At 33.0% G+C, this 65,133-nt stretch overlaps 1 protein-coding gene across 2 annotated transcripts; it reads right to left on the bottom strand.

The window, feature by feature from the left end:
• Nucleotides 1–14,280: 14,280 nt before the first annotated feature.
• LOC133200210 (MAM domain-containing glycosylphosphatidylinositol anchor protein 1-like) lies at nucleotides 14,281–46,299 on the bottom strand. Of its 2 annotated transcripts, XM_061336020.1 has the most exons (9): nucleotides 46,241–46,299; nucleotides 36,296–36,421; nucleotides 26,445–26,741; nucleotides 19,235–19,362; nucleotides 17,060–17,282; nucleotides 15,953–15,976; nucleotides 15,450–15,749; nucleotides 15,263–15,298; nucleotides 14,281–15,156 (listed from the first exon to the last, which is right to left on the bottom strand). In XM_061336020.1, the coding sequence occupies exons 3-9, from the start codon at nucleotides 26,509–26,511 to the stop codon at nucleotides 15,047–15,049; spliced, it is 888 nt and encodes a 295-aa protein (XP_061192004.1). In that variant the 5' UTR covers nucleotides 26,512–26,741; nucleotides 36,296–36,421; nucleotides 46,241–46,299; the 3' UTR covers nucleotides 14,281–15,046. The 2 variants fall into 2 exon arrangements, with proteins under 2 accessions (XP_061192004.1, XP_061192014.1); XM_061336030.1 differs by lacking the exon at nucleotides 46,241–46,299 and having other exon boundaries at nucleotides 36,296–36,505.
• Between the last annotated feature and the right edge of the window lie 18,834 nt (nucleotides 46,300–65,133).

The raw sequence follows: 65,133 nt of genomic DNA, 5'->3' as shown, positions 1-65,133 counted from the left end.
ATTTTATCTCCTTACATCTTGCATTTAAAGAGAAGAAGGAATTCGATGGAATTTAGCATTAATTTAAGCATAATTATCACACGGTGTTTGCAAAATCATCATAGAATGTTCGCAAGAGAAGAATTTAGCGAGCACGAAAGACGCACACTGCAGTGTGTATTCTGTCCACGAACATAGGCGTTCCTGTTCCACGCTTTCTATCGTGTAGCAAACACCCAAGCGAAAAGCTTGGAATTTTATGCAAAAAGTTGCAAATACGACAAGTATTACCGCATAATTGTCATCAATTTCTACTGCTTAATACAGGAAATCTCAGAATCGTTGCATAATTTCCTGTTTAAACATTCATTGTTTACACAAAAGTCGTATTTCGGAAACCATTTATTGGAAACCTAGCAATCAACGGAGTCATTTCTCCACTATTACTTCTTATTCACAAGTTGTTAATCTCTTTTTAAAATTTCCATTCAGTTTTATTAGTTGTCATAGTCCGCAAGTTTATGCTAACATCGCATGGGTTGAGAACATTACTGATGCAGTGTTCAAAGCATCACTTCTTCTGGGAATGAGGGGGATTGGAACTGCCCTATTATGTAATGAATAGTATTACTTGTTCACGCATATCACGTTAAAAAAATGATTGTGGTTTATTTCATACGATGTACGTCCGCGTGCATTTGGAAATTTAACAAAAACACATTTCTTTTAGCGAAATTCAAATCCATTTCTCAAAAACACTTTTTTCAGTAATGGAATATGTAACACCTTAAGAGACCTCTTGGTAAAGAAAAGCAATAACAAGAAAATAAACTTGTCAGTGAAAATGTATTTAAAAAAATATATTCAACGTGTTTGCGGTTGCTGGATATGTGCTGGAAAAGTCCAAAAAATACTTACAGAATAACATTTATTTATGTCTCTGCTAAAACCTGACTTTAACAATATATTTTTACCCTTCTGATAGCTTTTAAGTTTCATAATTTTATCATATTGTAAATTTTGAATTTACTGGGAGGATTATTCAAAATTAACATAATTGTACAACGTTGTAAATTTTGTATTTATTCCGAAGATGAATACAAAAAGTGTAATTTTATATAACACAAAACAGAAAAAAGCAACAAATATTTATTGATATGTTTTATATCTAAACCATATCTACGTTGAGAATGACACATGAGATTTCAGAGCCTTATCCCTTAAATTACATCTCATCCGGTCTGTCCTATGTCAAATTCTCATCCGGTCTGTCCTTTGTCATATTCTCATCCGGTCTGTCCTATGTCAAATTCTCATCCGGTCTGTCCTTTGTCATATTCTCATCCTGTGTCCTAGGTCATATTCTCATCCGGTCTATATAGCTATCATATGTCATATTCTCATCCGGTTTACATATGTCAGATTCTCATCCGGTTTACATATGTCAGATTCTCATCCGGTCTGTCCTATGTCATATTCTCTACTTTTTTCACCATGAAAATTTTTTTGAATGCCAGAAATCTTTTTTTTTTTGTCAAGATATATATATAAAAAAATGAAGAATATTCCTACACTTCTTTTGTAAGTGCCAGAAATCTTTTTCTTTTTTTTGTCAAGATATATATAAAAAAAAAATGAAGAATATTCCTACACTTCTTTTGTAAGATTAGATAATAATTCAACGTCTCACATATGCAAATCTTTTAGACATCCGGTATACCCATTTGAAACCTTGACACAGCATTAACACAAAATTAGAAGCTTCCAGGGACAAAATTAATAATTTGAAAGAAAAAATGGAATTACAAAATAAGAATGGAAGGACAGGGGGTTTAGAAAACCAGGATAAACCAAAGGCGTGCCATTTCCTTTAGAAAATCTGATTACACAAGTCATGTTTATTCTTTGGAACAAATCATATATCTATACATTATCAAGAAGAGTTTTGGTTTAACATACAACATAACACTTCTTGAGATCTTTTTTTTTTAAACAATCTTAATTAAGTGATATTATATTGTCACTTATTGTGTTATGTGTGAAATAAAATGATATGTTTGAAGTTTCAATGCAATCGACCCGAAGCAAGTCACATCAAACTCTTCCTGCCCGAGACAGGAAGTTTTCATGCACTAAACATTGAAACCTTGAACGGAGAAGTCTTCCGACAGACTAAAAAAAATGTGTAAATGTTTTATATTTTCTCGGTCACAGGGAACTTATATCAAACTATAAATGATATAGTTTATCAGCCAAAAGATTTGTTTTTTGAAGGGAAAATCATTCGAATAAACTTTTCATTTCATTTTTGATTTTTTTTTGAACGTCTGATCATGAACGATTTGAGAATGATAACGTTTATGGAAAAAGCATTTACTTGTAAGTTATTTCTCCACAAAATCCATGTTCTGTATGACTTGTTTTGATGTAGCAAGAGGGTCAAACTCATCCTGATCAAAATAACTCATTGTCGTTGAATCATTTAAGTATCCTACATGTTGTTCAATGATCAGTAACAACTCCCAACATTATTGCACGCAAGCTGTTAAGTTTCACATCTAATAGACTAGACTTAAGTAATAGGAACCCAAATTCTTCAATAGGTCTCATAATGCTTTGAGCATCATAAAGAAAGCACCGTATTATTATAAATTTCACACTTGTTATATACATGAAGATATTCAGTAGTGTTATAGGAGGGGGGTACATGTATTACAAACAAATCGTCATATTGTGATCTTTCTGACTTTAACCTCCTCATAAACTTGATATTAGATATTAAAACACACATCCACACAATGAGAGCTCAAGCTCAATAAGTTTCAAAGATGTAAATTTCTCTCACCTTGTACTTTTCATAAATGTCACCTTAAGGGATGGTTTATGTTTATAGCAGTGTAAAAATCAATGTCGTAGTTTGATTGTTCAGCGTATCAAAATGACAACCTCGTATAATTTCATAAATTTTAGAGAAAGCAAGTTTCTTTAATTTCATTTCAACTTTTCTAAAGTTGATGAAATTCAGTGACAAGATTGAAAGGCTAGAATTCTCGACACATCTTTGACCTTGCCAAAAAGATTAAGGTCAATATTGCATATAAAACCCACGACTATCACTACCCGTATTACATCCCTGTATCTTCAACGATAACTCAAAACCATGTCCACATATAAAGCTAGTTAATCTTTTCATTTTCTGAAAAAGCAAGTTAAAATGGCCCATCAAATTATAAATCAAACCATACCAAAACATATCTGAAATAATTAAGGAACTTTGCAAAAGCTTCATAAGAGTGCATTTAGGCCTACAAAACTGATTAATGACCAGATATGGTTTTCTTTAGGCATCCTAGTCCGTGAAAGAATAATGGGCACTATACATGTGTATTTTGTAAAAGAGAATTCTTATTTTGAGACAAAATTGAGTTTGATGTCTAAATGCTTCAACAAATTACATGTACAAAACGAGAAGAATATATACTAAAAGAAATAAGTGATCGTAATTATCTTAAACTTAGAGTAGTCTCATTACAGACCAAAGGCAATTAGACATCTTATTTTAGTCGAAATAAGTTGAAAAAGGTTCTCAAAACAGTACATTTGGCGAAACTGAAATCCTTTGATGAATAATTCTGATAAATTTGGTCTGAGGATATAGACAAATATCAAATATTGTTACATTATATCTGGAATCGATTCTCGTGCTGCAAAGTACAGCGCTTTGTTTTCTAAGGACAATCGCTACTTAATCCTTGTGCATTAACAGCGACAGAAGTTCAGCAAGATTACACGATTGCTTAATGAGATTGCTTGTGAAAAATATATCCATCCGTTTCAGTGCATTTTTCTTATGTCGTGTAGATATCATATCGGAACAAAAGGATCCGTGATGAAGTTAGAGTCTACCAATTAATAGAATGATCTGACACACGATATGTACATGTACGCTAGACAAAATTGCTAACGCACCATTATAGAAAATTTATTTTAACGTTTTTCAAAGTTAATTAAGACGTATCCGATAAATAAATACATGTATGTAACCATGATTAAAAGTAAGATTTTAATGCCCAAACAGGTAAATGAATAAACGATAACTGAAGCGTAACCATTTCATAGAAGGGCATGAAAATCGTGCTCACACGTTATAGAGAAATAAATTTTCATTCTCTTTATTGAAATTGTGTTCTTCATGTTTGCATTCATTAAAAACTCGGAAAAGGCATGACAGGGTATGCAATGTATGACCATAGAAGAGCGTAGTATATCAGTTAGTAAGGTATCTTCAAGACGTTACTTCGGAGATGTTTGTTTAAACACAAAACAATTAAAAAATTGTCGTTTTTATTGGTTGAAAAATGCTTGGACTAGATGACACCGCACGACTATTGCAAGATTATACAGTATAAAGATTGTAGCAACCGGAAGTGTGATGGACCAGGTTTGGATGCCAAAGCGTGAAGTGAATACTGGGCGACATGTTAGACATTTTGCTTGATATCTTTTAAAAGACAGGGTCATCATCGCTGTTGCAACCTGTCTGACTACCATAGTAAACCACCAACCCTATAGCAGCGCACAAAAAAGCACATTCTGCTTCGGGAAATTGGTTTGTGCGCAAGAGGGTCATTTGAGGGTGTTGTGTTAAAAAAAGACATCGGCAAATCGACTGTTATAGGCAAGACGGCAATTTAGATTTACTCGTGTCGATGAGGCAGATGTCTTATCTGCAGATGAAAATACTGAATGGTGCGTTAGCATTTTTTCTAGTGTATGTGCACTCTTGGTATTGTTTCCAATAAAATTCTTACTAATAATTCCTACACATTTCCTCTGCTGTGGACTGGTTCTGCATTTAGACGTTTTTAAACAATCAATGGTTGATTACTTTAACGCTCAAATTGTCCTTGTGAAAGATGCATGAACAATTTCAATGAAATTTAGTAGATCATGTTAAAATGGAATTATATATGTTAAAATTAACTCCAACAAAATCTATAATTAAATTCGTATTTCAACAGGATACATATTTAATGCAACAAAAACTATTCTGTATCGATTTCACTATCCAATCATCTGAGTAAATTATATAACTTCCTCATTTTGTATCAAACACAATACTATTTAATGATTAGGGATGTATTTTTTTTTTCAACTGAAGTGATTACCAATCTGGGATAAGCTTGGAATGTCGCTTACGGAAGAACTATCACACTCCAAGCTTGGTCATTAACCTTATAAGAAGCAAATAAAACAGACTCATAATCCTTATGTTATTTTGAATTTATTTAAAGAAGTTTTCTCGAGAAAACCAATTTGAATATTACCAACACCTATTACATGTAATACAGCATTATCACTAAAAAGATACATGTGTAACCCCGGAATTTTTTTAATTGATACAACACTGGCAAATGTGAATATATTTTACAGTTCATTTTTTTATTTTTAGGCCCCTTTTCTGTTTTGGTTAAAAACAGACACCCCCCCCCCCCCAAAAAAAAACCCCACTGATTTCATCCGTTCTTTCGTCTACCTCTCTGTTGATGACCTTGCACGTGACTTCCAAGACGCTCTGTTAACAAATATACATTATTTTACTTTATTCTTCTATAGTATTTATTACTTTATATACATGTAATTATATTTTATTCCCTCATTGATTGATGAATAACTTTTTCCTTTACGATTCCTTAGAAAATGTAAACGTTATACATTGAAGTATAACACAAAAAGTCCATTTCGGTTAAAAATATGGAGGCTGTTCACTAAAAGTCAACACAAAAGTACAAATTTTATTGAGTAAAAATCATATACTAGCCATGCAGCTTCTTTTCCATATCAGGCATGATTCATAAAACGTTTCTTAAAAATTGTTAAGCGATATTGAGTATGCAAAAAAAAAAAAAAAAAAAAAAAAAAAACCTTGCTGTTTGAAACAAAGTTAACATATTCCTATCTTTTATCTTCTATTAAACTTAGTTAAGACTCATAGCCTTGTTCTATGAATCTTAATTAGACAAAGGATTGAAGTCTTTAAAACAACGTTATATATTTGTTTCTACTGCTGATTCTAAATATGCTATCTCTATTTACATGTAAATTGAAATGTTGTCACAGAATTGCCATCATTGGTCTTTATTTGCATAAATTCAAATAGTTGTATGCAAGATAAATCAAAGATAGTTAAGACTCGGCTTACATTCAATTTGTGTAACAAACAAAATATGCTCTGGTATTTCTAGAGTGTGGGAGATTGTTTCAGAAAATACAAATATTAAAAAAGAAATTCTATACCAGGGATGTAAATCTGTACATAACTAAAGTTGAAATCAAAATATCAAACTTGGAAGGATATATACATCTCATATAACTCATATCCTTAGTCATGCAACACTATACTTATGTACATCATCGACAGGTCTTCACGGCCGATAAGTAAGCCAGCAACAGAACATCAAATAAAAAAAAGTTCATCAGAAGTAGATCATTAATATGTGCCGAGATATGTATACCACCAGTAGATCGTCAAATTACAAAGTCTGAGATGTGTACAAAGTCTGAGATGTGCACACCAGCAGATCGTCAAATTACAAAGTCTGAGGTGTGTATACCAGCAGAAGGTCATGAAAATGAAGAGAGGCACGTTAAACAGCAGTAGATTAACTTATTGTACAAAGAAGTACACCAGATCACAGAAGTGTAGAGATATTTATACGCTATCAGTATATCAAAAATATACAGAGGAATGCACACTACTCGTAGATCATAAAATGCAAAGAGATAATTTATACAAGCAGTAGATCGTACATTATCAAAACGTACAGACATATATGTTTACATCAGCAGTACAGAAATACGTACACCAGTAGTAGATCATCAAAATGTACAGAGATACGTTCACCAGCAGTAGATCATCAAAATGAACAGAGAAACGTACACCAACAGTAGATCATCAAAATGTACAGAGAAACGTACACCAACAGTAGATCATCAAAATGTACAGAGAAACGTACACCAGTAGTAGATCATCAAAATGTACAGAGAAACGTAGATCAGTAGTAGATCATCAAAATGTACAGAGATACGTACACCATCAGTAGATCATCAAAATGTACAGAGATATGTACACCACCAGTAGATCATCAAAATGTGGAGAGATACGTTCACCAGCAGTAGATCATCAGAATGAACAGAGATACGTACACCTGTAATTGATCCTCAAAATGTACAGAGATACGTACACCATCAGTAGATCATCAAAATGTACAGAGAAACGTACACCATCAGTAGATCATCAAAATGATACATACACCAGCAGTAGATCATCAAAATGTACAGAGATACGTACACCATCAGTAGATCATTAAAATGTAAAGAGATACGTCCACCAGTAGTAGATCATCAAAATGTACAGAGATACGTACACCAGCAGTAGATCATCAAAATGTACAGAGATACGTACACCAGCAGTAGATCATCAAAATGATACATACACCAGCAGTAGATCATCAAAATGTACAGAGATACGTACACCATCAGTAGATCATCAAAATGTACAGAGATACCCACACTAGTAGTAGATCATCAAAATATGGAGAGATACGTTCACCAGCAGAAGATCATCAAAATGTACAGAGATACGTTCACCAGCAGTAGATCATCAAAATGTATAGAGATATGTACACCACCAGTAGATCATCAAAATGTACAGAGATACGTTCAACAGCAGTAGATCATCACAATGAACAGAGATATACCCACACCAGTAGTAGATCATCAAAATGTACAGAGATACGTACACCAGCAGTAGATCATCAAAATGTACAGAGATACGTACACCAGCAGTAGATCATCAAAATGATACATACACCAGCAGTAGATCATCAAAATGTACAGAGATACGTACACCAGCAGTAGATCATCAAAATGATACATACACCACCAGTAGATCATCAAAATGTTCAGAGATACGTAGACCAGTAGTATATAATCAAAATGTACAGAGATACGTACACCTGTAATTGATCCTCAAAATGTACAGAGAAACGTACACCAGCAGTAGATCATCAAAATGTACAGAGATACGTACACCTGTAATTGATCCTCAAAATGTGCCGAGATACGTTCACCAGCAGTAGATCATCAAAATGTACAGAGATATCTGCACAAGCAGTAGATCATCAAAATGTACAGAGATACGTACACCAGCAGTAGATCATCAAAATGTACAGAGATACGTACACCTGTAATTGATCCTCAAAATGTACAGAGAGATACGTACACCAGCAGTAGATCATCAAAATGTACAGAGATACGTTCACCAGCAGTAGATCATCAAAATGTACAGAGATACGTTCACCAGCAGTAGATCATCAAAATGTACAGAGATACTTTCACCAGCAGTAGATCATCAAAATGTAAAGAGATACGTCCACCAGCAGTAGATCATCAAAATGTACAGAGATACGTTTACCAGCAGTAGATCATCAAAATGTACAGAGATACGTTCACCAGCAGTAGATCATCAAAATGTACAGAGATACGTTCACCAGCAGTAGATCAGCAAAATGTACAGAGATATGTACACCAGCAGTAGATCTTCAAAATGTACAGAGATACGTACACCAGCAGTAGATCATCAAAATGTACAGAGATACGTTCACCAGCAGTAGATCATCAAAATGTACAGAGATACGTACACCAGCAGTAGATCAGCAAAATGTACAGAGATACGTTCACCAGCAGTAGATCATCAAAATGTACAGAGATGCAGTAGATCATCAAAATGTACAGAGATACGTTCACCAGCAGTAGATCATCAAAATGTACAGAGACACGTTCACCAGCAGTAGATCATCAAAATGTACAGAGATACGTACACCAGCAGTAGATCATCAAAATGTACAGAGATACGTACACCAGTAGTAGATCATCAAAATGTACAGAGAAACGTACACCAGCAGTAGATCATCAAAATGTACAGAGATACGTAGACCAGCAGTAGATCATCAAAATGTGCAAAGATACGTTCACCAGCAGTAGATCATTAAAATGTACAGAGATACCCACACCAGTAGTAGATCATCACAATGTACAGAGATACGTACACCAGTAGTAGATCATCAAAATGTACAGAGATACGTACACCAACAGTAGATCATCAAAATGTACAGAGATACGTACACCTGTAATTGATCCTCAAAATGTGCAGAGAAACGTACACCATCAGTAGATCCTCAAAATGTAAAGAGATACGTACACCATCAGTAGATCATCAAAATGTACAGAGATACGTACACCAGCAGTAGATCATCAAAATGTAGAGAGATACGTACACCAATATAGTAGATCATTAAGCTCTACAGAGATAAGCACACATGTTGTAGATCATCAAAATGTCCAGATTGGTATGTTTATACCGGCAGTAGATCATCAAAATTTACAGATACGTACACCAGGCTCTTGGGCCATAAAACTTAGACGAGATTACTTTTGATCTCAGTCTCACTTTTATCAAAGGAATTCATAGTGGAATTAATACTGGCCCCCAGGTCATTAGTAGATCATTAAAGTGTACAGATGTAAGTACACTGAGAGTGCGTCATTAGAACACGAGGTACATGTGCATTTCAACTCACCTAATATGCTCAAACGCTTTAAAAAAGATATTTTTCCCTCAAGTTTATCAGTAGAACGAGCACTTGTTTGTAATATTGGTACCGTGAAATCTCTTCGACCTTCATGTCTCACTGGTTCACGCGATATTTTTTGAAACTATAATAGACAATCACGGTAATGCATGTTCTAATTTTAGTGCGTACAAATTTTTAGAACATCCAGAAAAAGTAGTGAATTTTAAATGGGTTTTCTGTCTTCAAAACATTCATGAATATGATTAAATTATGATTTCAAAGGTACCTGTTTTTTTTCGTACATTTGTTGATTTAGAATAGAGGTACAGATAATTTTTTTTATATACCAAATATTAAAGCTTTGGAAAAATGATATTCAATGAAAGAAACTGAGGGGATAAACCGAGCCATATGCCTACATAACGATCGATAAAAAATCAATAGATTCATTTTATAAAAATTTCACTTTTTGTTGAATTAATGTAATGCTTATTACCATTTGCATACAAATTTGACAAAACCTGAATACTGTAACAGCGAAAATGATTCTGATTAACACAACAAAATGGCATCACGCTCAATTTTCACAGAAACTGACATAAATTGTATGATATAACTACAGTTTTTAAATAGAGTGGGTCATTGTACCATTTTTTTGAGAACGATTAATGAAAGGTAATGGAAAGATGTTGCTTTTTACACTTGCAAAAATTTGGTATGAAGACCCATTCTACATAAAAAATTAAGTTAACTTACTTAAATTTTCACCGTGGTCTTAAAAAATTCTAAGTCCAAAAACGCTTGCTAAATATAGAGAACTGTATGCTATTTAAATAGACATGTAAGTGTGACTCCGTGGTCTAGTGGTTAGCGAGGAGCTCTTTGAAGGGACGTTTATTAAGGAAAGTGTTCGAGTCATACTCTGATTTTTTGATTTTTTTTTTTTTTTTTTACTTTATAAAAAATGTCTATAGGAGTAACATAGTTTTCACTGGAAATAAAATATATACATGTAGTAGTGAACTTATTTAAAGTAAATTATTTAAAATGCCGGATAAAAATTATAATAGATATTTGAATACTTTTATTCCCGTTTTTATTTATTTCAAATAAAAGCGCTTCTAGATCACCATTATCATTATATACGATGTTAACATTTTCATAATATCTCCACAATAAGTGTAAACACTCAATATGCAGATTAATTAATAGAAGTCCTTACCCATGTTAGACATTTGTGACAGTAAATGAAAGTCAACTGTTTAGCTTGTTTAGAATATAAATATCATTTTGAAAACTACGGTAAACATTAAAATGCTTAAGTAAATTCGAACAATTGAGAGATTTTTTCCAATAAATGTTCTTGCATAGCCGAAAAATGGGCATGGGCACATGGCTCGTCTTATCCCCCCAGATTCTTTGTTCGAGAAACAAACATAATAAAACACAATCAGCAAAAAATATTTGTTCATATTGAAAGATAGAAATAAAGAAACTCCATTCAGTCCAGAACTTAAGGTGCAATTTAGTGGGAACACACCATGTAATACAAGAAGATGATTCTTCATAATTTTTGATGTTGCTTCAGTTGAAACGTTACCAAAACGGTAGTTGACACGCCACAAAAGGCAAGTCTAGATCTGTTTATACATGAACATTACCAGCATAATTTTAAATATGTGGAAAACTTGTGAAGTTGTTATGCATCTTGATTATAAAAATATTAAACCAAGAGAACTGTTTATATACATTTCTAAACGCGTTGTTATAATGTATTACGTAACCTAAACAGAACCTTGGTTGATTTAAAAGACTCTCAATATATGCAGGCAAACCTTATCTCCATATCTACGCTTCAAATGCATCTTCTAGGGCCTTACCGGCAGAGCTCGGGAAAACTTTACATCACATACCCGGATGTTAAAATTTTATACAAAATGGAGTCGCTTCCCATTTATTAAAATATAGGGTAGAAAGAGTTGATTGTCCCTTCCGTAGTATATTTTAGGTTATATCGTTAGGTTCAATGACGTTTAACTCCTGACTCTACATCTTCGCTAGCCAAGGGTTTCTGATACGCTACTCTCCTCATAAACCCTTGGCATACGGTGCTGACAAAAGACGGGATTGTTTTTGTCACGTGATCATGATTCCTACCAGGTACGCACAGATTGCGTCATCGACAGAAATAAAAAGCGTATTTAAAAAAAAAATTTGTTTTTAAAGAATAATTAACAAGAAGGTATTGACTTATGTTAATTTGTTATTTAAACATGTGAAAATGCAAATCTACATCTTCAGAATAGATTCTTAATCACATATTTTGCACGTTGCTTTAGAAATTGGATGACACCATATTGCTATTCATAGAATGGCATGTTATCTTACGGATCATTGTTTACTTGCGTTTTACATTACCGATATTAAAGAGTCAAGATATATCCCGAACGCATTTATCGTCATTTACAAAAAAACAATTGCTGATTGGTCGAACGATGTCGATCAACTCCAATCACAACTTGAGAAAAAAATCCCAACTTTTTTTAACACCGTATGCCAAGGGCTTATGAGGAGAGTAGCGTATCAGAAGCCCTTGGCTAGCGAAGATGCTGACTCTAGAGATAAGAGGTCTTCTTACATTTATTTCAACGTTAATGAAAAGGGGTTGTTATGGACGCCTTCGTAACACCTGTCGGGACGATGACCAACTTCGAGCCATATCCTTAGTATTTCACATATCAGGGTTGGTGATATTGAATATTCTATTGTAAATGTAGTATTTTTAAAGAATAGTCACACTGATCTTATCAAAAGATTTCCTTACCCTGTCAAATGCTTTAAAACATGAATTTATGTCATAATTTAGCGGCGCATTAGCATGACGTAGTATACAGCCAGTGCTCTCCCCTTGCACACATTAACATCCTTGTGATGAAGTTATAACTCTATCGATGTTCACGTTAACGGCAAATGGTCACTTACTAATTATTAATACATGTATATGTAATAGACTATTTGCAATGTTTAGGCATCCCTGGTTTGCTTTGACTCATACTTTGAGTGAAAACTATTTCTTGCAAAAAGTAGCATTCATACAGAGGCCCATTAAGGACCAATCAAAAATATCTTTTAATTTGATATAACGAATTGTCAAATTTGTTAAAACGAATGTGATTCGTTATATCATTTGTTTGAAATCGTTATAACTAATATAATCCATAGCAAATTTTTTATAACGAATTAATTTTTTTTATATCGAATTCAAGAATTTTTATATAACGAATTAAATCCTTTAACGAATTCGACAATTCGGTAAACGGAATCCAAATAAGGAAATATCGATAAATAAAATTCGATATATAAAGAATGGTCGAATTCATTCAAACGAATTTTATTCGTTACTACAAGTTTAAACAAATTTTTGAATCGTTGAAACAAATTTGATGCGTTATACTAGTAATTCGTTATAACACATTTAACATTGAACGACATTTTGAAATCTTCATTCAAATATCTATCCAAGGTTTATAGTAGCAAAACTAAATGAATAAATAAATAAAACAAAAGAAAAATAAATAAATCAGAAGGAATGGTTGTATATTCCATTTCTTCAATGCTGAATTCATTGTATTTTCAGTTAATGGTTTAAAATGGCATCATTTAACTACTTTTTGCGAAAATTGAAATCCTCAAATTGTTCAAAACAAAATTCGCTCCTTAGTAGTAGATAAGCTGATAAAAAAAATAATTACACAGTTTTAGTAAAATTTCTTATGACATACCTTATAAATTTTTGATTGATTGCACGTGCACAATGCGATAAAAATAACCTGATTTACACACCTCCTTAAACGTTATAGAATAAATTTTGGATTATATGTTTGAAGTTTAAGTAAAGCACTGAATCTCATAAAATATGGTAAAATGCCCCCTTTCCTGTATCGTTAATTATTACATTATTTGCATATAACATGCATAGTGGTTACCCATCGTTAACCTTTAATAAAAATTTAAAAGACACACGGTTCTTTTTAAGGAATATGAAAATATATGTACATATTTAATAAAAAATTATCAGCGGTAATGAGTACAGGTGTTTCTTTTTTTTTTTTTAATTCAGGCCAGGTTCTAGGAGTGTACATTGATGGTAACTTCATAAAACAGTATATATGAACTATATTCAAGAAGAAAGAATTCGATCCCCAACTCCCAAAGAGAAATCTTTTTTGAATTGCTTTACATTATATAATTTGAAATAATTGTTAGTGTTTTTCATCGAGGTCAGTTCTTTGGTGAAATAAACAGTATAATCCTTTTTCATTTTGTTTGACAAACCCATTGTTTATAGAAAAACTACAAGCATATCTACTAATTGGCATTTAAGATTTGAATATGTTGTATAAGTGCATGTGTATATGCAAAGTAATGTTGTTTCATTGCTTTTGGCGTCACATTGACTGCTGAGAAAACACTGGGCATCTTGGCACAATACATATTCTCAATTTGATTGACCCATTGCTTTTGGCACAAAAATCTTTGTGGTATCTCGGTTCATTCGTCTGCAAAGAATAAATCGGAAGAAGAATTGTTTTATCTTTGTTTGATAGATATCCTAAGTAATCCGTAAAACAGCGTCCACAACGGGAAAAATAAAATAAACATAAAATGAAAAGGAAAACTTATATTCAATTAATAAATAATATTTAATTAAACAATTGAAACAAAAACATAAAAGATGAGGAAATGTTAAATGTTAAGATGGAATTGATAAGGTTGTCATAAATACAATGTTACATTTAATGTAATGATCACATATAGGTTTAAAATGGCGAAAATGAATCACATGCCTTCACTGTTGGATCATGAAAATGTGATTATATTTAATATTTGTCAATAAATGTGGAATGTTGAGACATGAAATATATATATAACTTAGACAGATTTTACTAAAACCGCCTTAAAGCATTATTGGCCGTTACATACATATTTGAAGTTTTCAGCGCTTTCAAAGTGTAGAATGTACCTGTAATGGCCAAACTTCAATTCAATGAGCTGCAAAACAATATTGTACAATGTCTGGGAAATGCATGTAAATGTTTTCCAGTTCGAACATTTGTCCACTTAAAGCTTTCTTAAAGTAAAAGCCACCTGGAGATGTCGATAGAAGACTATTGACTTCCCAACATTGTCTGGCATTTGTCGCATCTGGAATTTTACCCAGCGGTAACAAATCAAGCGTTCCGTCGTTCTGCCCACTAGGTGCCCGATTACCAAGCGTCTAAAATCGATCGCCATTGTACAAAACGTGCAATGTATCTTCTGAACTCGACCGTTCATCGCAGAAATTAACGCAAATATCATCATTGGGTGATGTAAGGCACAAGTCCCGATATGTAAATATCAATAGGTTCTCTATCAGAAGAGCTTCTTCGTCACCTATTGACAACTAGAACTAACGTCACCAAGAACATCGTGACATACAGCAGACGACACCGAGAACTAGAGTTTTCTAGTGTTTGATGATCGTGTTTCGAAGCTATTCCTAGAAGTGATAAAAATATCAGTTCATGAGAAAAATTACAAATGGTAGAACAATATTTAATTATAAGGAAAAACTGTAAAATTTTTCCACAACATAAAATACAAACCATTATCATCTTCTCTTTTATAAATATCTCTGCCGGCTGTCACACCAAAAAAGGAGAGAAAAAATAAATTATTAAATTTTATTAAACATTTAAAAGTTAATAAGATGAAAATTAATTAGAAATTTCTTAAAACAAGCAAAAACAAAATAACTGTAAGTCAGCATGCCCTGAACTTGCCCACACTTACCATTGAGAACATGTACGTTTATGCTCTTTGTGTCCTTGTCAGAACTCCTACAGATATAGGTGCCGGCATCCTCCTCTCTCGCGCGTTCTACCGTTAGGTTACTGACCAGAGAACGTCCAGGGACCTCTTGGTATTTATAAATGAGGGTTCGGTGGCGCCAGTGGGGGTCGTTTTGACGTATTTTTTGTCCTTTATGGAACCAATCTATGTCTTCTGGTGCCCTAACTGCGCCCGTGGCGTTGCAGGTGAGGCTAATTTTGGAGAACTTGCTTACATACACGGTGCCATTTATCGTTAGAGCTTAAATTAAAAAAGTATTTTTTCAAAAAAGCGTTTGACAAAGTATTAAATTTAACGGATCCATTTAATGTAAGAGATTCGATCAAAAAGCGTTTAACAAACTATTAAAATTCCTTCTGTCCTCTTTGAAAGATATCATTTGATAACCTTTAATTAAAATAAAAGTAAAATGTAAACTTCTATTTATTCTTATTAGTTCTTACCAGGTTCATATGCTGGTTGAGTATCTACAAAATAAAACATTGACAGATTGATATGAAGACCAACGCCCAAATCATTGGCGTAAAAACCACGGAGGTCATTAATTAATGAATTACATTAATCCATAATGAGAATTAATTAAGTCTCCCTTGTTCTTGCAAAATGATATTATTTCGGTGTGAGGACTAAAAGATGATTGATTTCATATTAATTCTTTAGACTGACAGGTTTATTGTGACCAGCAATAAATTAATAAACCAATTACAAAACACCAAGAATTTAAATCAAAGAAAAGTGTAATAGATTTCGTGCACAAGAACTCACATTGTACACATTTGTTCCAATCAATATTCAAGATGAAGAGAATATTTTAAATATTTCAGCTACACAGAAATCAAAGAGCCTGAACGAATGTTAATCTGTACTTAAAATATTTTTAGATCTTTAATAAAATATGCCATTCCGCATACAATTAAAAGTGCAGCTCACTAGGCGAACTTAAATTATAGCAAATGCGCATTTTAAAAATTTGATGTTTGGAATGTGACATGTTATATATTTCAAAAATCTAGGATTAAAAATGGCAAGGGCATAAAGAATGTGAAATTGATTGCTTAATACAGATATTAACCATTTTAACCACTTATAAAAACTACATATTTGCTTACATTAAAACAAAATGTTATGCAGTACAATTACACGGATGTGGCAAAATGACATTTTAGAAAACTGTAATGCAAAATCTATTGACTGTTAGACTGAACATTTTCTAGGTCACAAAAATCATTGTTTTAAATGCCATACCCCAAAGGACGGGTTGTACTTAACGTTAAAACTGATATGCTATAATATTTTGGTTAATAAGGTCTAACATGTTCTATATATACAATCAAACTACTGTCTGGTCTGATGTTATCAAGGCTTACTCTGCGCCTGTCGATACTTCCATTACTTTGATTTTAAATTATCAGAGGTCGGCAGGACAGTGAGTACAAATAATGGTTGATTATTTGATTACTAGATAATTTTAGTACTTATTTATGGTCTACATGGGTGACTTACGCATTTGGTATACCATTTATCCATAAGTAATGAAGGAATAAACTTACCCAGAACATTTAGCTGCACAATAAAATTATAGCCCTTTTTGGAGCTTATTTGGCATTCATATAAACCACTGTGACTGGGCTGGGTGTGTTTGATTATCAAGTCAGTCTGGATTCTGTCGTATTTAGGAAATTTGAAAACATCCACACTCATTTCCTCAATATCCGCGTACATTCTGTCCCCTATCGACAAAACGTAACTGTCCGACTTTTTTCTCCAAACAACCTAGAAATATTATTTAAAATTAATCTTTGATATAAATAGAAACTATTCAAACATCAAAGGACAGTTTGTATGATAACATGGCATTTAATCATAAGAAACGTGTTTCTAAATATCACAATGTTTTATAATGAGAATACTACAAAGAGATATGGATTAACCGCAGGTTGTTGATCTAATCTGAATAGATATGTTCAATTCAGCTCATTCTAGAATTTCTTTTCGAATGCCATCTTAATAAATTCTGCATCGTGTTTTTTTTTCTGTGTGTATGAATTTAACTTGTACAATTTAGACAGTCATGAGACAGTGTTCCAACATGGTGCCGAATATGCAATAATAGCCCGAATAGCGAGGCCCAGTCCTGCACTACAACCAAAAAAGCAAAAAACAAAACTCAGATGGTCTCATTGTTCATTACTAGGACGGCTAATGTGATTGTTGCATTGATCATCATTAATTCAAATAATTCTTCTTTTTTTTTTAATATTAGAATCAAATCTTCATGCATACTATTATGGATATGCCTAAATCTATTTAATATATAATTTTTTTTTTTAAAAAGTGATAAATATGTCAAAACTCATATTTTTATATCATCCAAGTTCGTGAGATTGATCGTCATTAAATACCAGTGTTAATAGAGCTTATATTGATAATCATTTATATCTCACCAGGTCGAATGATTTCAATTGATTTCAATTGAACATTGACAAGCTGTCACTCTTGGGTCTTTAATCACTATGTCAAGAAATACTGAAATAACTTGACATCAAATGGAATATTTAAACTTTTTTCAGTGTTCTGAAATTAGCAGTGAACGTCTTACGAAACTAATTTTTCCTTATTTACATCAACCGCGACCAATGTGCAGCTCAATAAACAATGGTTCAATATTACAGCGAAACCCTCTTAACTTTACAAAGAACATATATACATCGCGATAAGCTGCAAAAAAAAAAAAAAAAAAAAAAAAAAAAAAAAAAAGATTAAGTCGGATATGATAAAGCAATTTTGCTTGCAATAAGTGAAAATTCTCTTGATCCGTGTTTTACCATTTAATATTAAATATTTGATTTTTTTTCTCAAAATATTAACTGAAGATAACTGAGCGATACACAAGGCCTCTTTCAGTCCTCTATTGTTTGTAAATAGGAAAATAAGCGAAAGTTCGCCATTTTTCTGCAGCAACCCTTATACATATATTATATATCACTGCAACGAGATGTCATTCAACCATATAGTGGTTGTATAAATTTAGTTAATCGTGATTCTATTTCTCCCCTTAATTGTATAAGAGGTCAGATGAGAACACTAATTCTGCAATAAATCTGCATGCTAAATCATCACCTTCTGTTTCAAGTCTCTGGACCGTATACATAATGAACTGACCGTGATCTGATAATTATAATAACAAACAAAAGTAACATACTCATATCTACATGAAAAACAACTAGATTTTTCAAAGGAATGAAAAATGAATAAAGTAGACACGTCTTGTAGAGTTTTTACACACAATGTATTTTACTTAAATTGAAGCGTTCGATAAAGCAGATGATGGATTCCTTAAAATTTATTTGGGACTATTATCTAAGAAGCTTGCCCCCCGTCTTCCAGTAGAGTAGGTTTTATAAAGACCGATTACTAAATGTACAATTTGTAAATATATATGAATTCCAATCAACTTTTAAACTCCATTTCTCATTAAAATTGTGCCTTCTCTCTGCAAGTTTGCTTGCATCCTGATCGATTTCCTTACAGAACACTTTATGTACATAAATAAATACCGGTAGTTACCAATATTTCTCGACAGTATTCCTCAAAGATTTCTTTCTGATCTACATTCTACAAAGCTATTTATTATTTCATGAATATACATAGCAGGTGTCCTAGATCTCAACAGTACTTGCATGTATATAAGTAGTACATAAATTAAACTTGAATTTCACACAAACCGTTTTGGGTCCCAAATTTTCCACAGTACACTTTAGGACTGCTGTTTGGCCTCTGTGTATGGTAATATTGTTGGGTTCCTTGACAAAGTTTGGTTCTATATACTTTTTGTATCGATTCCTTCCTGAAACTAAGAACAAAGCGCACATTTAACTATCAGATCGTGATGGCAATAACAATACATTGTCAAGTAAAACCAATATGTATTACTATTTTTTGTCTTTATCTTCAAGTAAATGGAAACAAGAAATAATCGACTAGCGAATAGTTAGAACAATCTATACCACGTAATGTTCATGTATAAATCATAAGATAGAGTCTTGTTAATGAACTTAATCCCCATTACAGACCCATTCCAACAACTTTTCTTCCTCGCGTATTGCGACGTTTTGTTTGAATATTATCAATCAGAATTGCTTTTTTATTCTTAATTTATGCCTTATTTACTTCAAGAAGTGATAAAGTGGTACAGTTAAGGAATATTCTGTGAAGCTGCAATAATCCAGGACGCGACTGATTTGTTTAAAATATTCAAGCAAGTATTAGCGCTTTTTTTTTTTAAAAAATCTAAAATAAAAGACTAACAAAAATATTTCATCTCACAGAATGTTAATCCATATATGAATTTATAATTTTACTGTTATTCATATAAGTAGGCCTTTGCTAAGATATGTTCAAAGACATTGTCTTAGATTGAATTTCCTAAACCAGACATTGGATTTGAAATTTTGCTGATGATTTATGAATAGATGATTTAACTACATCAGTTATATTTTAGATGGTTTGACTGACCAAGAAATTTATATATTAGTTTAGGTTGTTTGGTAGTTGAGTTGGTTTTACTTATTCATATCTTTTACAAGTGGTTTGACTAACTCAGTAATTTTAGTAAGAGTTTTTGCTTACCTAGTTAACTTTTTACGTGATTTATTTAACCCAATAGCCTTTTTATAACTAGTTGAACAAATTCAGCGACTTACATGTATTATAGATGGTTTCACTAACACAGTAACCTTTTTGCTTAGTTTGACTAACCCAGAAACCTTCATAGGAGGTTTGACTAACCCAGTAACCTTTTCTATTTGGTCGTACATTCCCAGAATGTTTTAGGTGGTTTGACTGATTTAGTAATTTTTTTGGTTGTTTGTTTTGCCAAGTAACCTTTCAGGTGTTTTCAGATACCAAGTACGCTTGGCAAGAAAAAATTGATTTTCAATGAATTCTATGAATGTGTGACTCTCAAAATTATTTTAACACAGTTAAAAATAATACATATTTCGTAATTTTGGTTACCAGTAAAATTATTTATTGGGAAAAACAGAAATTTAAAATCAGACTGCTGAAACAATGCCAAAGTATAAATACAAATCCGGGTAACCTGGGGTCATACTTGAATGTACTTATTATCCTTCTGCACATCGGAGTGGTTAAGTAACACTTTCACTTACTGAATCGAAAATGAAATTTAAACAATTTCCAAAAACTCTTTTAGGGTAAAAAACGATTCTAGATTGAAATGCTTTGTTGCAAATATATTCTGAATGTAAGATTAGTTTTCATTATTTCAATAGTAGTTGCAACAATGCTTGAGACAAATTACACCTGGAAACAGCTAAAACATCACAATAAACAAGAAAAAATGAAAAAAAATTGTTCATAGTTGAAGGATTCGTCTATTGTGTACAGAACAGTGATTCATTCCTTTTTTTATTAACTTTACAGTTAATTTCCTGAAAATCAGCAGTGGAGCATGAAATCAACCTGTATGGATTCTTAATTTTCTAGGTCTTCTTTAATGCTCCACATTGACAGCAATGATGGCCTTCATTTTTTTCCGCGTAATGCAAAAGCAACTAATACAAGGTTACACTTCCATGCAGTCGTGGACATAAGTCACTTATGAGACATTTATCGCAGTAGTGCTCTAATAAATGAAAGAAAGTTCACATGAATTAAGAGGATATTGGTTAACTCAAAACACTGTAGGTTGTGGACCACACGTACTCATTAATTGAATATTGTCTCACTAATGAGTTGATATACCGTCCATTAGTATAGTACTAACAGACAAACAAGAAACATGACCGACACTTAACCCTGTTTTAGCTATTGGATACTGACTGCCAAATAGTTTATCTCGCTGTATGCTTCAACGATAATTAGCTCATTACACTTTTTTGACGATACCCAAGCAATATATGTCAAAGTTGATCTGGGATGACAGTGAGTCGATGTTTTTTATTTGAATTTTCATGATCACCAAGATCCATTCAAAGCAAAACAGCCTATTAAAAAAATTCTTTTAATGGTACATTATCTGACAAAACTGCCCCTGTCATGGTTCCCTATGGACGTTTTCTTGCGAGTAGTGAGTGTCAGTCCTTCAAATGTATACGAACCACTCTAATTGGGAACAAACAGTAAGATAAAAGATATTTAAAATTGTTTGATAGATATGTTTTGAATGTCATTTTACAGTTGTTACCAAAATCTCGGCTTTTTCACCCTTTAATGCAAGGCTTGGCTGTTCTGGTTTTTTTTTTCGTTAATACAACAGGCTCGTTGAAGATGTTTACATAGTTAACTCCAGACTGCATATAAATATCGTGTCATAATTAATAGCATCACAATGACCACACAATGCTTGCAATGTACACACATGGAGCGCAGACGTGACAGAATGTTTTTATTGAAAGCAATTTAGACCATTTCTGTGTATTTGCTGCGGTTCAGGGAAACAAGGGGATTGAGCAATACTTTCGGATGACTTATATTATGGATTATAATATGGATATTTCTAGCCGTAACAAAAAGATGAAACAAATATTTATTCATTAATTGAACATATATTGGAGAATACATGGGCAGTAGAATGTTACAAAGTAGTTTAATCCTGTGTGTTTCTTACTTACGTTTTTTCCTTATGGTTTAAATAATAGTTTGAAGAAATCAAGAATCTCTCTAAATTTTGATATTAACATGATAAATGTTCCTTTTTGCATCGTACCGTTTCATAAGTGTTTATAAATCTGACAAAATGCATGCAGTTATGCATACAAGTTACATAATTAGAGTGGTCACATTCTTAGCACTTGACAAAGATTCGTTAATTTTACATATTCTGGAGTATATGGTTTGTATTGTATATATGTGGTTAAACCTTATATTTGACTGTCTCTAGAAAATTCTCATGCATTTCGACATTTTTATATATTCAGATATCATGTCTTTCGTAAACATGTTAGTAAACTGAAATATCACAAATGCTCATCACAAAAAATATTCCTTTCATACAAATGAAACCTACTGAACAACCACGTTTTGTGTGTGTGTGTCCAATAAAATCTGTTTAAATCCAATGAAATTTGTTTTTAATTCTACTGATATGAAAATCATTTGTTTTATACGAAAATTTTATTTTTTTTAAACCGATGCTTTCTGCGCATGCTCATGAATTGTTTGATTCTACATAGCTGGAGTTCGTGACGTCGGCAAGTTTTTGCTCTACCCTGAATTGGAGGAGACGGTGTGGAACCAGACTTCAGACGCCGATAATTAGCATTTTCATTAGCTTAATTTTTCCTTTTTCATGAGATCTGAAGTTTTCAATTTTGCAATTATAAGAATCACCTAAAAAAGAATTTTAAAAATATAATTACGTTTTTCAAGTATTATTTTTTTTATTTCTTTTTCGAAATCAATATACATACAAAAGAAACAAACACACATCGAATGCAAACTATAAAATTCTTTAGTCACCAGAATGTCAAAGCGAACAGGTTATAATTATTTGGTCTCAGATAAAAGTTTCTCATATTACAATGAAATTCCATTTATTCATTTACAAATTAAGATAGACTACACGGTTGCATAAAGTCAGGAGCTAAATGATATCAATATTTCATACAAGGAGTCCTATTTGTCAGAATTCCGTGATTAGAAATTTGACCATAGCCGAACAAAAATTTATGGGGTGAATAATGGCAATTAAAATAAGAACAAAAGCCCAGTACTCAAAGGGGGCCGTGGAAAAGACAGATCTATAGAAGTTAATCCAACACCCATGCTACAACCAACAATAGCATGATCCATCATATATTCCCTAGTCAGATTACGGATATAATACAGCTTTCATTCACGGAAAGAATCCCAATAAGACCTCCCAATGATTCATTTTTCGTGTATCTTAAAGCAAATAATTAATTGATGACTGCAAAGCACTTTGCGGGATTTGTCATTACCGAATATTCTACCAGACAGAGCAGTCAAGTGTTAGGTCCTAATGCTGGGTAATTCCGTCACTTAACTTTATTGTTACGCTCTAAATCGAGAAATGCTTTTAAAAAGCACCGATTTTGACGTTATTTTGTAAATTATTTCAAAACATTTCACAAATATAATATTCATTTTTGGCGACCATGTACGCCTCACAGAATAGTATGGCTGAAAATTATTCTTTTACGATATTGAAAATGATTCCTAAATGTATGTGTCTGCTATTAAGCACAATTTTTATACTGAATTTTCAATTGTTTTGATTGTCAGAGGAGACCAGGAGACGAGCAGCAAAGTCTAAAAAAAATTGAATCGTTTGGGTAACTTTGGAAATGCTCAAAATTTGGTTAGTGTGCATGTAAGTACTCTAAATATGGACCATTCAGCGTATTTGACGCAACACACTTCTTCAGATGATTTAGTGTCGTAGCATATTTATATATACTTTGATTTTACAGAGGAAGTTGAAAAATAATCAAATTAACTAAGGGATTATCAAATATATGAAAGTTTTTTTTTTAAATTTCAAATCTGATAAGGCCAAATAAAAAAAATATGTGTGGTTCCGGTTACCCGACCTTCCCTATTTTATACCCCCGACCCTAAACTTTTTTTTGGCAATTTTCATATTTTTCCCGGAATTTTCCCCGATTTCCATCAATGGCTCTAGCTTAAGTTTTAGTTTCAGCAATGGTGGCCTCCTTGCAAAACATAGTTTAATAGTGTTAAATCCAAAGCAAACTAGCATGTAGGTGTCCCCTACCAATATTGACTAGTATATTATCACACCACATCTAAATGCCATTTGCCAAGCAGTGATAGGTATTATTTCTAAAGAAAAAATTAAGAAAAATCATTTTGTAAAAAAAAAAAAAAAAAAAAAAAAAAATTGATTTCCCTACCTACCTACCCTAATTTTTGTTGAAGTGTAACCGGAACCACACATATTTTTTTGTTTGGCCTAATGAATATTTATATAATATTTTACACGATTTTAAAGATGGAAAAGTCGATTAAATTATTTTTTCTAAGCTATTTTGGGAATAATTTAAAAAATAACATATTATATTATTATGAAAAAACGAACATTCCAAAATATCATTTACATGAACTCTTTGTACATGGAACAGAATTGTTATTCTTTAGAAAAGTACAGAAAAAAGAAGATAATCCAGCTTTAAAAGAAAATTTGTTCGAAGAAAAAATCCTTCCGGGAAGAACATCCAAAGATAAGTAGTATTTATCTCTTTACTTACCTAGTAAATTATGTGTATTGTTGTTTGTTGTATTTAATAGCATTACCCAATGGTATATAGAATTCTTCAAAGCAACGTACACGTAAGTAAAATACATTTATGTTAAAAATGAATTCATACTTTTTCACTTAAAACACTTTCTTACAATACAGGATTTATTTAAATTCCCACAAAATCAAACGTTAAAATGTAATGCACCTAATCACATAAAATGTGAAGGAAAAATAAATAATTACATTTGCCAATTTTGCATTCACCTCCTCACACAAAGCAATGATGTCAGCATTATACATTGTGCGTCATTAACCGTCAGGAAGACACAGAAGTTTACAAAGAGGTATACATTTATATTTTGGAAAACATTCCTTCAAAATCTTTGTTTTATTGATTTGTTGTCCTAAAGCTTAAAGCATAATAAGGTAAACCTCTTTGGAAAATGTCACCTATTTGTTCAAGGTTTATTTTTACCTACGTGGGGGAAAAAGTTAAAATTTTAATACATAATACATTATACTGTTATCTGAATGAATAGACTGCTCGTTCAATTGATTCCTTCTTCAGAAGAAAATGAAAAAAAAAATCTTATATCAAAGGACAATTTATAATTTTATTATTCACTAACTTTAATCCATTTTAAAAACGTGTTACAACAACATAATCTGGAGTTATTTTTGCAACAGGGTGTTCATAATTACGCATTAAAATATATATAAAGTTAAGACATAAAAAGGATTGCGGATTAACAGGTGAACGAACTCTACAAATATCAAAACTTAAATTAACAGTCTTTTACGTACCACATAATGCTAAAGAATGCAAAAAATTCCACGAAGTTGTAATAAAAATTAAAATTATATCGTAAACGACCACCCTGATACGCCCAAATACTTAACTATTGGAAGATGTTATATCTTAAAGGGCCAAAACACAGTTTAACTTTGTGAAAGCAACCATAGTTCTCTTAAAGAACTTTTATGATTGAGATCAAAACAAAACAGGAACCAATATGTGGAATGATTCAAACATATCAAAATAGACAAAAGTCTTTGTATATTGTATTAGATAGCATGTTTGCAATGCCATGATACCAGTCCACCTCATGTATAGGAGTCCATTCGGCCATCTTTCTGATACTTTCTCTGATACTTTATAAGCCGTTTTATATACACATAGCTCAATCTAACCAAAATATTTATGTATGACTTAAACCTTTAAAACATGTAGACATGAATATGGCAATTATGTTTTGAAGAGTTACAGTGTAATTTTAATCTATTGCTTTTATAAATATTTTTCTTTGAAACTCAATGAATTGTGATCGTAGCCAGAAGGTTACATTTACATAATGCATGAATATGCAATGGGACAAATGTTTGATACAGTATACAGAATTTCAATAAAAAAAAATTCTTAAACTAGACAAAAGTTTGTTTTATCATGTATGTTTTATTACCAGAAAAAATTTACAAGCATTTATCTTTCACTGAATGAGAAACCCAAGAAGCATGACCTAATATATTCATTCAAGTAAAAAAGAATCTGCTTCAAAAAATCTTCATTTTCATATATACAAAGGCGATTTTCAAATCCTATTGCAACAGACTTTAATAAAGTAGCATCAATTTTGATATCAGATTTTAAATTTGAAACAAAATTTAGTTCAAATATATTATCTACTTACCTCCTAAACAGAGAACAAGAATTAGTATCCACTTAAATTCCACGAATAATACTTTTATTCTATCCATCTTTATTTACAGCTTCTCTTCCACCATCGGAGAGGAACGCCATTAAAACAATAGTGCATCCGTCACATTTTACGATAAAACTTTCTGCGACCACTTCTTATAGTCCAATTTATAATTATGTAAATCACATTTCCATTAAAAGGGAAAAAAGGATCACAAAGCAAGTAATGAAATTATTAAATTCCACAGTTTAACAACACGATCAGCTCAACTCGGTTGATTTCTTCACTCTAAAAGGAAAAACAGAATATAATGTAATGTCAAACATAACGATTAATTATTCCAACTCAGGCAACAACTGTATGTGCTATGAGCAGTACGAACCCAACAGCATGTAGAGGCCTTGCATTGACTATCGCATTTCATACATATCAAAAGAATTTTAAAATATATATATATATATATTTTTGTAGATCTCTACATAGAATAGAAATGAAAATCCCTTTTTTCTGTGTTATATGTTCCCAGACGTACCTACAATACACCTATCCATGTAAAACCACAACATGCTACAATTACTGCATTAACATATATCCTTCATGAAACATGTTGAACAGCTTCTTCTCTTTAAATGTTATTCGTATTGTAGACAATTTGCATAATTAAAGTACATCCATTCGCATTACCCAATGTATTTTTTCTTAATTATCTTGAAGTCTTATTTCAATAACGAAGTCGTCTTGATTAATTGAGTCTTCAGAAATATTAAAGGAGCATAAATTGATTACCTACTTACCTGTAAAATTAATAATTTGGAGCCATATATTTATCAAACATGTCTTCAAATACCGTATTAGTCACAATGAATGTTTATCATAATGAATACCAAATGCATTTTACTTAAGGTTGTGAAAAATACCATGAGAGTCATTACATTTGACAGAAAGTTTGATATATTGGGAGCAAATTTCTTTCCCGGTCAGTTTAAAAATAAGATTGTTCATTAAACTGTGAAATTAATGACAGTTTTCACCTGAAAACAGACGTACTCTTCTGGTTCTATTCTGTATGGAAATGAGCATGCCAGAAAGAAAGAATGAATGATGTCTGCAAGAAGACAGGTGCGAACACAAATTTTCTGTCCATAAAATCCATTTTGCTTTATAATGTCCTTGCGTTTAAATTTTTATTTCAACAAAAGGTACACTTGATTTGGTTAGTCTCAATGTTTGTCTGTTCCATGTCCTTGCGAGAAACGAGAATTATTTTACTCATTTTGGGACGCCACCAACTATACTGGTGGAAGGCTGCAGATTTAGACGTGTAATCGGCATTTATTGCCATTAAGTAGTGAGGAGTCTTTTTTTAGTTAATCTAGCATCTAGGTCACGGGACCTACGGTTTTTATGGTCTCATCCGAAGGACCAGTATCCACATACCGCGGTGGGATTCAAACCCGAAACGTAAGAATCGGCTCCTTACTCCGAAACTCTAGGAAGAAGTGACACTTCGATCATTCTTACTCCTTGTTAACACTACGCAAGTGACTTAATAAAAATGATTCTTAGACTTTATACTTTTAATCCCACTAGCGCTATATGAGAGAAATGACCAACTTGAATGTCAGACTTACAATACTATATACATGGATACTAATTTTGTACTTTTGCATTTAATGTATTTGATTTTTTTGTTTGTTTGTATATTTTTTAACGTCCCTCTCGAGAATTTTTCACTCATATGGAGACGCAACCACTTGCCGGTGGAGAGCTGCAAATTTTGTCCTATGCTCGGCACTTACGGCCTCTGAGCAGTGAGGGATCTTTTTCGTGCCAACACCTACTGCGACACGGGACCTCGGTTTATGTGGTCTCATCCGAAGGACCGGTCTCCACGTCCCACAGTGGGATTCGAACCCGCGACGTAAGGATCAATTCCTTACTTTGCGACTCTAGAGCAGGCGCTCTAACCACTGCGCCACGCGGGCTACTGTATTTGAGTGTAACTTTAAAAGTATACTATAGCAAAAGCTACTTACTCATAACAAATTTTATTTCAGAGTGTTCATTTTCATAATGATAAAGTTACATATACTTTCAATAATTCAACCAGAATTTTCTCAGGCACAAAGCAGAGCACTCAACTAAATATCAGCCCTCGGATCTCCAGTCCTCGGGCTGATATAAAAGAGCCCATTAGTATGACGTGATTTCTATACACGTATTTACCCTGATAAATATTAACAATAACAGTTTTTTTTAAATAAAGGTACATTTATCACAAGTTTATCAAGACACCTTTGAAAAGAGGAACAATATGAATCGTCTTCTGCGATTTGTGGAAATCATGGTTCCCAATAACGATGTCAAGCAAACTGTTTACAAGTTCGTTGTAATTTTGTTTAACGCCATGAGCAAGAGAAGAAAAACCCTACCAAATATCGGTAAGGGTAAAAGCTGCATGGGGGTCTTAAAAATTGCCGTCATACTTAATGATATTACGAATATTCTGTGCAATACATACTTCGTTGTCGCATATGTGCAATTTGTTTCCTGAAAATTCAACTGTATATGTATTAATGATGATATCGACTGCAATCCTTTAACAACTCCAAAAACGAATTCTTTCGACAGGCTTATTCATGAACCTCATCTACATTCACTCGCCATGAGGCTCAGGGGAAGCAAGAAACATGAATACATTTTCCATAAATGAGGTGTACTTTTCAATTTCATGCAGTTAGCCTTTAGTCTACAACAGTAATCTTCAAATGAGTAAAGCGAGGATTCTAGCGATGAAGAAGACCCTGCTTTTCCGATTAAAGAATGAATTCGGCCTAGCCTTGAGTATATGCTTCATCCTGCCAAAATCGATCAATGAACGGTATATAACATTGAATAAGACAATTTGAAGCGTTTCCAATTATTCTTTTTGCGGATATGGTGCTTGATATCTAACAAGCATTTCATGATTATAGCCCTGGATTTTAGGTTATAATAGCAAGTGATGTCGGCAAACATAACACTATATTTATTGCTACCATTAAGTTTGACAACAAAATGGGAAATTGCTTCACACTTAGTACAGCAGGGTTTGCACAAATTTACAAATTATAGAAGATAATCCAGGGCTCTCACGCCCTCTTTTGGGACTTGGGCCTGGGCCATGAAAATTGGCAAAATTAGCGAATTTTTTTGAGAAATTTTGGGAAAATCGTTATACATCGAAACTCTTCATATTTTGGATTTCTGGTGCTTATAATGAAGTTGAACTATATTTCTGTTTTGCAGTAGTGGACAGAAACATGAGTAACAAGTTAAGTTTATACTATATTTTGTATTTATAAATTACTAATGTTTTCTTTAATTTTGAGGGATAATGACTTTTGGAAAAAATAACACATTCAGTTGGGGAAACAGGTACCTTTTATTGAATTGGGAATGGGAGCTTTCAACGGCCCCAATTATATATAATCGACATCCTGTAATAAATCAAATTTTATTTTTGATTGGGATGGGATAGGGAGGGCGTTGTAGAGCAAAACAATGTAATATGTACTTTCAAAAAATCATCATAAGTAAAGTTTGGCAACCCTCAAGTTACTTTACATTTATCTTCCCCATCCTGTATATTACTCAAATGGAAAGACATAGGACATTATCCTCTTTATTCGCAGATTACTTTTCCATATATATATATATATATATATATATATATATATATATATATATATATATATATATATATATATATATATATATATATATATATATTAGGGATGTCAATTTTGGCAATGATTCATATTCGAATATTCGATGAAAGTATTCGAATATATTCGAATATTCGATAAAATAAATTAAATCTTTTTATTTTTAAAATGCAACATCCTAGCTACTCTCATGAAAGGATTAGCGTAAGATATTGGAAGTAAAATTGTATGAAGACTTTTGTAGTTGTACAATAAGAAATTTGATATTTGTCAATGTTTGAAATAAATAATTGATTTTCTTAAATTAGATGTAATATAATTATTATATATATATAAGAAATTAGATTTTTTTCAGAAGAAAGGCTATGAAACTTCATATATGTATGAGGTGTGCAAAAAATAAAACAACAATAATTCTTCCTTTACAACTACATTGATCATATATATGTGTTATATATACGTTTTTTTTTTTTTTTTTATACATGTAGGTGATCAGTTTAAATTCTTCCTCCCACAATTTTTACATTTAAATTGTATACAGCCTTTCGATTATCAAAAAAGGGAATTTACAATTAAGTCAAAGTGCGACTATTTTTATTCAATATCTATGTTTAAATTTCAACCTCCACTTCCTTTCTGTACACGTGTTTTACAAAAGTTTAATTCCAAATAAAACACTTAATCGTTTTCCGTAGGTAAACTCTGTAAAGTAATAAAGTGTGGGCGGGCTATTGTACTCTTGTCACCAAAATTTTCATTCATAAAAATGCAAATATTCCATTCATAGTTTTAAGGTCTGTATAACAGGGTTAATTGTGGCAAGAGATTGTGTAGGGGAAGAAGTCTGGTGTTCATTGTCAAAGATAAAAGGTGGGAGCGACAACGTACTATACCCATCAGGGGGCCAAAGAAAATATGTCGGTATGTGAATATAGCGGGTGCAGTTCTTCTTTTATTTTCTCAGTTGATTCCGGAATGCCGAGTATCGAGAGAATGCGACACTTCACATCTTAGTATTAACTGTAGGATGTTATATTGTTGTTTACTAAACAATCGTAATTGCCAAGTGCAACATTATTTTCAAAATTGTTGTTTTGATATCATTTCTCATCTAATCACATCTTTTTCCGTTCAAGTTTTCGGTGGCATTTAAATTTTCTTCCATTCTGTCGTTGACTGATCGGTTATTATGTCATAATGAATAAAATTTGATCCAGAGAAAATGTTAATTTTCAGTTGTTTTTTTTATTTAAATCAATATGAGCTGCAATTTTCTTGTCGGAAATTTTTTTGTAAAATTGTAATTTACTATTTCAGTGACAGAAAAATGAAGGTTTATTAACTTCTGTTATTTATATACATATATTTCAAAAATCTGACGGAAGCAAACTTACATTATTGACGTTCGGTACAAAAATCAATTTCCTATACATAACAGAGACTACTTTACATTCCATATAACAGAAATCTTTTCTTCTGATAAAATTTATCGCCTTGTTAAAGTATTCTTAATTTTTAATCATAAAGGTTTAAGGAACATGCAAAACTTTCATAACAGCGCATTTTACGACAAAATAAATTCTGAAATATACAGTTCATACTGCTTTAACATTTCAAGGTCATTGATTTACTTACTTTCCTTCAACACAAACCTTCATTCGATGTAAGTTTTTGAAAGATATTATATCATTGCCAAATTGGCAAAAGTTTAATTGAAATACTGTTATCATACTGGAATCACAAATTTTAGCTGTAGATCTGTAGCTCACTGGTCTGAAAAATTGGGATGGAGAACCAGAGAGCTACAGATCCTTGTACTTACCAAAGCGTACATTTATTGTACACGACAAATGTGAACGATTCCAGTCATGTCCTCTTATCTTTAAGATGTCATTTCAAACTATTACTACCATCCCTTTGTTCCTAACATTCTTATAATACTTTAATAAAACATTCCCAAAACTGTTTTAAAAGCTCATTTTGGCCTAACATGAGACAATCGAGAAATGCCATCATTTTATGCTGCCATTTTTGCATCCACCATCGTTACGTAAATTCACGTAGAATATGACTTCGACAACGTCGACTTTTTTTTAACGGATTTGATTTAGAAGTAAATATAAGGAGAAGCCAGAAGCTTTGCTATTGCAAGCAATAACAATGTATGTCATCCCAAGATGACACCCCCCCCCCCCACTGCTAAATTATTACTGTGGGGTTTCAGTACGATTGTCCATGCTATCTGCGAGATAGTGCATATTATAGTGCATACCAGAACAATAACAGTATGCCCCCGACTTCGTTCATGGTAACGTCACCAGTTTTACAGCAATAAATGTACACTTTTTTGAATACTTGACACTGTATCCCCCTGGTTGTCATCCAATTTTTTCAAACTAGTGAGCTATAGAACTGCAGATGTATAAATTCTATATACGGTTAATTTCTCCGCCAGCTTTTATCCTTTAAATACAACTTGACCGAATTAAAGCATAGCATTAAAGAAGGAAAAAGGTGAAGATAACGATCCGTGACCGGCCTAAAAAAATCCACAAACAATACTAATCTATGAACAGGGCATAAAACACGGACCCCCGAAATTCCAGAGGTGGGATCATGTGCACAGGAAGGAGTAAGCATGCCCTACCGACCGGTAACACCCGCCGTGAACTCTAAGAATTGATCAGGCAGACGGAATGTTCCATAGTAAAATTGGTATAAAAACAAAGGCCTATCATTTGGTATGAAAAAAAACGTCAGCTAAAATACGACCCAATGAGGTTATATTTGCTTACAAGGTCATTATAGCGACCATAGAATTTACGAAATGCTGACTGTAAACGAGATTGTTGAAATCCCTGTAACATCAACTTATTTGTAAGTAACCTGACTCGAAAAATTTATCGTACTCAGAGCATGCTCTTAAGTAAACCTCATATGCAGGTGATAGCAGAATATTACTACATGAATAAGGAAAGCTGACGATGGAAAAGCTGAAGTCATCTCGTTTGACATATAATTTACATGTAGTTGTTAGTCGGCACTCTTCGTCTATAATTAACCGTTCACGGTAGCTCAATCGGTGATCGGGAGGTCGTGAGTTCGAATCTCGGCCGCGACTGACCTAAGTCGATAAAAAATGGGTAGCAACTGTTCCTTCGCCATATGCTCGGCACTTTGAAAGTTGCGGGTCCTTCGGATGAGACCTTAAAAACCGAGGCCGTGTCACGGCAGGCGTTGGCACGATAAAGATCCCTCACTGCTCAGTGGCCCTGAGTGCCGAGTAAAGGTCAAAATTTGAAGCCCTTCACCGGTATATGGTGACGTCTCTATATGAGTGAAAAATTCTCGAATGGGTCGTTAAAAAATATACAATCAATCAATCAATCGTCTATAATCAGTAAAACATCCAAATATGAAACAGATGTGGCAGACTCCGTGGTGTCTTTTACTTTGAGTTCACTCGGGTATATCGAATCGACATATAAATGGAAATAACTATTGTTAATTGATAAATCGTCGTCAATATATCTGAATGTCGAGTTGAAGGCCAGGTATTGTTCTCTTCTTCGCATGTAGGTTGTCAAAAAAATTCTGCTTCATGATATTAATATAAAAACAGGTCGGCTAATAAAGAAGCACAATTAGGTCCATCGGAATTCCAGCAGTTTCTTCGAAGACCTAGTCTTCAAAGACTGCATAATGTTGCCAATGAGGAACTCCAGCAAAATATCCTGATACGATTTTAAGCGTACAAAGTTATAACATACACTGATTTTCACTTGATTATTTTCTGTTCTTCTACTAGTATATTTTGATTTCCTTACACAAATGCATTCTAAATTTTTTATAGCATTTTTTGTTTTAAAAAATATTCCGTATACGTTGTATTTTAACGAACGTTTCATTGTTTGCAGGACGCAGTGATTTTCAACTGAATTCTTTCTATTTGAATCAAAAGCAGTAGTAATCGATTTCTTATATCTATTTTGGAAACCGAGAACATCAAAATTGTTTTCGGTAGTAAACAAAATATGTCGCCGACCTACCGTTTTATTCCCACACCTCCTTCTCATCATTCCCCATCCCTTCCCCCACATCATTCCCCATCCCTACCCCAACAAAAATTTACCAAGGCAGTCCTGGATATGCACGACTATTTTCTTTTTTTCCCACATTCCATTATCGGTTACCCGTAATGTTTCTATTATTTACGCTTTCTTCATCAGTTGCAAAAAGTAAACGAATGAAAAACCCATGGGTTACCGATGATGGCATCCAAAATGGAATTAGTTTCAAACAACTACTCCTATTGGTATGGTATCATTACAAATTCATTAAAAATTCTGTATAATGCATTAGACGTTTGGCTAAAAGCGGATTGAGACCTCTAAATCTACCACTTAAATAAAATACGTGTTAAAGACGTGTAAATAGTTTTAAAGGCAAGAAGTGCTGAGTGAAGCAGCGATCAATTTCTTACTTGAGTGTGTCTTTTGACTTTTCTTAAGAACAAATGTTTTTTGTTTTTGTGTGTTTGTTTATTTGGTTATTTATTTTATATGTCACGTGTAGAAAACCATAACATTTCTTCTATTTTATATATGTAGATGGTATACGAAAACTCGTGAATTTTCGTTAATTACGATTTAATAATCTTTGAAAAGGAAAATAGATAGCCGTAACGTCAAATAAAATAAGAAAACTATGAAAAAATAAACTTTTTTTCATTCTTTTTTTTTCCGAATGGAACTGTTTGAAATTACTCAAATGTGAATTACAGATTCCGAACATATAGCACAGATCTAATAAACCGTGATTAACTTCTGGACGTTTTTTCGTACCAATTGTAACTGGAAGCAATTAACCTCTGGAACAGCAAAAGCCGAGTTTGTGCTGCAGCCTGCGATACTTGTTTGGGACCCGTTAGGTTTATATCGATGTTTTTAAACAGCCTATCGATCTTGCGGAGAGAACCCGGTGTTGTCGTTACTCTGAAGTGTAGATCAGAGAACGAAGACCTCACCGGGGACCAAAAACAGACCCGATAATTATAAACTCTAGACACTGACCGAAGAGACGAGGGAATTCCGATCGAAACTGTGTCATAATTCAGGGACTTCTTCAATACTGAATTCTTAATAAGGGTCACACTGTAGATTAGATTGTTATCTCTTTATTCAGAATTCTCTCTTCGTTGTGTCTAATTTGTTTTTAATAGTCGAGGAAGATTTCACGCCATTTTTATGGCGAACAGGTGGTGTTTAATTTTCTTTTAAAGCCTCCTTTAAATAACGATTTTTATAGGAAAAAGGCTAGCATTAAAACTAAAGCAAAATCACCGATTAAACCTAACAACTGGAGGTACTAAGAGTACTCAAACAATTTAATGCATTAAATGGCGACATTTCTGAAAACATGGTTAAAATGTTCAAAATACATTTCGAAAGTGAGGTCGGAAAATCAAAGGGGGTCAACAAGGGATCCACAAGTATTGTAGCCGAGGGACGAAATTACAGAGATGTGAAGAAACTAATATCAAAGTCAACTTGATTATTATCATGAAAAAGAAATCTTTAGAACTTGCCAATACGGCATGTCTTGCAAAGGTGTCATTAAAGGCAAGTCATGGAATTCCCAAATCATGAATTGTATGGAAGCCCTAACTATCAGATGCCACGTAATTCATTTAACAGTTACAATAATTTGATTAATGTTTGCAGTTAAAATTGATCATTACTGAAATATCTGCTCTCTGTTCTCATATTACACATAGTTATTCCCTTAACTGAATATTGTATCAGGCAAGACTAATGACTTTCGCGATAAAAACTAACAATTCATATAAATAATATAACACCATATTGTCAGAAAACATTTTATCATTAACTTAGTTTTTCAAATAAAATCTATATATTAAATATATCTCCTTATTTTAGTTACAGTTGCATTTTATAACTTCCCGATGTTTGAATACATAGAATGAAACTGAATGAAGTGTCAAGGCATCGAGAAATCTACACCAATAGGAAATACACAGATATTGACATCCATACCAACAATAGAAATTGACATGCATTGAAAAGTATTTTCATGAATGAATAAAGAAGATTAGTGATAATAGATTTAACTTACTATGAAATTTGGTCTACAATACTCGACGTGCGGTAAAGAGTTTTCCTTTGCCGTTCAAACCAACTCTGTCGCCCAGAAGACTTGGTCTTTTTTAACCAACAGTAGTCCCACAGCAAAACTGAGTCACTAGGAAGAAAATGGAATCTGGCGTTATCAGCTGAAAATCTAACAAACAAATCACTGCATCCATCAAATAATTGATCCGTTAGAAAATAAAGTGATGTAACTCCATGATATGGTCTGTGTGTCCCATATCTACCATATCTGAATACGACCGAGTATAGTTCTCTTTTAATTAAAGAAGAATTTAGACGAGATGTATATCGGAAAACCAGTTTAAAAATATATATATAATGTTATTGATAAGCAAGTCTTTTTAACAAAGAAAGCAATGGTGAGTTAATCTCTTATCATCTGGACTTGAGAGGTCGGGTTTTAACTCTGGACTCCGTGTCGTCGTGGGGTTTACAGTAATGAGGGGTGTAGGTTAGGAATTATTGGTGGGCGTCCAAACGGAATCTGTACCGACGGGTGTTTATTTATCACTATAAAGTGCTTCATCGATCATTTTTGTGGATTTAATAAAATCTTAAGACTCTTTTTAATACAAAACAAATATTTTCTTTTAAAAACAGTGTTATATTGGTTTTACTAGTGTATGGTGTATTTCAGACAACATTTATATCAGGGGACTCAGATTAAACACGGTGTAAGGGAAGTTTAGGCTCACCAGAGTATTTGTAAAAAAAAAAAAAAAAAAAAAAAGGTGGGGCATTTAATATTTATAATTTTTAAATTGCAATTTTATTCATGAATGGTGATATCAGAAGTACTTGTGGACAGATATCCTCCCATGTACATTTTTAAACTCTTTTTTGATTAATTACATTCCTGTGGCATTTTTTTAGCATGCATTCCATGTGAAAAGTTTAGATAAAAGTTTAAACGGTCATTCTCTAATATATTTCCACGGACTGCATAAATTTATTTATGAATAGTGTATCTATTTTTTTTTATACAGTTATCGTTTATGGACTTTTTGCATGGAATATTTTGAAATTATGTGCTAGAAAAATAATCTGTAAAAAAAAGTCGGTAGATTCGAGGTCTGTGTGCATCGAAGAACAAAAAATGGGATGATGTCCTTTCCATAAGGGCCATTGAGCATGCGTAGTTAAGAGTACCAGTGAGGTGATTAAAATGGAAGTGTTTCTAGTTTAGCTTCGTTGCTATTAACTTAAAAATACTTTGTTTTTAGTTTAAATTGCATTCATATGCCATGGTTAGTGTTGTGAAAAATTAAAGTTTTCTGTAAATAACGATATTTTCTTCGATGCATTCCCTCGAGGGAAAGCCATATAAAACACACATGTCTGACAATGGAAATTTAACAAAATACAGAAATGTATATAAAAAAAAATTGTTATAATAAGTTTGTCCTTTTCCAGATGTTTTTAAGCTTTAAAATAGATGACGACCACGAATATATTACATAATGATATTCTCAGGAGAAAAAAAAGTCTTGGAAATTGTATTACAACTCATTTAAAATTACAATCATGGAACCTTTTCCAGTAAATTCTCTTTGGGTGATGTTTTCGTACCGAAATGCTAGAAAATGTAAAAATACGAACTTCGCAACACGAACATTTTAATGACATAATCTGATAGGAATTTCGTGCAAATCACGGAATTGTGGGATTAAATTGTCCTTCCATAACAGGTTTTGATTAAGATGAATGATAAAGCAAAATCCTACTGATTAAAAAGGTGGCGTATTTATGTTAGATTTGGAATCCATATTATCTGACTATGTATGTTTCTGCTTATGGGAATCCCTCATCACTATCGATGACGAAACATCAAAAAGATAAAGGTCTAAATTAAACAATGACTAATACCCTTTTCAACACAGAAGTAAAGTACATGATTCTCAATTAACACGACATCACGTGGAACACCGATATATGATTTTCTTTTGTTTTACATGACCATACCTTGATACATTTTACTATACTTTTTTTTATTTCCACAATTAAAAAATTGTAAAGCATTCTACTATAACTTAAAAATACCATCATTATCGGATATCCAATTTCACATTAACATTCAATTAACAGTGGAATAACTTTTGGCATGATAAATGTAATATGACAACTGTGTATTGAAACACCCGATCAGCTTAACAAGGACGACGCGCGCACAATGACGTGACCTATTAGTGAATATAAAGCAGACGAAATGAAATTCTATTTTCAACAATTCAAATAATAAGAAATTTTCATAATAAAACTATACACAGTCTAAATTATGAAATATTCATTGAAAATTTCTCATGTCGGATTGGCAAGTCAGAAATATATGTGACAGCGCTCGATGTTTATTTTTCACTTGAAAATGTTTAAATACTGATGTTTTAAGGTGAAACATACTCGTTGGAATGTTAGTTTCCGTTTATTTTCACATTCCATTACATTGTTACCAATTGTTTAAGTAATCTATTCTACTCTAATGCATTTATGCATCGAAGTTTATTACCGCAACTATATAATCTCTGAATAAACTTGCATCTCAATCTTATATAGCTTCAAAAAACAATAAAACTTCTAAGAAAGTCTTCTTTATTTTCCTTCCGCATGCTGTAGGTCCTCTTCTACAAAGTAATATGCATCCCTGCCTTGAACAGTGGCAATTCCGGTATATAAATTTCAATATCGATAGCTTATATCAACATTGAAGTACGTCGTCAGACACTGATATGCTTTTGAGGGCTACAATATGCGCTGTAGAGAGATGGATTCAGGCAGATATTTATCGCTGTCTGGTCTCTACCCACACACCGCGCCAATTTGCTCGGCTCCATATTAACATGCAAACAGTGTCCAACGAGGTGTTGAGGAATTTTCCCCTTCAGCTTTGCATGTCAAATGTTATCAAGAAACTTGGTTGTATCACTGCACTTTTCAACAGAATTGAGAAACAACGTGTGAAAACCTATATGAGATACTGAATGATAATTCACACTTTGCATTATTAATAAGCACTGAGTCAATTCAGTGTGCAGTATCTATGACATTGAGATGGCACCTTCAAATACATACAACGTACATGTATTCACCCCCAAACCTTTGTAACAATATACATTAAGTTTTTTTTTCATGAACATGCATCATACGATGCATTATCTCTGTGTTGATCGTCGGTCATTTGAAAGATAAAAATAAATTGCCTGGGAAAATCCGGTTAAATTATCGAGGTTATTTTAAATGAAAGAAAAAGAATAGAAATTATGGTAAATTATTCAGAAAAAATTAAGAAATTTTAGAATACGGCTTCTCTATATCGCCATCATAAGCTGCAGATCTGTAGCTCGCTGGTCGGAAAAAATTGAGATGGAAGACTAGATCTGGAGTGTCGCCCATTGAAATAAAACTGTATAATAAAAGTGCGCTGTTTCTCGATTTATTATTCCGTATATTTTGATCTGCCATCTCAAAATACTACTAACCGTGTGTTCCTAACATACTCTACATTTTACCATTTCCACCACAGGCGCTTGACGTTTTTAACCTTTCTTTTCATAAATAAAAAATCCCCCATACTATAATAATAACAAGGTTCGTCACGGTCGCCATCTTGAATTTTTCAGTTCAGCTACTTCGCCTCAATTTTTAGTCTACAATGTGTTTAAATTAACGGATACAACCGTTTCCCTCAAGTACTTACTTTAACTATGCCTCCACTTTCGGGAAATTCAACTCAAATCACATTAAATCCTCTCTAATTCTTAAAATGTCGCTTCAAACTCCGTCTACTGCTACCGATTCCGTAAAATTTAGAAAAGGGAGGCCGGAAGTTGATGTTAGAACGTCACAATCCGGGAAAGCCCTTTTCTAATTGGTGGATATCTTGAGAGTTATATTAATATTAAAAGGAGATGGGTGAACATGACTAGCGATAAGCCTATAGTGTGACAAACATGAAGATGAAAAATTAAATTTCTATTATATCAAAATTTTCCTTGATATTTCGTCTAACACTAAAATATACTTTATGTAAAATCTCTACAATTTGCAAAAATCCCTTACAGATTGAAATTATTTGCCTGTGAAATATTAGACACAAAATAAAGCGGGCAAAAAGAGTCATTTTCGCATACTATAACACTGTTTTTCGATAAGAGTGGGTCTTCGCTCCACCTTTTTGAAAGTTAATCCTCAAAGTTTGCATAAAAATATACATTTTATGTTTCCAAAAATATGGAGCAATGACCCACTATACCTTAAAAATATACTTTTATGACATAACATTCGCATCTTTTCGAGAAATACTCGAAGTCCATTAAGTCAAGGGTCATATCACAAACATGATTTAAATGCCACTGTTTGTCAGGATTGTGTAGTCTAGTGGTTAGCGTGCTAGTCTCGAAAGAAAATGATTTTCAGGATTTTTATTGCTAGGGTTCGAACCCCACGAATACCACATGATTTTTTTTAATAAAAGAATAAATTTTGCCGAGAAAATTTTCCTCAGAAAAGTTTTGTTTATCATTACATAAATTTCAATAATGAGAACTTTACTCTAAATATTAAATTCACAAACTGAACATGATTTTTATATTTCTGAAGCTATAGGCTTTCTGCACGCTATGTTCACCAATCTCCTTGCGGTAAAAGAGCTGTTTGATACTTGAAAAAAAAAAATGGAGCTTGAGCAGTTCTAGACTACTGGTACGTATTATATAAATAACTTAGTAATATATATTGATACATCTATAGTCCCCAACTGTTTGCAAATAAATATATATTTAGCCTAAAACTGTGTACTTTTTCAACTGCTATTTAAGAAACACTGAAATATTTAGGCTGTATACACTGTATTTTACATATAGAGGCGTAGTTACACACCTTAAAGTAAAGGGGGGGGGGGGCTTAAATCCAAATAAAAATTCAATGATATTGTCAAAACATAAAAGCGTTTACAATTTAATTCTGAAATTAAGGGGGGGGGGGGTTCTGGTAGATTTTGAAAATAAATTTGATTGTCCTTCACAGACATGGAAATGAAGCTGGGGAAAAATTGCCAGCCCAGCCCCCCCCCCCCAGCTCCGGAATCAATTGGTCCCCCCTTAACAATAAATGAATAGCAATATAATCTGTGAGGCCACCCATATAGGTCCCAGGCAAAGCCTTGATTGTGGTGGGGGGGAGGGGGAGCTCCTGGTTGTACAAATATTTCAATCACATTCTTGCAGGAAATAACATGGTATTTGGCTTTTCTTATGAAAGACAAGACAGTAATATTGTTTTTAACACGAAGTTTAACTTTCTCGAAAACTTATTGTAAATGTACTTTAGGCATGCAGAATCTTTTACCGCTACATTAGTATCGTCTGCTCTCTGTTATAATATGTATAATGTATAGCAACAAGTATTTTAAATTTTAGTAGCAAAAATAATTTTAAAATCATATACTACAGTAGCGGATCCAGGGATCTTGAAGGGGGGGGGTCGACCAGTTTGGGGTCAGGGTAGGGGCCCACAATCACACACAAAAAATGCTTTATTAAATCTTATGTATATTTTGAACACAAAAGGGGGAGGGCGGGCCCCCTGCCCCCTCTAAATCCGCCAATGTACTATTTGATCAAGCCATTTGACGATAATTAAACTTAATTTCTCAATGGTTTTAAAGAATTATTAATGTGTTATAGAACACTTACTATAGATTAATGATTTATTGGATTTGGCAATGATTCAATAAAAGATTTCAAATAGACGTAATAATATAAAATTTGATTCGAAATAATGACAATTAATAATTTGAAACAAAAATATTTGCCGGATGATGCTAATACTTTTTTTCTCTCAACAATCTCTCTCTCTCTCACTCTGAGACCTAGATTTTTTTTAAAACGATGTGTAGTATCGCACTTGCGTACTTGCAGAGACAGCTACGCGCCTGTAGAAAGAGAGACATGGAGGTTCAGTGATCTGGACCAGCTCACCACTGTGATGAAAATAAAACATACACATATATTTATCCTTCTTTTTTAATGTTATAAAAGGATTTATCTAGGATGACTGACCTTGAATTACAAAACTCAACGAGTAGTTAAAAATTTTCATCGCTTCCAAACACTGAAAATAGTACTATTATAAGGAAGAAATATTTATGCCAGAATGCAAGGGGTCTGGTTTACATGAGAAATTAGTAACCAGAATTCCAGGATCAAGCATAATTTTTATTTCCTCATGATTTCTTCTTCAACAAAATAAAAGAAAAAAAATCTTTCACTTATTATTTCTGATGATTATGGAAAGCATCGGCCTGCACAACATTCAACACGTCGAAAAAGTTTGTCACTGTCTTTGCATGATTTTTCCCGCGGAACGTCATATTTCTTTTAACCAATTAAATTTAAGTAGAGGGAATTCCCATTTACATAACAACATCAACTTCCGGCCTCCCTTTTCTAAGTTTTACGGAATCGGTAGCAGTAGACTGAGTTTGAAGCGATATTTTAAGAATTAGAGAGGATTTAATGTGATTTGAGTTGAATTGCCCGAAAGTGGAGGCATAGTTAAAGTAAGTACTTGAGGGTGAACGGTTGTATCCGTTAATTTTAAACACATTGTAGACTAAAAATTGAGGCGAAGTAGCTGAACTGAAAAATTCAAGATGGCGACCGTGACGAACCTTGTTATTATTATAGTATGGGGGATTTTTTATTTATGAAAAGAAAGGTTAAAAACGTCAAGCGCCTGTGATTTCCACCTCAAAATATTCTTAATAGCCTTCTTGGGCCTGAAATTGACACCATAAAAATTCGCCTATTTATACTATGGTGGCAGAGGATAGTTACGAATGAATTGCCGTCAAAAATTAGAAAAAATAGAGAAAATTATTTTTTGAATGCATATTTTAGGTGTTTTATAGCTAGAATATTTTAATATTTTATGTGTTCATTTGGAGGGAAGTGGCGAACTTTAATTTTTTATTGATACATGACACTTTAGTGTCACTATTACTATTCATAGGATATGGATTAGAAATACGAAACTAAATCCAAAAATCACCCATCTGGGATTTCTTCAGAAAAGTTGTAGGTTCATGGGATGAATTATAGCTTGAAAGGAAGGTGGTTGAGCCAATATTTCTTGCTGTGCAGTAGTATGTTTCAGGCGGGCGCGGATCCAGGAAATTTTTACAGGGGTCCACCCCAGTCAAAAAAAAAAAAAATAATAATAATTTCCACCCCAAAAATTTCTTGACAAGCAAAAAAAAAAACCATCTATTTCGTGGTGATGCTGGAGTCTATGTTTTCTAGGGGGGTTCAAAGTCATTTTTTATTTGCTTCAGTATATACTTTTAATAACACTGCAAATTCCAGAGGGTAAGGGTCCCCAACCCCCCTCTGGATTTGCGCATGTGTTTACTAGTAGGCGTTGATCTGCATTTTTTGTGGTAACACAGGGCATTAGCACGGGCCTGCAGATCTGGTAAAATGGTGACAATAGGCTAATTTTTCATGAAATTTTGAAACTGTCCCTGTTTCATCAGTTGAACTCAGCATGTAAGTTGCACAAAGCTTCCAATTCCTCAAGTGACTAGATTAGGCTATATTGTTACATGTAGAGAGAATTTAAAATTTTCCAAAACACATTTTACTAGCAGTTCAAAATTAAGGAAAACGTCGGCCAAACTTCTTGAGTGAAAAAAAAACTGTCCTCTGCCACCTGTCACTTTGGGTGGCAAGACAATTCGACCCAACGCGCTTCGTGCATATATCAACATTACAAGAATATTTGAAAGGACTAAGAATTTTTTTTTAAATTGAGCTTTTGTGCAGTGGAGGTAAGAGTTTGGAGAAATAAATCCAGAACCGAGCGCAACTTTTTAAATGTACATTTTTTCCCGATGGGTGACACTGTAGTTCTACAGTCTGTCAGTTTGTTTTTTTTTTTTATCGAAGAGCTACAGTTCTGCAGATATCGCCATCATATACAGACTGATATACTCTTCAAACAAACACAATTTATTGTTGTTTTTTGTTTTTGTTTTTTTTAAATCTATCAGGTTTTTAGTAAAATTATTTAAAGCTGAATACGTTATAACATGGTACATGTATTTCCTGAACAAAGGATTACTTTAATGTTGATATTTTATATAATGATTCTAATACAGCTGCACGCACTGGACTTTTATGTTTAGTAACATATAAAATATATATTATTCTGATACATGTACATAATTACTTTTAAAAACATTTCTTCGTTTGTATCTCCCCCCCCCCCACTCTCCACCCCAAAACTCCCTCCAAATACTACTTTTTGGTACTGATGAGAATTTTTTTATTTTGTTATAAATTAGACTTGTTGGATTGACTCCTCCGAATTAATCATTTTTTGACTCTATCTACAAGGGATTTACGTTACTTCCAAGAACGAAATGTTCCGTAAAGATATGCTTCATTTACACAATGACGAACGACAACAATGTACAACACACACTCTCTCTCTCTCACGCACAATTTTTATCTGTTATGGAGAGAAAAAAATAGCGTACGAAGAAGAAAATGGAAGAGAAGTGTGAAAATTTAAATCGTGCCCTCGCTTACATTCATCAAATTATCCTACCAAGTCTGTTTGACGCACATTTGCTTAAAAAAAGTTAAGAGACTGTAATCGTATTATAATACCCGAAAATACAGTAATTAGTAGATTTACGATACAAGCTTCTGAATTCTGAGCCAATAGATAGATTATGACTATGGATTCTATGGGTAACGAATTTTTGCACATGGTTTTTCGATCTGAAGCAATCGCGATCGAGTATAAAGTGAGTATTACGAAATCACATGTCTCAAACATAGAAAGCATGTGTGTGTGTTACTTAAAGTTTCCGTTAGCGGACAAAGTTTTCACAGAACATTGAATAATTAATTAATTTTCTCTATAACATCTATTATGATTCAAGGACCATGGAATTTCGAACAATTTTGATAACCTGCTAAAAACTGCAGGAATATCTTTAATTCAATATAATACATTATAATTACACACATATTCTTTGATTTTTAAATTATCATACATTTAAGAAAGTAATCATTTTCTAATTTTGAATTCGATAGCAAATGAATCATTTAACGATCGATTTTTGCGAAGACTTCTAACAGTGGGATTAACTCGGGTATCTTAATTGCATGGTATCTGAAAATCAAATGTACCCTTACAGCAATGGTTGTCAAACTGGCCAGCAAAGCGTTAAATAGATACCGAAATCGACCTGTTTCTTGTTTTTTTTCTTCAAATACCATTAATATCCATTTTACCCATACTTTCACACACATCCACAATTCTTCCGTTAATCATAATTTGTTAGTCAATATTATATGTCCTTTTAGATATAATCTATATCAATTATTCTTTTGTCAATGACAATTATAAAGTGTTTATTTTGTTCAAATGAAACAAAATTCATTATCAATTAAAATAATACAAACGAAATGAAATTTATCTAATTAAAATTGAAAACACTAGCATTCTGTTTCATTTTCGCAAAAAATAATTCGAAATGTATTTTGCGCTGTTTTACAACAATAAACAGCGTGTAAGCAACACTATACATGTATATATACCGGTGAGCAATTATTTCCGTATAACCCTAAGTTCTAAAGAGCATTGGGTTAGAATTCAAACAATGTATCTATATCTGATTCCTAATCCAAAATACGGCAAAACTAATCTTAAGGTGACTCATTTCAAATGAAAACAATTAAATTTAGCTTCAGTATTTTTTTTTTCATACAAAAATTTGATGTCAATTAAAGTTTACATTTAAAACCAAAAATTATTACCGATTGATGCATGTATGAATTCACTCCCACGTGTAGTTTAAAGAAGTTTAAAAATAGGTAAACCACGTTACAGGTGAAAAACCTACCTGTACCAGGTGAGATTCCGCTAGTGATGAGCTATCTTCCATCTGCTAACCTCACAGTGCTCGCAAGTCGCACTGGGTATGAAAGGGAACGGGGTTTGGCGTGCGCTGCTGTAAGAAAAATGCAATGAATCAAATCTGGTAAGTTATTGGTCGGTTCAGAGTAATCAATAGTGGGTCGTTCATTGAGGCATCCTTGGCAATGCATTCAACGAAGCAGATTATCACAAACCCCAAATTTAATTGAGAAAAAATTGTAGATTATTAATGTATCTATGTTAATTAATATAGATTTATTAACGATATAATTATTGGAAAGAACAAACTAATATAAGGAGATTTTCACTGGGAGAAGCAATAGGAAGCAGTTGATACACTAGCAAAAAACCTCGGAAACAAAAAGATCGCATGGCGAGAATTCGCATATGACAACCCTAATGTATCTTTTAATTAAAAAAGGGAAAAAATGCACATGTATACATTAGTCATCCACTGCTTGCTTCCAAGTTTCTAAAGATAAATGTTCATGCATTAAATGTACTCTGCACTAAACGATCACAAGAAAAATTTACCCCTTATAAGACGCATGCATTATTCAGTAGGACAGTATAGATTTACAGGTTTTTGCTCTTGCATGAAACAACACGAACAGACACACTTTAAACAAAACAGCGACGATTTGGAGCACTTCACTGAATTCGCTAATGTTTTTTCTTTTGTTTCTGACCCGCCTGCATGATCAAAGTGCATGGTTTTCTTCATATCTTTGTCCCTTGATTATCTACTGGCATCATGGTAATTTATCCTATACATGTGTTTTTAATGTGATCCAAACACAACAATGACCAGATTGATGTAGAATTCTATTATTGACGATGTCCGTTGTTGTTTGCAGCGGCTATAACTTTTCATCTTTTCCATATGCAAGTCCGAAATTAAAGAGGAATACTATAAACTTTGAAGTCCAATCTGTTTCTGTGCAATGTATTTGTTATATTTTAATTGTTGCAAGATGCTAAAATGTTTTCCTTATATGCACTGTACTAGTACGAATTTGCATCAGAAATAAAGTAGAAGTACAAATATTTTCCTAGGTATAACAAGTTCTGGTTTTATCAATGCCCTTCTCAATTACAAATGGTTGCAATTTTTCCTGAAATTGCTTGTCAACATTACAGACATTAAACAGTTACCTTATTCACTGTGCATGTTTGTGTTAAGCTATATCTTTCGATTTCCTGCTGCCGATAACTAAGTTTCTTCAGCACGCAAAGGACTGGTACATGATACATATTTTGTTATATCTACACTTTCTAAAGTGAATTTCTAAAGAAAGTATATTGATATGTTGCTATCCCTGTCCGTACGTCTGTCAGACTTACAACCGTTACTTCTCGGGCCTTTCCGACAAGTGGAAAAACACCCTTGAATGTATGAAGTGGGGGACCATGAAACCCCCCTTTTTATAAACATTGAAATAAATATAAGAAAACTTCTTATCTGTAAGGTATGGAGCTTAACTTCATTGAATGTAAAGATATTACCAAAAATATACTACAGAAGGGACACTCAACCCTGTTTATCCAATACTTTAATAAATAGGAAGCGCCTCTATATTGCATAAAATTTAAACATCCGGTTATGTTGTCCTGTTGTATACTTTGAATTTACCGGGTGGCAGTAAATACAAAATTTACAACATGACAACTAGATTTTGAATTTACCGGGTGGCAGTAATTATAAAATTTACAAGATGACAACTAGTTGTCATGTTGCAAATTTACTGCCACCCGGTAAATTCAAAATTTACAACATGACAATGTAAATACATTCAAGGTGTTTTTTCTGAACTTGCCGGAATGGCCCAAGAAAATACGAATGTTTTCATTTGAAGCAAAAGGCAATTTATCTGGTGGTGTTCTGTCGATGTGCAGCATAGAATTTTCATTTTCACCCTGAGAGCTTACTGGGGGTAAAAGCGAATTTCCTAAGAAAACCTTGTTCCCTGAACTCTATTGTTAATATATATATTAATCGACATCTACATGTACATGAATAATCAGGTCGAAAATTAACGTTTTTGTTTTTTTTCTTTTTTACGAAAACTGTGTTTCCTTTACTCCTCCTACATGTATATTTTGCACAGTAGCTAATTCTTCTTTTGGAATATGATTTGTAGTGTCCTGTAGATGTGCAGCAAAGTTTCGGAATTTTCATTTTCATAGGAGGTCAAAGGTCGAAAAATGACGTTTTTTCCTACAAAAACCATGTTTCCAGAACTAACATTTTACTCAGTACCAGATCTTCTTTTGGAATATGATGGTGAAGTCCTTTATATGTGCAATAAGGTTTTGGATATTTCAAGTTCATGTGGGGCCGTTTAGAGGTCGAAAAACGACGTTTTTCTAAGAAAATAATGTTTCCTGAACTCCTCTAATACTTTAGACAGTAGTCAAATCATCATTTTGAATATGATTTTTGATGTCCTGTAATGTACAGCAAGGTATTGGAAGTACAAATTCACTCTCAGGGTCATTTGTGTGTCGAAAAACGACGTTTTCTTTCTGCTAAAACCATGTTCCAATCACTCCTCTTACATTTTACGCGGTGGCCAAATATTCTTTTGGAATATGATTGGCGGTATCCTGTAGAAGTGCAGTAAGGTTTCAAAGAATTTTCATTTTCATAGGGGAGGTCACCCCCCCCCCCCCCCCGACCTAAACGAAATCTTTCTAGAAACATGAGATGTTTGTGAAACACCCCCCCCCCCCTCCATTGGAATTTTTCTAAGTCCAAGGGGCATAACTCTGTCAAAAATTGCTCGATCGTACCAAAAACAGAACTTGACCTAGATATTCTTATGATAAATCTGTATACCAAATTTCATTTCAGTATGTGCAACCTCTGCGAAGAAAATGAACGGAAACTGCAGATAATTGGAATTTTTCTAAGTCCAAGGGCCATAACTCTGTCAAAAATTACTCGATCGTACCCAAAACAGAACTTGACCTAGATATTCTTAATATGATAAGTCTGTATACTAAATTAAATTTCAGTATGTGCAACCTCTGCGAAGAAAATGAACGGAAACTGTTAGTGGACCGACAGACCGACGGACAGCAGCAAAGCAATATGCCCTCCCTTCTTCGAAGAGGAGGGGGGCATAAAAAACTATGTTCGATAGAAGTCCTCTTACATTTTATGCTGTAGCTAAATCACTATATAACTGATGATGCCCTATAGATGTGTAATAATGTTTTGTAAAAGAGAATTTTGAAGTATTCATATCTTATGATTGGTCATCTACAAAATTACTTTGTAAAACATTTATCTGATTCCACAATCAGGTATTCTACATTTGGTTAACTGACAATATCTATACAGTCATTGGAGACCAGGTCCTGCAACTATCTTTTGGAATTTTGATGGGTATGAACTGTGTTCCTTGATTAGCCGACCTTTTTATAACCTTATGAGGCAGAATTCATTTTGAAAAAAAAACAACTTTTAATCAGAAAAGATAAAGTCTTGTTGTGGCTTTCAATTCTGTATTTAAATGTATTGACGATTTTTAACAATTTACAATAGTAACTTCCATTAATATGCCGACTCGAAATCTCAGCTGAACTCGGAATGAAAGACAACACAACATCCCCTACGTTTATTTTATAATACATTTCTGACTGAAGACTTTAATGGCAAAGTAACAACTAAACTATATGAAAAAAGAGGAGACTTATACTTTTTCCAAGTCAACCTCCCTTATCAGTGAAGTAATATTCCACTATCAGCTGCATTTCGCATTTATGTATCCCAACTAATTCATTACGAAGTGTATGTTCTGTGTACGATCAGTTTTTAAACCGAGGCAGGCTACTGATTATTAAGTTTATGTTACAGGCCTCGTTTCATTTTGCAAATTCTATGTTCCTTATAATGGCCTTCTCTGCAAATCAAACTTATCCTTGGGTCTTACTTTGACTGATATGTTTCATACCAATTGTTAGGCCATTAACTTTATACTAATTTAGACTAGGGGTTACTTCGTTTACCTGATCAATGTACAGAAGCTTCACGGCGGACGTGACCGGTCGGCAAGGGATGTTTACTCCTTCTAGGCACCTTTTCCCCACCTCTGCTGTTTCCAAAGGTCCGTAATTTTGCCCTGTTTACAGGATTTATGAGATTGATCCCAGTTCGTTATCCAAAGCTTTTTTTTCTTTCATTTTATTAGATATTAGCATGATATTTTATTGAAGGAATGGGGTTTGATAGAGAGGCCTTCTAAGTTTAACTAAATAGTATAGTAAATAAATCAGAAAGAAAATTAACATTGAATTTTTTGAAATGTGCAAAAGGTAAAGGAGAGCGCATTTCTAAAAGTGAATTTTAAAAATTCAAAGAAATGCTTTTGGATATGATTTATAGGTTCCTACTATTCGCATAACCCATGAATACGATGTTGCAATTGCAAATGTTAAATTATCCGCTTACATGTAAGACTTAATATGCATATGCTCAAATTTTAAAGTCATTTTGCTGATGAAGATTTTAAAGTTAATTGTTATAATTATTATTTAATATCTGTACCGAGAGATAGTAAATAAGCAGGGGATATTAAAAAGGGCTTCAAAGTGACCTGTGAAAAAGAATTGCTTGATAACATAAGTTTGAACGAAATATCAAATCTGCTCGATAAATTTTAAAATTTAGCTTTTTAAATAGGTCAAAATTGTCTTTTAAACATAATATGCTAAATAAATTGAGGTGAAGCAAAAAGGTTTAAATTTTCCGGTTTTCGGAAAATGTTGATGAAAGTCTAATTTCAAAACACGGTCATTTTCAAAAACTCCAACGCAGATCCCTGACTAGGCTTAATGAAGCAAGCAACAGGCTGGTTAATGTACTTTTCAGGTAGAATAAATCTGAACAAATGGTCCGATAATGCCTGTTATTTACAAACACTTGACGGACCATGATGAAAAATCTATATCAATGCTAGTATCTTCCTGCATTATGAACTTAATAATCGTAGAGCCATCATGAAATTCTTTTGAAGACGAAATTTCTGTATCAATTATGTTCTATACTAATAAGAACAACCCTATCGCCATTAACGTGTTTCTTTTCACACATGGCAAAGGACAAAACTGTTTTGTATATGAGTCTCATATATGCATCTTGTCCGACCCGAGAAGCAAACTGTTCGCCCAAGGCCGCTCCCTGACAAAAATACTAGAGTATACTTTTAGTTAACTATAATAAACCAAAGTTCTACTATATATAGTTAGTCAAAGTATCAGTTATTACAATAATAAAAGAATTTATTATAGTAAATCATAACGTGTATTTTGACAGTGTACTGTTATATTGTACTCTTATTCGAGTGTTAGAAAATTTCTAGTTTCGAGTTTATCGTCTTTCTTTTACTAGCGAATATTTCTTTCCGTGAATCAACTTCTTAATTATGTATTCAAATGTAGAATGTTTCAGCGGTCGTGAAAATTTATTTAGTTGTCGCGGATGGATGTTATGATATCGACTCACCAATAAAAGTTGTCGGGAATGATAGTTGGGTTACAGTATTAAACTATGTTTTGCTGCAATGAACTATAGTTAACTAGAATAAAAGTTAATAATGTTAAATCAAAGTTTCTTATTATTTGCTAAAAGAAATAAAAGTTTTTAATTATTTTTTTCTAACTTGTATCCAAATTCCATAGTTTTAAGTATAAAAGTAAATCAAATTTTTTACTATCGAAAATGAAAATTCAATCATAGTATCAAAATCTTTACTATAATAAAATGAAAGCCTCGTAGTATTCACTTTATTTCATCAATTAACTTTGTTACTTTATACTAATGTATTTTAATTTTTTGTAAAGGTTAGCCCGAAGGCAACGCATACTGCCTTGAAACCCATGCAGCCATTAAATTTTTTGTATACCTTTAAGTATTATTTCTTACATACAAATCTTTCGCTAGCTTCCACATTTGCAATGCAGATGACAAAATTTTTATGTAAATTTCAATTACCCGCAATTTAAATCGGTCAATTCTGTAACTGTCGAACACCAGACTAGTGCAAATTAGATAAAGCTTGTTGACTCGTATAAGATGATACCCGCCTTAGCTGAGGGTTATCTAATGCAAATTACATGTACGTGTGATGTAAAAACGTCATGTCTGTCCAACATCTCATCGACCTCCCCATATCGTATTTTTTTAGACTGCTCAATAAAAAACATTAGAAATGTTTAACCTTTTTGATATAGATTTTTATACTAGTACATGTAGCAAAGCGTTTTAAAAGGTAAAGCAGTATTGTCTGTTTGAAAGGGTTTTCAGCTGCTGTTCCAAATGTTGTAAAGTTTGAGGATAATTATTTCTGGGTTTTTTTGCAGTCGCAAGGGCAATGACCCTTGGACTATATTGCAAAAGCCCTTGAAAAAAGCAATAGATTGTTAAAATATCAGATCCCTACCTTTTACAAAGGGTTCCTGAGTATCTCTCTGTGTGTTGGTTCAAATTAAAAGACAACTTGTAGTTGTCATATTTAAAATCTTTGGTGCAGAGCTACACTCACCCAATGTATTAATTCATAAAGACTGAAACCGCGGAATATAAATGCTGACTTCTTTGAATTGAAAATTATGACAAAAAGAAGTAGGACTCACATTCTGTTGGTGTTACAATAAAACACAGAATTACAAGGACTAGTAAGTTAAGTGCTACAGAGGAAAATCAGATCATGTAAAACTCTCATGAAAATCGAACACTCATTTGTTCATCTAGGTCCTCAACCAAGTATATTTATTCCCAAGTGATGTTTCTTACAATAAGACAATTGAATATTCGACGGAGTTCCAGTAAGAAAAAGGTATTCTGTCCTAGTGATAAAAAAGGACAAAGCAACGTAAATCAGTTTCTTTCCGGGAACTTATCACCTGGTTTGATTGCGAGCAGGCGCTCGACTTGTCAAGAATATGAAATAAGATGCTGCAACCATTGTTTGATCAGCTGTCATGTCCGTCTTTGAAATATTGCCCAGACATCGATCAACGATACACCCCATAATAATATTACCCTCTCAACATTTCAGTTTTGGGATGCGAGTGATGTAACATAATTGTTATCTAGACTGATCATAAAATGATAAGTTACCATTCTATAAATATTATTATTTGTGCAGTTAACCATATTGACTTGCTTACATGTATACTGCAGGTCTCCCCGTAAAAACATGCTTCCAAAATATCTTCGCCAGATACTTCCAGATACCAAAGAAACTCACTAACGATGTTTGTTATTGATGAGAAAATATATTGAATATGAACAGAATAAAGAAACTGCCAATCATTGCTCGATCAAGCAAATTATTCTCAGTCTATCAGGCGATTTATTATATGTTTTTAATCAAAACGTAATGATTTTCCCATTTGAATAGACTGGATACGAGATTTAACTTTTTTCACGGTTCGTCAGCTTTTGTGCTTGACGTGATCAGTAAATGGTCTTTAAATTGATTCAGTTTATTTATGAATATATATGAAATGTCAAAAATATAACAGAGCTTTAATTTATTGTCCTGTGTAAAACACCTCTCAAGAAGTCAATACCCCCATTGATTCACTTAATTAGAAATGACCTTTAAGCACAATCAGAAATCCTTTTCTCCTCTTGGGAATGTTTGACTTCCGGAAGTGAAATTTATTGTGTTAAAACCTTTTAAAAAATTGAATGGAAATTAATAAAATATTTATATCTTTAGTTTTTCCCCACATGAAACAGGAGAAGTTAATGTGATCTCATTGAAATAACTGCACAAAAATACCCACTCCAATTTTATATACTGAATAATAACCATTTTTTTTTGGTCTGCATTTATATATTTCAAGTGAATCATTTTTTTTTCCTAAAAAGACTTTTTAATGTTATTTGTTTGGAGATTAAGCACAAATTCTGATAGCTTGTTTTTCTGTTGCAAATTAAAGTAAAAAAGTTTCATAATACATGTATAGCAAAGGCTTCTTCTGACACTTACTAACCCGTTAATCGTTTTCATCAATGCCTATCGCTTCCTAAAAAGATTGGGATTATTAATCAACCAAGATAGGGATTTGCTATTTTTGATGGAACCAAATTATTTCAAATTATTTTTTGTGTTGACAACGGAATTCCTTCTTTTGCGGATTTGTAATAAAATTTGACTACACTTTTCGATCTAAATGTTGAGATAACATTCCTTTTAACTGTCTGGAATTTAACTTTATGTTGCCTATGTTACAAATATCTTCTCCACATATAATGCTACTAAAAGGAGCCAACGCTTGAACACGCCAAAAAGGGGCAATAAAACAGGTCCGTAAATAGACATACTTCCTGTGTTGTCAGGGACACGTCAAAGTCAATACCATTTTCTTATGCTTTGTATCTTCTATCGGAACAGCGAGGTGTGCCGCACCCTGGTTTCTACATTTTCTTAAAGGTATTTACACAATTCACTACGGTTTTAGAGGATGAATTTCAGAAGTTGATAAAAACGTTGGAATCTACTTTAAGCAGACACATGAGATTATTTTTATTAACAAAGAGATGGATTAGAAACTGGTTTTTTTTCCTTTTCCGAAAAAATGTGACTTTTTAAATGATTAAACACAGAAGAAAAAAATGTGACCTCCTAGGTGATAAAAATTGTGATCCCTTGAGACCTATCACACTTGAGTCCATCGAAGGGATCCTGATAAACATTTTGTGAATGACGTTTAAAGTACTGCGTTTGCTTTGCAGCTATCTACATTTATATATATTTTTTGTGATTCTTTTAAATTGGATCTACTAAAACATCAAACCTTATACATGTATTCCCTTTATGTTGAGAAGCTTTATTAACTAGCTTACAAAACATTTCTCTGTTGCATGCCAAATTGTCTTCCATTATTGAATGAAAGACAGATTTTAGTTTCTGTGTAAAACCAAGTTTTCAATAGTTTTGGGAGGAAAAGTCTTTATGAGCGTTTGGAGAAAAGTTAATTTGTTCACGAAGTTTCCTACTTTTCTTTACATTCCTATCCTACTGCTTTGCGCACGCGCGTGCATTTTATTAGTTATTTCCTCTGAAATGCATGAATCTTGTCACTTAATATTTCAAGGATAAGGCAAAGTTTCTGTGATATTTAACAAATATTTGAATTTTCTTCTGATGCATTAAAAGTGAATCAGCTATTTACAATGTTATTCTAATACATTTTTTACACGCCCATCAATGTTATCAAAATTCCAACTTCAACTCTTTTTTTGTCGGATCCTAAACAACCTAAAAATGCATCTATATTGAAAGTAAGGATAAGACATGAATTTCCCGAAGTCGGCAAACCGTGAAGTGTTGTATGAGCAGACAGTTCTTAATTAGAAACTCGTCCTTCTCATAACTTAGAGATACTCCAGCATACCCGAGATTATTTTGCAGATTGATCACATAATATATATAAAGTGAAATGTTCAGGAATCTTATACAATTATGAACAAGAAAACATTGATATTGCCATCAAATAAATGAAGTAAAATCTTGATCATCAAACCGCTTCGACTTGTGTGATAAAGGCATACGTCTGAATGATTGAGACTATAACTGAGAAGATTTACGCAAAGCGGATGAAAATCGAACAAAAGCGATACCGTTTTAAACTTTATCATTTTCTAAAGAAGCTGTTGGCTGCATAAAATATAAATTAGAATCAGACAAATGTATCACCTGTCATCAAAAATATATTTGACTTAATGAATATAAAACACAAACTGTGTACCGTACGTTTTTATGCGATGAGTAAAATTTAATGTTTTTTTTTTTTTAAAAAAAAGGACATATCGTTTTGTCGATTGTAAATAATAAGCAACTATGTATATTACATATGAAAAACATATATTCTTAAAGATGTACTTCATGGAAGTAAATATATTGTGTATCTCGTAATTTATAAAGGAAAAACATTCTGATGTATAATCTTTTTAATGTCTAGTTAACCTTTAATTTTGAATAACTTCTCCCACTTCAATCCCATACACCAAAACTTAAACTTATATGTATAGAGCAGCCCGGTCCTCCGGCCTGCAATGAGTATTAATAAAAAAAAGTTAATCTTACTAACTTAACTGCGGCAGAACAGTTAAAATTAATGAGGCTATGGATGATAAAAATACGATTTTTTTTATTTGTGGAACTTCTGTAAAGAATATGGGCTTTTCCAAAGATATCAACAACCTGAAATATCCACCCATTTACGAATGTAACTGTTTTTCACAGTGCCTTTGGTTTATTTTAAGACACATATGATATTCAACAAATATTAATCAGTCCCTATTTATCTAATCTTTTTATCAATAGAGTATTTTTATTTATACTTAATGTAATACTATACATTAGTGCATCAATAAATATAATGGTTTTATTTTTTTCGATGCTCTGTTATTCGGAAAATAATTTATAAACAGAAGTTTTAGAAATTCAACTTTCTGCCTACAAATCAAAGCACAACAAGAGAGAACTTTATTAAGAGATTTTACTACCCGTTAGCTTTTAAAGATTTCAAACAGTAGTACGTACGTATTCTAAAAGACATTGTATTCAAGTTCAGTACAATTACGGCATAATTGTAGACTATTCCGTTTCATCCAAAAAATGCATGGACCAATTTATCCAATTCTTTTTCAGATTTCAGTTAATTTTTAAGAAATGCCATCATTACTTTCAAAAATTAAGAAATGCCATCATTACTTTCAAAAATTGATCTGTTATACTGTATCAAATAAATAAATGATTCATCAGGGTTTGGTAGAATACTGTAGACTGAAACAGAGGTAAACCTTGTTTCTTATCACATAAACTCTTGCTTCAAATGAGAAAAATTTGTCAAATTCTTATCAGAACTTGACACAGTTAGAAATAATTACACCATATATTTAGCTTTGTATTTGAGTTTTCTTGCGTTAATTGTGATGATAAACGTGTCCAAATAATCTAGTAGCTCCAGTAATTAAGCGGGAGCTCTAGTTTAATATCCATGTTTGTTTGGATATTCATCATAATTTGCTGGCACCCAAGGCCATACCTGAGGAATCTTAATGCACCTGACCCTATCGGTTTTTACATCTAACCATAAAATCAATGAGATTTTGACGGTTGGCCCTGCGAGAGGGAGGATGTGTAATATTCACTAATCACGCTGCTAGATAAACACTCCTAAATCGCCAATTTGAAAGAGGAATTTTGTCCACACTCCTTATTAACGAGTATTTTATCTTCTGCCGACTGAAGCTCTTATCTACACTATGGTCTATCAATGTCTTCTAAGTGAGCTTGTTTCCGTGCTCGCTATAATATCATTTTTTACAGATCTTGCTTATACCTTTTCCATTAATTCAAGTTTTGCGCTTTCATTTTTGTCTGATGAACTTTTACATTGTATCCATACAGTGTATACCTCATGGCAATTAATATTCTGTTTCTTATTTCTTGAAAGAACCTTTTGAAAATTTTGCTGAAGGTCCCCCTCCCTCAATTCCATTCAAATTGTTACTGAAGTACAAATAGGCAGAGTGTTCCGATGGGGCCACTAGGAGTTCCAGGGCAAATTAAAGTTGCAAAGGCGAAAGTGCGAGGAAGCGGCGGTGAAAAAGCGGAAGTGCAAAAATGCAAAGACAAAGAAGCAATATAAGTATCGTTCCTTTGCACCTTCGCATCTTTGCCTTTCGTCTTTGTAATTTCGCTTCATCACAAAAGTTGGCATCTTGGCTGTTAAGGCGAGAGTGAGAAGGTGCAAGTGTCTCCATTGGAACACCATAAATAGGCGAACAGTCGTTTAGTAATAATGAATGACTTTTTTTTTTTTTATCTTCAACTCTGCGTTTTTTGCCTTTGCTTATTTTAGTTGTTTAAAAATCAAACAGAACAATCCATCGTGTGAGTCTTGTATATTAAGGAAGAGGGGCATAAAAAGCTTTTTTAGTATTCCCGTTCTGCGATACAAGACTCAAAGAAAATTTATGTCAAAGAGGGATTATATTTAATGCAAAAATGATTGGAATTCGTTATATTAAGTATCTTGAACTCTTATTGCTTGGAACTTAGAACTTATGATACTTAGAACTGAAAAAGATAGTAGATCAACTGATATACAAAAATGTATATAAGTTTTCATATTTTACACTGATCATTAATGAACAATTAAAATATATATATTTTAAAAGTTCTTCATAAGTCTTAAATTCCTAATAATGTTAACGTGTGATCACAATCTTATCATACAGCCTGTAATATGAATTTTAATTTTTTTTTTTTTTTTTTTTTAATAAATTTACCCATTGCATTTTTTTTCTAATCATGTATGAAACTAATGAGTTCAATTAACATTGTAACTCTTCATGACCATAGTGGCTTGTAGGTGAAGGGAATTGTTCAATTTTGACCTTTTGGCAAAATTTCAGGTAAAAGCAGCATTGCATGTCAACTGACACGGGCAATTCTTTGGATTAATACTCTTTAACCCCCTTCGGACTGCCAAGATTGATGTTTGGCTCCAAATTTAATTCAATGAATTATTCTTTTAATTACAATGTATTCCTTTCAATATGAAAAGGGTATCTTCTTGCTTTGAAATTTAGATTCTGAAGAACATTGGAAATTGGCAAAACATATACTGCTTCGATTAAGCAGTCGATTGCAATTTTTTTTTGTGGTTAAGCATAATTTTTAAAGGCTATGACAGAACAACTGGTATTTGTATATGGTTCAGTAATAAACAAAAATGAAATTTAAAAAGTACCAATTTTTACCTGTTTTCATGACAACAGTGACCATTTTGAAAATTTTAAATATTGAACGCACAACTAGACTTGGTGATCATTATTTTCAGTGAAGTTTCATCAAGACTGAGCGAGCTATCTTGAATTAAGAGAATGCTCGGACACCGTTATAGGTGGAACAATAGCAATATTTCGCCTCGACTTCGCTAGGGGTGACATAAATATATTCAAGATGAGGGATTAAAGACAATTTGGTATTTAAAAAAGTAAAAGCTATGTTTCTTACGTATTTAATTTTTTTTTTTTTGCAGAGTGACCTACCTCTAACAGGGATACATCCATTTTAATCTAATCAGCGTAATGGAATTCACTCGTTTATTATACACCCTTCACTAAGCTTTTCACTATCTTATCTCCAAAATGTATATAAGTTAGGCTCTTTTTAAAACAGCTAAGTTAGTTAGAGACAGGTTGACAAACAGTAGTGTGGTTAATTTGTCAAACTAAACCCCGGGTGTCGATAGTCGTCGTTCGATTAGGAATTAGGAACTGAAGGATAAATGACATCTACTACACAGGTGCTTTTTTTCTAAATCGAATATCATTCCTAAACCAAGCAGATTGTGAGGTTATTAAAGAATGATAAAAGTTAGCATTTGTTTAAATCCTTTAAGTAATTTGTACTTCGGACAAAAAAACATGTTGATTCAGAACTGTATGGATATATGTAAGATTCATTTGAACAAGTTTTAAAACCTTTTAAAATTTTAATCTACTATATGTACAATTATGAATGTGTATTAAGACACCGACGAATTAAATTTTACTTTATTCTCGTCTTATCCATTTGACTTAAACAGTAATAAACCCAGTCGAGTGTTTCTTCATTTAAACTCTTTAAGACATCAATTAACATTTTTCAAAGTGAGGGGCACAACAAACACCTGGACATTTTTCACAGATTTTGCATAAGAATTTTGAAATAATTGCGGAAAATTGTGGGCCGACCACATCCCCTCCGCACCTCCTATTTCTCTGTCTGTCATGAAAGGTCATTCATTCATACTGAGGATTAACTTTAAAAGTTTCTACTCAATGAATAAACTAGCTATTAACCTGTATGTTTTCAAATATTTGAATGATTCTAATTAACTCTTACCGTAAGATGCACGGACGGGTATCTTATCAGTGTGCAACACTCGAGAAGGGAATGGAAGTTAGTACGTTTGAATTTTCGTACACCAGTGACAAAGTAGGGGAATTTACTTAATCTTGGATGGAATGCCTTTTTGTGCAAAGTATAATGTAAATTTAATTCCTTCGAACTCATTCAAAAAGCCCATTTTTCAACATTTAATATGTAGATGTAGCAAAAAGATATTTGAATGTCATACCCCCAGGTAATTGTATACTTTGTATTGATTGGACGGGACTTAAACATTTTAAATAAAATTCAATTATTTTCTCAATTAAAAAAAGAAACGCGTGTTTATATTTAATTACGAATAAATAACTGAAAGGTATTCAAGTTTCTCCTCTACGTGCGTCGACATGGATATGCAGCAGCCCCTTGATCCTCGACGGCTGTTCTCAAATCAATAATACATCACAATTCATTAAGTTCTACACGCTAATTGGCAACAATTTACAACAATAACTTATTCATAAGCTTTACATACCTTCACAAATGAAGCGATGTCAAAGTAAAATTAAAATACTATATCCGACTGACGCATTTCTAATGTAACAGGGGCGTGATCACAGAATGGATTCTTATCTACTCTGGAAGGGGTCTACCCGACGAAAATAAACTTTTAATTTTCAACAAATGACCTGCACGTTTTTTCAACAAACGAAGAGTGATTTTTCACTATACTGACCCTTATTAATGAATACTGAAGAATAAAGAGAATATTAAAAAGTGTTCTTAAAGTCGTGTGAAGATACAAGACATGTTTAAACTAAATATTTGATTGTTTTCACGCGTTTTATTGATTTCTGTGCTTTGAGCTGGGTCAGATAAGGAGGTTGTTAGGTAATATGAACAGCAGTAGAAAAAGGGAAAGTAAACATTTGAGGATAAAATACCACTGTATCTTTTGGTGAAAATCGTTCGAGTTATGAACTTGAAGATGTCAATCAGACTTCAAACCAAACCGTTTGATGCTTGTTCGGAGAAACTGTATAACAATTAATAGCTCTACACTGTATTGCATTTTCTCAAAGTTGGTATTTTATGTCTACTGATAAAGTTTTTGACAACATCCACATCATCTTAATTACTAGAGGCAATGTTTCTCTGGTCGTAGGGCAAAGAACTTGTCCTGATGGAAATATAATTGAAAACACAATTTCCATCTCTTACAGAATATATGAAAAACGACAATTCTAATATATTAGGTCATTTTAGGTGTAGCGTTGTAAGCTTTCCAGTGAGTAAGGTATAAAATCAAATTATTTTAAGGTATTTCACTCCTGACACTGGTTACATCAAGGATTTTTGAGACGTATATTTTAGATATCTACTCACATAACATAACTCAAAATCAAAAAAAAAATATTGGGGGTAAGTGTGCATATTACTGTGCAATGGTGCAATAAACATGACCTTTTTTGCACTTAAATTGTAACTTTATATCAATAACTTCAGCCTCAATCATACTTGAACAGATTAATGATCATGACGACGATAAATAGTAAATTTTGTGAGTTTTTAATTGAATGCTGTACATTTCAAACTAAATTGTTATTGATAATTTTGAAATTAAAGGTACTGACCAAACTGTTCTCAAAAGCTGATATTTATTGATATATTGAGTAATATTGAACACCTTGCATTTTTATTGCATCTTTTATTTATTCAAGATTTTTAAAATCGATATTTCTCCAGGTATCACAGAGTACATAAATTCTATTATCTAATGAGAATGTCCTTTAGTTTCTATAATGTGCTTCCTAGACTTTTTCCGTGTTGCGTGTATATTTCGACACTTCTCGTCTTTATTAGTTTCGACCTTGAGAGGCAAGTTTTCCAATATCTACTATCTAGGTTGTAAATCTATATGCTGCTTGGCTTTCGAAACCGGATGAAACTAATATCAGATTGAGCAATAAAAAGGAAATATTAAGTCGAGGTTAAACAGAAAATTGCAATCAAGATAAAATTAAGAAATTAACCTTAAGGTATTTAAAGAGTAAATATATAAAAATGTCGGAAAGTGTTAAATAATTGAAGGACAACCTTAATAAGAGAAGGTCTAACGTGAAAAACGAAAGCCAATAACGATTATCTAGAAGAATAACTTGGGTTTGTATCTATAAATCAACACTGAATTAAACTGGACCTTAAATTAAAGTGGACCTTAAACAATACCTCGCCCCACCCCCACACACATTATCAGGGCTTTCCTTAAACCATGTTTTGTGAACAGCTTTTTCAAGACATGTAATATTGAAAGTACTTAACAGCTTTTATTTTCTCTGCATTTACTTTTTGATGCAAAAATTAATGCAGTTACATAGTGCAATTACACAGTGCATAAACGTACGATACTTTTCACTTTGCTTTAGGTCTATGCATTTTGTTAACATCTGAAACGGAAGTACACTTCTTACTTTGAGGAACAAAGATAATTCGTTCATTAGTGCTTCGGGTACGTAAAACTAAGCGTTTACGCCTACGCCTCTTGATCACTTCCTTTGAAATGAACACTTAATTTAGAACACCCTTTTAAGCTTAGCAATAACTTAAACAAATTCAAACAACATCCTTCAAGTCCTTCATATTGAAATTAAAAAAAAAATTAATAGAAAAGAACACACTAAGTGTATAATTAATTATTAAATTATTTGTGTAGCAAAACATTAATGCATTTGGGTGAAAAGCTTATGGTTGCACGTCTGTTGCTTTGATAGCTAGAAATGAGGGGAAAAACACACCATCCAACTGACAACAAGAGTATTCGCCTATTTGACACATGGTTAGTTCGCTTTTAAGCTTGAAAACTTTATCGCTGATATATCAAAAACGTCTGCAACAGTTCTATATGTGTAGTAATATTTGTATTGAAATTCCATTAGTAAAGCTTCTAAAACCTGGCATCTTGGACAAGTGTCATATTGTAATTTTAGAATCTTTGACTCACATGAAGAAAACCTAGCTAATTAACATGGGTAATCCTCTCTTGTGTCAATTTACCAGTATGGTTTATTCTTTTTCCTCCCCCCTCTCAGGTATTTGCTTTGTTTGTTTCATACCCGCACTTTCTAAAGAAAATTCGGGTACATTGTACTTATCCTGGTCCGTCTGTCTGTCACACTTTCTTCCTCCCCAAACTCCTCTTTTATTTTAAACAGAAAGCAATTCATCTTTTGATAATATATGATAAGTAGTGCCATTTAGATATGCAATAAGGTTTCAGGGTTTTCATTTTCATCTGGGGGCTATATGGGGGTGGGAAAACGACATTTTGTCCACAAAACGTGGTTCCCAGAACTCCTCATTCAAACCTGTCCATCCTTTGGAAGATGATACTTGGTGCACTGTAGATGCGCAGTAAGATTTCAGAATTTGGATTTTTGTTCTGGGGGGCAAAGTGGGTTAAAAAAAACCAAACTTTTTCTACAAAATGTGGTTCTAAAAATTCCTCTTAAATTTTGCGCAGTAGCCAAATCATTTTTTGGAATTGATACGTGGTGTCCTGTAGATGTGCAATAAGGTTACGGAATTTTGATTTTTGTCATGGGGGCAATGGGATGGGGGGGGGGGGGCGACAATTTACCCCTTCATAAACCTTGTTCCCAGAACTCCTTTTATATTTTACACAGTAGACATTTTATCTTTTGCAAGATGATTATGGGTGTCCTGCAGATTTGCAATAAGATTTCAGAATTTTCATATTCATCATCGGGATCAAATTGTGGTCGAAAAACGACAATTTTTTACCTGCCTCCTAGAACTCCTCTTACTTTTTACACAGTAGCCGCATCATCTTTTGCAAGATAACTAGAGGTGTTCTGTAGAAGTGCGATTATTTTGGAATTTTCATTTTAACCCTGGGGGCCAAATGGAGGTCGAAAAACGACGTTTTTCATTTTACAAAAGCCTGGTTCCCAAATCTCCTCCTACATTTTACACAGTAGCCATTTCATCTTTTACAAGAGGATTGGAAATGTCCTGCATATGTGCAATAAGGTTTCGGAATTTTCATTTTCACCCTGGGGGCCTAATAGGGGGCGATAAATGACTTTTCAAGTTCCAGTTTGGGCTGAGTTTCTTCTTTTTTCTTTATAGAAAAACATTTTTCTGAAATTCCCTCTTTTAAAATCAGAATTACAAGTATAGTATACATTGAGAGGCAAACGCTTACGTGCGGGTATTACTGTCTTATGATAGCATCTAGTTATTCGGTCCTTTGGATGAAACCGTACATGTATATACCGAGGTCCCGTGTCGCATTAGGTGCTGGCACGAAAAAGATCCCTCGCTGCTCAATGGCCTGAGTGCTGAGTATATGTCTAAATTTGCAGCCCTCCACCGGCAGGTGGTGGTGTCTCCATATGAGTGAAAAAGAGAGGGACGTTAAACAACAAAGAAACAAATCTAGTTATTTTTAGCTCACCTGAGCCGAAGGCTCAAGTGAGCTTTTCTGATCGAAATTTGTCTGTCGTCGTTGTCGTTGTTGTTGTCGTAAACTTTTCACATTTTCATCTTCTTCTCCAGAACTACTGAGCCAATTTCAATCAAACTTGGCACAAAGTATCCTTGGATGAAGGGGATTCAAGTTTGTTCAAATGAAGGCTCCAAGGGGAGATAATTACATGTACGAAATAGCAAAAAATCAATGGCATTATTGAAAAATCTTCTCCTCAAGAACCAATGGGCCAGGAAAGATGAAACTCATGTGGAATTATTGTTAGGTAGTGTAGATTCAAGTTTATTCAAATCATGACCCCCGGGGGTAGGGTGGGGCCACAATGGAAGATCAATTGAAAGTTTTACATAGGAATATATAGCAAAAATCTTCAAAAATCTTCTCAAGAACAGCAAAGCTATGATTGGTCATATTTATGTGGAAGCATCCTCAGGTGGTGTA

This window comes from Saccostrea echinata, unplaced genomic scaffold (genome assembly GCF_033153115.1).
Source record: "Saccostrea echinata isolate AGI-Se365-2 ecotype Australia unplaced genomic scaffold, CSIRO_AGI_Sech_v1 ptg000002l, whole genome shotgun sequence".
Lineage (NCBI taxonomy): Eukaryota > Metazoa > Mollusca > Bivalvia > Ostreida > Ostreidae > Saccostrea > Saccostrea echinata.
This window is presented reverse-complemented; position numbering and strand designations above follow the sequence as displayed.

Coding starts and splice junctions, on each gene's coding strand:
- LOC133200210 (XM_061336020.1), bottom strand. CDS start 26,511: ATGGATAGAATAAAAGTATTATTCGTGGAATTTAAGTGGATACTAATT. Junction 19,363..26,444: donor TCTTGTTCTCTGTTTAGGAG/GTAAGTAGATAA, acceptor CTTTGTTCTTAG/TTTCAGGAAGGAATCGATAC. Junction 15,157..15,262: donor TAAAAGAGAAGATGATAATG/GTTTGTATTTTA, acceptor TATCACTTCTAG/GAATAGCTTCGAAACACGAT.